The following is a 63169-nucleotide window of genomic DNA, read 5'->3' on the forward strand; positions in this document are numbered from 1 at the left end:
TATTTCATTACCACTCTGCCCCAAACGACGTCCAACCACCACATCTCCCACCAGCCCATCTCTGTTTGCAAACAGCAGATCTAACATAGTCCCTCCCCTGGTGGGTTCACCCACCAGCTGCAACAAAAAGTTGTCCTCCATACATTCTAAGAATTTCCTGGACTGCCTCTTTACTGCTGTATTAAGTTCCCAGCAGATATCTGGTAGGTTGAAGTCACCCACAAGAACAAGGGCTGATGATCTTGAGACATTGCCTAACTGCTTATAGAATAAGTCATCTACTTCTTCTTCCTGGTCGGGTCGACAATAACAGACTCCCAATATGGTGTCAGCCTTGTTGGCCTTCCCCTTAATTCTTATCCATAGACATTCAACTCCATCTTCCTTTGTTTCAATTTCGATGGCATCAAAACTTTGCTTAATATAAAGGGCCACCCCACCTCCTCTTCTTCCTTTCCTGTCTCTCCTGAAGAGCTTGTATCCATCCAGTGCAGTACTCCCGTTATGTGAGTCATCCCACCACGTTTCTGTGAGGGCAACTACATCATAGATCTGCAGTTGCACCATGGCCTCCAGCTCTTCTTGTTTATTGCCCAAACTGTGTGCATTGATATACATGCACCTCATCTGGGCTACTGAGTTCACCCCTAACTCAGCCTTGCAATTCTTGGGCCTGTTTCCAGGTAGCTCAGCTGGTTCCCCTTCCCCCTTCAAACTTAGTTTAAAGCTCTCTCAATGAGGTCTGCCAGTTCATGAGCTAAAAACCTTTTGCCCTTAACAGAGAGGTGTACCCCATCTGGTTCCAGCAGAGAATATGCTGTAAAAGTTTCGCCATGATCAAAGAATCCAAAATTTTGCTGGTGACACCAACCCTTAAGCCACTTGTTGATGATACGGATTCTTCTGTTTCTTTCATCATTTTCCTCCACCACCAAAGGGACTGAGCAGAACACTACCTGTGCTCCTGCCCTATCAATTACCTGACCCAGTACCTTGAAGTCCTTTCTAATTGCCTTGACACTCCTCTTCTCAATCTCATCACTACCAGCCTGGAGTATCAGCAGTGGGTAATAATCAGAGGGCTGAATCAGCCCAGGAAGTCTCTCAGTGATATTTTGTACCCGGGCCCCAGGGAGGCAACAGACTTCCCTGTGGGATGGGTCTGGTCGACATATGGGGCCCTCAGTTCCCTTCAGGAGGGAATCACCTACTACGATTACCCTTCTTTTCTTCTTGGTACTAGAGGCAGTGATCCGTGTTGCAGGTGAATCATAATTGGGGGGTTCACTAGGCAGAAAATTCACTCCTAAATCATCCTAAATCATCTAGTTGTATCTCTAGATCCAGAATCTCATACCTATTCTGAAGTGGTACTTGGCTGGATGATGGGGGGGGAGGTCTTTTCATTTTTACCACCCCACACGGGGACCCGTTTCCACTCCTCTTCATCCACCAGTTGCCCTTCTGTTGCCTGAGAGCGGGAGGCATATAAGTCCTCAGTCTCTTGATCAGTAACCACCCTTAAAGAGGTTTCAATTCTATTGGAGGGTTTGGAAAAGCATGTTTCTGCTAAAAACATATTTGAATCTTTCCACTGAAAACAATGCCACAGTACTTTCCATATCACCTGAGGATCTGACAAAATCTAAAGATACAGCCTATCTATTGCCACAGACTGTAGTTGATCCCTTTCTTCTTTCCAAATGAGCTAGTAATGTGCTATTTGATAGAAATACACCATCAAGAAGTTCATTTCACTACTTTTTCTGAAATGCTGGCTACCAGAAGCAACTTTTTTTGCTTTGCTAACAATGTCTATGAAACATCTTGTGATATGATAAACCCTTACTACTGACAAACCAATGAAAAGCAACAAATATCAATAAACAATTCTCCAGAAGCTTCTGTGCAGCAAGCTTCTAGGCCTGCAACAGCTGTAATGCTGTCAACCTGGATTAACAGTGAGCTTTGAATGAAATCAGTGGCCAGAACAGCCAAAGAGGCAAGGGCAATTTCTGCTGGAAATCTTCAGCAATACTCATTGCTGACCAGACACTGTTCCTGCTAAAGTCTATGGAAGTTTTACTAAAGATATTAATTTTACTAAAGATATTATCAAAAGGGTATTTGGGCTACTATTGAATACTCTGGGAAATGCTGACCAAAAATCACATAATGTTGTGAAGGTCGGCAGTATGGGGAATGTAAGCTGAGAAAGCTGAAGGTCCTGTAACAAAAACAGTGTACCAGAGGCTTGTTCTAATCACATATGTTACAATCTTGACCTAAAAATAATTTAAAATTTATGTTTAGAATACAATACAGCCACAATTAAACCTACTGTTTTCATATAAAGAAGAAAGGTGAAAAGGTTACAGTCTAATTTCATGACCATATATTTACTCTTTATTCCGTCAGCAAAATGTCTAATTGAAAAGAGCAAACTAATACTTAACTTATAATAAAAATATTTTCGTCAATACCTAATTTCTTAATATTGATTACTATTTAGACATTTAAAATGTACTCTACAGCAGCGTTTGCCATACAATTCTTACCTGTGCTTGTAAGCATTTAATATATCAATTAAAAGCAGTATGTTAAAACACATTTTGTTTAGCCATCTAAAAAATAGAATTTGATTAGCAAGCAATTTAAACACTTAATAGTTACATATGTCATTTAAATAGTGCAGATTTCTGTTACAAAATACATTTAAACCTAGACTTGATTAGACATTATGAGTTCTGATTTCTCTTTCAGGGTCTTATTACCGGAGGGGAAAATGGCCAGGGTCGGTTTTGTTGGGTTTTAGAGGTTTTCTTTATTTTGGGGGTTTGGTAGTTTTATTGTTGATTGTTTGTTTGTTTTTCCTTTCAGTGGCAAGGGAAATTTGTCTCTTTAAACCCAAATTTCCAAAAAAATACAAAGATTCATTCAATTAAAAGGGTCATTTACTGTCTCATTTTAAATTACTGGCATCATGCCATATGAAACTCACCTATATTTCATTATGCTCTGTGGTGGGTATTCAGAAATATAAGATCATTAGCTTAGTGAATGAAGGCAAAAATTCGAGCAAGTATGAAACCTTGCATTTTTCTATGAGTTTGTGTCTCCCTTATGTAAATATTGGGCTGTATACTACGCACAAACCCTTGGCAAACCAATCTAATGAAGAAATTAAGATAGATATGAGAATAGATTTTTAATTACTAATTTTCAATAATGACCTCAAAGAGTGGGTATTGAAACAGCAGCTTGAAATACTGTCAGACTGGAAGTCTACATAGCTGTGTATCGGTCCTCTTCCTTTTAACTATTCAGCCTATTTTAACTATTGAGCCCATCTTAACTATTCAAGCTGGGTCTTCTCTGTAGACATAAAACACACTCTTTCTTTTTTTTCTTCTTAAAAAAAAAGAGACCTCTTCTACAAAATTACAGAAGTACAAATAAGCCCAAAGACAAGGTTTTGGGGAGAATAGGGTGTGCATGGGGGAAGAAAGAGAGAAGAGGAGATTTTTGTTCATGAGATATTGAGGGTCACTGCATGACTGATAAAATTACATCATCCCATTGGGACATGCTCTGCCCAGGGGGAGGAGCCAAGCATTCCTACCTGGGTAGAATCTGAGATTTGGAACACCACAGGCAGCCTTTTCCCACTGAGTTCCCAAGGGATCAGCCTTTTCCCTCTGGATTCACAGAGGAGCAGATCTTTTTTCCATTGGATTCTCAGAGGAAGACCAGGCCCATCTACTTCACCACTGGACCTTCAGAGGAAAACTACATCCTTTCTAGAGGTTTATTGTTTCAACAGAACCACATCTATGGCTCCAGGAGGACTGCAGCCACTATTGAATTGGACTGCTACCAACACCCTGACCAACAGGATGTCAGGTCATATTCTGACTCTGTCAGTGTTGTTTTGTATTATTGCATTTGTATTTTTATTGTATTTTTATTTTTCCCAAGAATGAACTGCTATTCCTACTCCCATATCTTTGCCTGAGAGCCCCTTAATTTCAAAATTATAATAATTTGGAGGGAAGGGGTTTACATTTTCCATTTCAAGAGAGGCTCCTGCTTTCCCTAGCAGACACCTGTCTTTTCAAACCAAGTTGGAAGGGACCTTGAAGATCATCCAGTTCCAGCTTCATTGTCATGGACAGGGACACATTTTACTAGACCAGGCGACTCAGACCAGCCTTGTCAGTTCCAGGGATGGAGCATGCACAGCTTCTCTTCACAACCTGTTCCAGTACCTCAGCACTCTCAGAGTAAAGAGTTTCTTCCTAATGTCCAACCTTAACCGGTCCTCTTTCAGTTTTAAGCCATTATCCTTTCTCTATCACTCCATAAAAATTTCCTTTCCAATATTCTCTCTCCACCTCTTTGGCTAGGAGCCCCTTTAGGTATTGGAAGGGGTTCTAAGGCCTCAGGCCTTCATCTTCTTCAAGCTGAACAGCCCCAGATCTCTCCAGCCCTGTGATCATCTTCATGACTCTCTGGAGTTGCACCAACAGGTCAATGTCCTTCCTGTGTTGGAGGCCCTATAGGTCCAAGATCTCCAGGTGCAGTCTCAGCAGAGCAGAGCAGTAGAGCAGAATCACCTCTCTCGCCCTACTGGTCATGCTGGTTTTGATGCAGCCTGAGACACAAAGGGCTTTCTGAGTACACACTGCCAGCTCATGTTGACCTTCTCATTCACCAAAACACCCAAATCCTTCTTCTCAGAGCTGCTCTCAATCCATTCTCTATCCAGTCTGTTCTTATGCTTGGGGATTGCTCTGACACAGGTGCAGGCCCTTGCATTTGGCCTTATTGAACTCCTATGAGTTTTTCACACACCCAAGTCTCAAGCCTGTCTAGGTCCCTCTAGATGGCATCTCTTCCCTCAGCCTGTGACTGCACTACAGCTTGGTTTGGTCAGTAAACTTGCAGAGTGTGCACTCAATCCCACTATCCAGGTCACCAACAAAGATGTTGAAGGGCTGGTCCAAATACCCACTCCTGAGGACAAGCACCACTGGTAGCTACTTGGACATTCAAACCTGACCACAATGCTTTGAGTGTGACCATCCAGCCAATTCCTCACCCACTGAGCAATCTATCTCTCAAATCCATACTTCTCCATTTTAGAGGAAGGGATGTTGTGCAGAACTGTGTCAAATGTTTTGCACAACTCCAGATGTCTCTCTTTCCTCATCCACCTCTGCTGAGGCACCATCACAAAAATTGTCAGCAAATTTGTCAGGCACGTTTTGCCCTTGGTAACGCCATGTCAGCTGTCATCAATCACCTCCTTAATTCTGTGTGCCTTAACATACCTTTCATGAGAGTTTCCTCAAACTGTGTCATTGCTCCCAAGAGTGCAGAGATCAGTCCCTATCCCTACACTTTCCCTACTGAAAGTGTTGAAGACATGATGAGATCTCTGCTCAGTCTTCTGTTCTCCAGCTTGAACAGACCAAGTGACTTCATCCGCTCTTCATATAGTTTCACCTCAAGGTAATTCACTATCTTCATGTCTCTCCTTTGAAAAGTCTCTAAGAGCTTAATTTCTTTGTTATATTGCAGTGCCCAAAACTGGACGCAATGTTCAAGGTGAGGCTGCCCCAGTGCAGAGCAGAATCCCCATCTTGCCCAGATGGTCATGCTGGGCCTGATGCACCCTCAGGAAACACTTGGCACTCCTGGCTGCCAGGGCACTGCTGGCTCATGTTCAACTTGCCACTGACCAGGGCCCTCATATCCCTTTCCATGGCACTGCTTTCCAGCATCTCATTCTCCAGTCTACACACACAACCAGGGCTGTCCTTGTCACAGTACCATTGGCAAACTTAGTATTCCCTTAAGTCCTCTGTCCAAATTGTTAATGAGGAGCTGAAGTGCACAGGGGTGAGGATGGAGCCCTTTTGGAGCCACATTAGTGACCAGTCACCAGTCTGATGACACCTATCCACAATAATCATTTGCGCCCAATCTCTGACCCACTTGCTTACCATCAATTACCATGGTTATTGAGGTGATATTTTGTCCGGAAGGAAACTGTGAGAGCAGTTGTGAACCCTGAGATTAGCATAGTTGGTTAAAGTGTGGTATTAAGAATGCCAGGGTTGTGGGTTTGATCCATATTCACTGTAGGATTCAATGATCTTTGTTAGTCCCTTCCAACTCAGAAGATTCTCTGGCGGCAAATTCTGTGACAGATAATTTTCTGTTCTTTTTTCAGCAAGTCAAATGCCTGTACATAGGGTTACAAGAATGTCATCATGTAAGTACTGGGTCTCCAAAGGCCATAGTCATAAAAACCAAGCCTTTTTATGAAAGACACATCTTTAAAAATACATAGAAAATGTACATACTTCATAGAAAATACATATATATGTTGTGCAAAGAAGTCTAATGCATATTCAGCAAACATGAATTTTGCTTGCTATGTAATAATACCAACCCAAAAAATTCTAAATACTTATTCTTGTGTATCAAAGTGAAAAGTCATATCACCAGACTAATTTTAATCAGCTAAATATATCTTCAAGTTTTGTCATGGTATCTCATTCTCTCAGATACTTTTATAAATAGGTCCATTTAATTGCATTATATGCAGAACACCAGGAAGATTCACAAATATTCAAACATTTTTTTCATATAAAATACCACACAGAGTTGGAAAGGAATTTGTATTCTTTTCAGGATGCCATGCTTAATTTCCAATTACTGCTCATATGAATTTATGTGTATCATTATAGAGAATATCCTCAAATACCATCAGAATGACTCTATAATGAGTCGTTCTCGTGGTATTTGGGGATATTGAACTGCAGTCATTAGTGATTTCTTCAGATGAGACCAACTGTGACCAAAAAATTCAGGCTGTAAGTAATAACTTTATTTTTTATATATATTCAATGTTTTATTTACAAGAAATTATTCTACTTATCTATTAAATCAATCTTTTTGAATCTGATCATTTTCAAAATATTGACCTAATACTGGTTGTCTAAGTTTGAATAAATCATGTCAAGATCTGAGAAACTTGGCAAATACACCAATGATTTTATATCTGGCATCCTACACCAACTACATATTGACAGAATGAAAAAATTTTCAATTTATTTACCTTGTCTCATTAGTCATTATGTGGTGATGGATGCATAACCAAGTACATACAGTCTGCAGCTCCCTTGCCAGCTAGAAATCCAAAATTCTCATAAAATTCATTAATTGTTTGCTGCGGTGATGATTATCTTGTGCAAAATTTAATAAGATTATTATCTCTGTTGGAATGTGTATTTATAAATTACTGTCAGTGAGAATATTAACTTGCACTCTGTCAGCAGAACCTTCTGAAGCAACAGTTAATGTTGGGGTAAACTTAAATTTTTATAAGCACTCTGCCAACCCTAAAATCAGGGCACAGAAGGCAGCAACAGTTATTTTGCCAGTTCTGTGTCCACAGGTGTTTTTCAAGTAGCTGTCAGAAAATGCTGCATACTAAAAAGTCATCTAGTAAATTGAGTTAGATGAATTTGATATTTCCTTCTAAAGTCATAGAACAAATCTTTTTAGTATATTAATGACCTAGGGTATTAAATTACTGCAAAGTTAAAGGTTACTTTTTCAGTTGTAAGTCAAAAGGGTTATCATGGATTATTATTTTCAAACTGTAAATTTGAAAATAATTTTTACACATATTGTGTTAGTCAGATAATTTGTAAGCAGAGAGTTCACTGAGATCAATCAATATCTTGGAATGCCTTCCCACAAGTTGAATCATAGAATGGTAAGTGTTTGGAATGGACCTTAAAGATCATCTAGTTTCAACCCCCGCTGCCATGGGCAGGGACACCTCCACCTAAACCAGGTCTTCCAGAGCTCAAACCAACCTGGCTTTGAACTCCAGCACAGATGGGGCATTCACAACCTCCCTGAGCAACCTGTCCTGTCTCCCCCATAGTAAAAGATGTCTTCCTAAAGTCTAAACTAAATTTTCCCTCTTTCAGTTTTGTACCCATTATTCTTGTCCTATCACTACAGTTCCTAATCAAGAGTCCCACTCCAGCTTTCCAGTAGGCCCTCCTCAGTTGCTGGAAGGTTGCTAGGAGGTCTCTATACAACCTTCTCTTTTCCAGGCTGAACAGCCTCAACTTTCTCAACCTGCTGTCTTAGGAGAGATGCTCCAGTCCTCTTATCAACTTCTTGGCCCTCCTCTGGACTTGCTCCAACAGTTCCACATCCTCCTTCTGTTGGGACACCAGAACTGTACACAGCACTCCAGGTGGGTCCCACGAGAGCCGAGCAGAGGGGCAGAATCATCTCCTTCCTCCTGCTGGCCACACTCCTTTGGATCCGGCCCAGAGCACGTTTGGCTCGCTGGGCTGTGAGCGCACACTGCCAGCTCATGGTGAACTGTTCATCAACCATCACCACCAACTCTTTCTCCTCAGGGCTGCTCTCACTCACTTCTCTGCCCAGCCTGTAGGTGTGTTTGGGATTGCCACCACCCAAGTGTAGGACCTTGCACTTTGCTTTGCTGAACTCCGTGAGGTTTGCATGGACCCAGTCTCAAGCAAGTCAAGGTCCCTCTGGATGGCATCGCTTCCTTCCAGCATGTCAGCTGCAACACACGGCTCGGTGTTGCCTGCAAACTTGCTTGGGGGGCACATGACATTCTGCTAAGATTCATCTGCTAGAGTCACAGTCTAATGTGTTTCAGCTCATAATTCATTAATAACATGCATGAAAGTGCTGTCAACTGGCAGTGGGTGCTTTCCTGGACTCCTGGGAATTTCAGCTCATGCAGAAATTCTGCAATATCAAATTATGAGACTACTTATTTTCCCTGTTGTTTTACTCATATGATTTCTTCTAACTCAACTCTGTCAGTGATTGCTTACCACTGAAGCTAATAAAATACTGCAGAAGTCTCACATTTTAAACTTCAACAAAATAAACTGCAATGAAAAGATTTTCAAATGAAATCCTTTTGTTCCTTTCCTGTCTCTCCTTTCTGGGCTGAACTGGACAATCACCAAAATATTCTATCCACAGCCATTGCTTAAAAGGAAACTGTACAACACAATATTAGGTGTTTGTATATAGTCACTTTAGAAAGCAGGTTCAAAATTCATATATCTCTCATGAATGTAATCAGCATGTCTTAATTCAACCAATGGAAATTTTTAAATTTTTTTTTTAACAAAACGAGTACTGGAAAGAAATCTTAAAAATGTAAGATTGATGAGGAGAAAGAAAATAAGATTTTTAGAATTGTTTTTCTCAAAGACCAACCTTGCACATGGGAGATGCTAAAATACTCAGTGTGGAAATTTCATGTATTTGTGTTTGCTTTGCATTGTTTTCTGTCTGCTGAAAGAAATGGAATTCTGTCAAAGAAGATAATAGGATGTTGCTAAAGACTTAAAAGCATTTTCCCATAGGGAAAAATGGGCCTCCTTCTAAGGGTGAAAGACAGATAAGAAGCTTGGACATTGTAAAACACAGCCTTATGACGGATTGTGCCTGCCCCAGGCTTTTCTGATATGTGAGGCCAGGAACTGCCTGAGTGCTCTTTGCCCATGCTAAGATAGAATAAGCTTAGTAGTGTATGCGTCCTCCTTTTGCCAGCATGGTAATGGAATAAATCTATTCTTCATATTCAGCCGTGGATTTTGGCCATCTTCATTACCTGTACACATTTCTATTCACATAATAGCATATTTGAATCTCTACAGTATGGTGGAATTGCTCCTTTTTCTCCTTTAAATGAAATAACATATGTTTATTAATATATGTATAATGTATTAAAAAGTATAATTAACATTTTTAATCATTAACACTTATTTAATTCCTACCCACCATTAAAAGGGAAAGACAAAAATTTCTTCATGATTCCCATAACAATATAATAAAGTATCCTCTCCCTCAATTTTGAGAGAGAATAATTTTACATGAAAATTTAGGAATAGGTTACTTAATTCCTTTTTACTTCCATCTGATAGTAGTATGGGTGGTTTACAGGGCTTTTCGTAAGGTAACTGATTTTTATTAATGCAATATCAGAACAAAATCTATCTGTGTACTTAGTGACAATTTCAGGTTAAAGAAAGAAATAGTCGGTATGATAAAGGGCAATAACTACTATCAATAATGAGGGAAAAGACAGATTTTTAAACCCTACGTTTAATGTCCTTGTGGCACTTAAGTCAGTCATCAGTATCCAAATCCATTGAGGTCTGTGGGAGCTCAGAGTGCTCAGCAACTTGTATAAGTACAGAATAAATTGCTAGATTAAGCCTTAATCCTACAGACAATGTTATGGGTGAGAGCAAAATCTAATTGCAGCAAGATTTTTTTTCATGTTTATTTACCATATGAGTTCAAAGCAACATCACACCATTGATCTCGAACTATAATACAATCAAATTCAAGAAGGAACTACAAGCTTTGTAGGTCTAATCTTCATAAAAGCCTTTTATGAGTCAAGAAGATACAATGAACATTTACACATCTCTGAGAATTTTAAAAAACATTTTTCAAAATAAACTTGCATATTTGTGATTAGTGAGACCATTGTCACACCCACTAGCTGAATGCAGGAATGGAGTTGGCTAAATTTCCATGATTCACAGGTGTGACCATGTGTCAAGGCTGGCTGTAGTCTTTCACACAGATTGAACCCAGCAGCTTCACACTACTTGAGCAGCAAGTTTTCCATGCAGTTTCACAGACCAGGTCCTACTTAACTGAGTCAGCAGTTGGACAAAACGCATCTGTGCTAGATGTTTTCTTTTGCAACAGTAAAAATAAGAGGACCTTATTGCTGAATAAAACACACATAATGATGCTCCTAGTTGTGTGTGCTGAAATGAAGCCTGCTCTTAAGACTTTTAGCCACTTCACTGAAAGAAAGCTTCAAAGAATGTGAAGCAACTTGTCATGGTGCAATTGGATTTTCAAATAATACAAACATCTGGTAGTTTTCCTAACTGAATGAATGAATTAGACACAAACACAGAGGTTAAAGTGCTACTAGAAGGAGCAGAACTTATATATTTTTTTTTTTTTGTTTGGCATGCAAACAGTAACAAATAAACTGAGAGCCTGATTTGGTTACTTTCATAACCATATGAATACTCCTCTATTATCAAAATCTGAAAAAAACCCCATTGCGATGAATATGAAGATAGTGTTTCTTTTTACTAACTTAGCAGCAGTGTAAAATTGTATTACTGAAACTACTAACAGAAGCTTCACTTTGAAATTTGAAAGAATAACACTTTTTGAGGAAAAAAGCAGTCCAAATGGATAATGGCTTTTAAGAATAGATTTTATTTTTTTTAAGTTCTTGCTAGCAAGTGCAAATCCTTACATGAGGCTGAGAGTCATTTGCTGGTCCTTGTTTTTTTTTTTTAATTTTCTATACATGGCTACATTTTTTTTTCTTCTATAGTATCCCAAATTTTAATGGCATAAACTCAGAATGAACTAGTAATCTATGAACAAAAATCTCCTTGGAATATAAAAGAGTTTTTCTTTTCAGTCTTTGAAGAATTCCATTCAAAGATCCATAGTATGGTTTGGGTTGGAAGGGACCTTATGGACCATTTAGTGAGTTCCATCCTCCCCTGCCATGGGCAAGAACACTTTCCACTAGACCAGTTTTCCCAAAGCCTCATCCAAACTTGCCTTAAGCACTTCCAGAGAGTGAGCAGCCATATCTTCTCTGGGAAGTCTCTGCCAGTTGATTGAGAACACAGATATTTAAAAATATTAATGTAGACCTGAGAAATGAAATTTAAATGCAAATAAAAAACAACTAGCCAAATTCTACCATAATTTAATAAAACTTGGAGAAGAAAAGCTTCCCTTTTAGTTCACAGTTTGGAAAACATCACATCTCTTCTAAACAAGTACTACGGGATTTAACACGGTAATCTAGTTGGATTTTAAGTTTCTTATTTTCAATGAACTTTCATACTGACTAGGGTGAAGTATGTCACATGTGATAATCAAAATGAGACTTTCAAAAAGTATCAGTGCTCAGTGACATCCTTCTGTCATGTGGCTATTAAAAAGCATCTGAAAAAATTGGAAACCCAAGATATTCCCAGGTCACTGAAAGCAGCTTTTATTTTTTGTAAGCAGGTTTTGTCTACACCATTTTTCAGGGTTTCAGGAATCAAATTATGAATTAAACATGACAATAGGTACTCTCAACCAGCAGGGATGGCCACCAGAGATTTTGCAACCTGTTTCTCAATCCATTTCTCCTGCTTCTAAAAAGCATAAGAGTTATTGCAACAAAAGAAGCAGTAATGTTTCAAAACAAATCCCTTTAGAGACTTTAATCTGAGGAGAAGATATTCAAGGTCTGTTGTCAGCGGTAGGAGATAATCTGGTAGGGTTGCAGGAAAAAATTGCCTGAGCTGTAGATAACAGACTAACTCCTGCTGCAGAACATCATACAAATGCTGAAGATGCTGAAAAGATGCCAGAGCTCCCTGGTGATGGAGACTGGAGACATGAGGCACACACCGCTGTCCTGCCAAGCAGCAAAGGAAAACAGTCGCAGGATTCGATCAAGCACAGCTACAGCAAGTGTCAGAGAGGACCTTTCCTCTGCAGAACTGTCAGAAAGCCTGGCCATTTGTAGAGAGCCTTCACTACAGTGAAGCCTCCTTTGTTTGTCAAGAGTGAGGATGACTTAGAAGGGGAAGAAATACAGGGAAGAAAAGTAACAAGTATCTGTTTTTTTATAAATCATCTGACTAAAGAGTGAACTTAGCCCATCAAAAATAATTCTGTAGCCACAGTTCAGAGACTATGTCACCACCAGCTTTGCTCAGAAACATTTACCATAACTGATAGAAAAATGAAGAGGTGTAAAACATCCCACATTTAGAGAGCAATGCTGAATGAAGAGGCCACTTACAATTGTCTAATACAGGTAAAAGACAATTATGTATAGTAAATTTGCAGATAAGGAAACAAATAGGTAATAGGAATTGATCAGAAAATGGAAGAAAGTGACAGAGAAATTGTTTTAGCTACAGTTTGCTAGCTTTTTAGATGTTCTGCCCTTTCAACCTTGTACTAGTCAATGTGCCAGAAAAACAAAAATGGAAGAAAAGCATGGAAAATGTACTAACTCTAGAAATCTCAGCAGATTCATAGCATTAAGGCTTTGTGCTCCAAATGAATCAAAATAACTGTGAGTTTATTTTAAAAAAAAAAAAGATACCTTTTGAAATAAAGTAAGGCTCAGATTTGGGGATGGGATGAGACTGGCAGTAAAGTTATGCTGGTGAATATAGGGAGATGTTAATTATATTTATCTTCACAGAAAACAAATATGTGCTGATATATTTCATATATGGATGAAATAAACTCTTTAAAAAATCCCAAAATCCAACCAAAACCAGAAAATACAATGCCTGCCAACACACAGTCTCATTCAACATCATAATGCTTAGCAAGGCCAAGCACTAAAATCAATATGTATCTTCATCTTCTTTATTACTATGCCAGTAGTAATCAACAGTACCTATGGCTCCAGCAAGTGTTTCAGCTTTGTCAGAAACTGCATAGAGAAGCAAAAGATATGATACTGAAATATGCATGAAAAATGCATGAAATATGCATGAACATGATATGGAAAAGCTTTTATATGAATTTTAAAATCACATACAAGTACAATACTGTAAAATCCATTTAGGCTCAAACACCTCATTGTTTCAAGTCCTAGCAGTGTTCCTGTTGAAACATATTAACTCCACTTGAGCAAAAAAACCATTCTCTGGGCAGTTCATTAAAACCTACCTTTTTTAAGCTCAAAAGGGACTTCTGACTGTTTAGTTCCCATGGGAAAAATTTACAAAACCCACAAAAAAACAAACAAGCAAACAAACCAAAACAAAAAAACCTACAGAGAAAAAACATAGCATGTCACAATACTTAATAATAGCTACAAATGCAGTAATTTTAAATAGTTTGCATTAGCTTGCTGGGATAAATATTCTGAGGTATTCAACACCCTCAGGGAGAAGTGTCACAGTGATAAGTCATAGTATGAAATTGCTATTTGAGTGCTGAATACCAATTATTTTTTATTTATTGTAATTTACTTTTAAACCCAGGAGTTTACCCAAAGCAATCCGTGTATATTTTAAATGATGCATCAAGGACTTGAGACGTGAAATATCCAGGAGCAGCAAGAGAAAGAGAAACACCCTCAGACAATGTTCTAGTTAATTCCATCCACCATATGTAAAAAAAAAAGAAGGGGGAAGTATGAAGAAAGAGGCGCTGAGCATGATACGTACCCAGATAATTCTGCATCCAGGAAATTGCATTTTTGCAAACTAATAAAACTGCATTAATTATTTTTGAGTGCGTTTACACTTGCAAAGAGCTGAAGTGCAGGTGGACTTAGACCCCATTCAGTCATGCTCACTACATGATTGCTGCATATATTCAAGAAGATAATTTTTTTCTTGCTAAATGGAGCTGAAAACAGACAATCTGGTTTTGGGAACAGTCTTATGCTTGGACCTCTTCACGTCATTGCATCATGGCCTTTACCAGCATTCTCATGCATGTGGGCCAACCACTCCCCCTCCTCCAATCAACTTCCTGAGCAAGGAACTGCAGCACAGCTGTCTTGCCCAGTCTTTTGGAGAGCAGACATTATCTTGGAGTGGGACACAGTGCACACAGCTTCAGTCACCCGAACATTAAATTATGCAGCCAAAGCTGGCTGCTATAGGCACTCAACACCATCGGTGATGAGAGAGGGGTATCAGCAAGAAGTGATGCACTGCAGCTCCTGATTATAAGCTAGAAGAAAATATGCCTTTCTCCATAAATTATGAAGGTGCATCAAGAATTTTGGGGGGTAATCACTTGATATATAGTTGTTTCACTGATTTGAAGTTAATCTAAATCACATCAATCTAAAGCGCATTCACGTGCTTCCATGGTGGAGGCAAACCAACTCAAAAAACAAGGTATAACTTATTTAGAATACACATACCTGTTATGTAACAGACTGTATTTGCAAAATTTCTCCATGAAGACATGAATAGTTTAAGGCTAAATCCACACTGCACTCCAAATAGAAATTTCTACCTATGACAAGTCTAAATCTGTTCTGCTCCCATGCTACAAGAAAACAAGTTGGAGTCAATCCCTATGTGTCCTTCCAACTTGGCATAATATGAGATTCTGTAAGTCTTACACCTGGTCCTTCATACGATACAGTAATGCCCTTTGCAGGTGTAGATCAAAAGCTACAATATTCCCACCCTACAAGCTCTTGTTCTGGTTGTGGCCCCAAATTCTTTCTCAATTAAAATTCTCTCATGCACAACTCCGTACGCTTTCTGCAACAACTGAGCTAATCAGTATTTTTTCAGTACTGCTTGTCAGCATTGTAAAAGAAAATACTCGCAGAAGTTACCCAACACAGACTTTGTGTTATGAGAAAAGCATCTTTTACCGGATCCATATTGTCAATAATACAAACAACCAGCAAAACTAACTATAATACCTACAATACTTATACAGAAGATCCTGAAAGTTTCACAAAGCTTGCTTTCATACCTCACTATTACACACTGGTATCTTCTTTTATTTAGTATGCCACTTGAACAGTCCTGTAAAAATAAATGTCCTCTGAGTGATTTTAAATGCCCAGTGCTGAAAACTAGAGTTATTGTGATGGAAGAACTTCACTTTAACAAGTTCAAGGAGCTCATGCTACATTTTTAAAGTAACAGAAATTTTGAACTGCTAGCCATGAAGCAAAATTATTTAAAAAGAACTTGATGAGTGAGTGAACAAGATGAACCAAGCCATCAATGTGTTGCTGCAAAAAAGACCACACATGACAGGGGTTGTCAATCATTGGAGCAGGCTGGCCAGCACAGTGGCAGAGTCACCATCTCTGGAGGGATTTAGGAGGCATGCCGATGTATCACTTGGGAACATGATTTAGTGGTGGGCTTTGCAGTGTTAGCTGGACTCAATGACTTTGCAGGTATTTCCCAACCTGAAAACTCTAATGATTCTATGTATTACTGAGGTAAAGGGAGAGAGAGAGGGTGGGAGAGAGAGAGGGTGGGAGAGAGAGAGGGTGGGATGGATGGATGGATGGATGGATGGATGGATGGATGGATGGATGGATGGATGGATGGATGGATGGATGGATGGAAGATGCATCTGAAACATGGTGTCTTCTTTTGCACTTCCCAAGTACAAGATAGAAACTGACATTTTGGAGAATCCAGGGGGAGGTGACCCACTAAGAGAGGGTGGTGGAGTAGAGTGACCATGAGTAAAGGCTAAAGGATCTGAAACAGTTTACCTAAATGTCCTGGTTACAGGAGTAGGGTGCCAGTTTAGCCAGCATTCCACCCCACTCCACCCCTGTCATTTCTGGTGACCTGCCTAGTGCACACCTGACACCTCAGGCAACAAGCTGGGTATTAGATGAGGTAAAGAAAAAGAGGTAACCCTTTGAGGCAGTGTAGACTTTCTTTTTTGTTCACATCAATGACTCAGCTGTGACAACTCTCCTCTGGGGAAGTATAGGCATATTTATACCCAGCCTGAGGAGTCATCTCTGCTAATGGACCATAATAGAGTCAATGGCAATAGCATGATAGGTAGCTACAATGATTTAGACCATCAAAGATTCCCAAAAATATCCCATGACTCACAGAATTATTACACCATCAACTGTGAAACATCCCACCCAGGGAAAGTAGTGAGCAGTCCCACCTGAACCTGAACATGTATAATCTTTGCCTTGGGCATTTCAGGCATCACTACTTGACAGATCCAGAGGAGGACCAGAACTTCAACAAGACTGTGACCACAACTTTCACAAGTCCGTGAGCACTGCTTTTGCAAGACTGCAACCATCATGTAAACAGGACTGCAATCATCACTCTGACCAACGGGGTGCCAGGCTGTACTCAGTCTTTGTAGGTTAGAACCAGTTTACTCTGTATCATTGTGTTTATTGTAATCTTTCATGTAAATTGTAATTCTACCTGTAATCTCTCTTGAGATAGAGTGGGGTTCATTTCTCGTGACCGTTCACTTTTAAAACAGAACACTGGAGAAGAGAAGGCTTGAGGAGCACCTCTCTGCTATATTCCAAAACCAAAAGTGGAGTGACAGAGAAGATAAATCCCAGCCAGAGGTCCACCAAGAGTGGGCAAGAGTCACTAGTCACAAGTTACAAAAGAAGTAATTCAAGTTGTACACAAGAAAAAACCTCTTCCACTTGTGCTTGGTTAAGCATTACAACAGGTTACCTAAGGTGGCTGGAGATTCTTTGTCCCTGGATAAAATATAATGTGAAAAAACCCTGGTACCTTGGATCTACTGTTGAAATATAAAAGGAGATTGGAATCAACAGCTGAAAGTGATTTGTTTCAAGCTGAACTTTTAAAGTTATTATTTATTTATATTGTCTTTATGTCAAAAAATTAGCACATCTTTGTATCTCCCCTCAGTTCTTACATATATTTTTCAATTTCTAACTAATTTTGTCTAAAACAAAAGGCACATTCCTGTCATCACAAACTTCTCGTGCCCTCTGGTTTCAACATGCCATTAGTATTTCCTCACACTTTGGAATAGACGACACAAAATTCAGGTTGTGAGAAGAATAATCTTCCTGAACACACTATCCTGCTAGTGAAAGAGGAGACAACCTGAGGAATCACCATAAGCGTTTTCTGGAGGAACTTCTTTAGCTGCACATAGTAAAATACCTTTCAAAATGTTATTTTTAAGTTATATAACGTTGAAGAGATACAAACAGGATTTTACAATCATTTTCATGTAGCTTTGACTAATTGTAATAGGAATGGTGGAGTAGGAGTTATTTGGTAGGGCATTTCTAGCTCCTACTGCAACAGTATATGAGATAAGAAGCTAATACTTTTCCCCACCAGACTAATATGAAATGCCAAAATTAATATTAACGTTTTATAAATTTCACAAATTCTTTTTGCTTCTTATAGTGGAAACTTGAGGGGATTTTTGATCTACTTCTTTTGATTTATCTACTTCTTTTGATTTATCTACTTCTTTTGATTCAACTAACAGACCAGAAGTTCTCCCATTCCACTTTTTTTATTTTTATTTTTCTATCCTATGTATGAGCAAATACATTTTCCTCTACAAAATCAGAGAATCACAGAATCTACTCAGTTGGAAGTGACTCACAATGATCATTAAGCCCAACTCCAGACCCTGAACAGCACCATCTCCAAAAATCATATATGCTCATGAGCATTATCCAAACACTTCTTGAACTCTTTCAGGCTTGCTGCTGTGACCATTTCCTGGGAAACCTGCTCCAGTGCCCAACCACCCTCTGGATGAAAAACCTTTTCCTAATGTCTAACCTAAACCTTCTCTGACAAAACTTCAGGCCATTCCCCCAAATCCTGTCTCAGATTACCACAGAGAAGAGATCAGTGTCTGCCCTCCTTTTCCATACACGAGGAAGTTCCAGATTGCAATGAGGTCTCCCCTCAGTCTACTCTTCTCCGATATGAACGGACCAAGTGACCTCAGCTTCCCCTCAAGGGCATTCACTGCCCTCATGGCACTTCTTTGGACAGTCTGTAACAGCTTAATTTCTTTGTTATATTGTGGTGCCCAAAACTGCCTCCAGCACTTGAGGTGAGCTGCCCCAGAGCAGAGCAGAGCAGAGCAGAGCAGAGCAGAGCAGAGCAGAGCAGAGCAGAGCAGAGCAGGACAATCCCCTCCCTTGCCTGGCTGGCAATGCTGGGCCTGATGCCCCCCAGGACACGCTTGGCCCTCCCGGCTGCCAGGGCACTGCTGGCTCATGTTCAACTTGTCACTGACCAGGACCCTCAGGTCCCTTTCCATGGTGCTGCTTTCCAGCATCTCATTCCCCAGCCTGACCATATCTCCAGGGCTGCCCCATCCAAGAAGCAGAATCTGGCACTTTCCCCTGTTGAATGAATTTAATATGGCCAGTGATTGCTCAGTCCTCTAATTTTTCAGGATCCCAATTTTGTATCATCTGTGTACTTGCTTAGTATCCCTTCCAGACCTGTGTCCCATATCCAAGCCATTTATGAAGATGTTGGAGAGCGCAGGGCCAAGAATAGAGCCCTGCGGAACCCCGCTTGTGATAGATCACCAGTCTGATGTCACCCCATTCACCATTTGTGCCAAGTCCCTGAGCCAGCTGCCCGCCCGTGATGTGTTTACTCAGCTGTGTGCTGCGCATTCTATGCATAAGGATACTATGAGATAGAGCACTGAAAGCTTTTCCGAAATCCAAAAGGATTACTTCCACTGGCTTCCTTTGATCAGCTAGGTAGGTTAGCTTCTCCTAAAAAGAAATCAGGTTTGATAAGCAGGACTGTCCTCTCATGAAGCTGTGCTGGCCATGACTGATGACTGCATTGTCTTTGAGGTGTTTTTCAATACCTCCCTAAATTATCTTCTCCATAAGTTTACCAGGCTCTACAGTGAGACTGACAGACCTGTAGTTTCCAGGGTCCTCCTGCTTGCCCTTCTTGGAAATTGGGGTAATATTGACCTGCTTCCAATCAGCTGGACATCTCCAGATTTCCAAGATGTATCAAAAAGCAACTAGAGAAGTTTTGCTATGTTAGATAGCTAGATCTGAGGATACTTTGATAAATCCTATCAGGCCTCATAGATTTGTAGAGATGCAGCTGATCCCACACCATTTCAGAGTCGACTGAGCATTTATCATTCTCACAGCCATGGTTCTCCAGCTGAGGGTACTGAAACACCCTTGCTTCATCATCTGTGCTGAAGACAGAGGTAAAGACTGCATTGAATACCTTTGCCTTGTCCCTGCCCCTGCTTGTGAGGTGACCATCCTCATCCTGTAATGGGCTGATGCTATTTTTACACTGCCTTTTGCCATTATAATATTTGAAAAATCTCTCTTTATTTTCCCCTATGGTTCTGGCCCGCTTTAATTTCAGCTGAGCTTTGGGTATATGAACTTCCTCCCTAAAGTGTCAACAGCATCTCTGTATTCCTCCCATTTCACCTGACCTTGCTTCTGCTGGGCATACACCTTTCTTTTTTGCCGTATTTCCAAGAGAATATTTCTCTTCAGCCAAGCTGGCCTTTGCCTCACCTCTAGCTCCTTCCCCTCGTGACACAGCTCCTCAGCCACAGCACACCTCCTGCAAACGAACAGCTTGTCAGCGGCGGCCTCCTGAAAAGGCATCAGGCACTCCTGGCAGCTATTGAGAGGGCCACTCCTGGCACTCTCTGATCAGCAGGTCTGTCTGTCTGTCTGTCTGTCTGGAGGCCTTTGACTTGACTGGTTCAGTGACCCAGGAAGCTACAGGGCATTGGGTTTTACAGAGTGTCAGCAGCACCGTAACTGATGAAGCTTCTGTAGTACTCTAACAAGACAGCAGCTAACAGGAGCTCTCTTTCTCCTCCTTACCAGCTACTGAGCCTCTCTGTTGCCTCTATTGCATGGCCAGAGATGAGACCTTCCTGCTTGATCCACCTGAAGAAACCCATGACCGCACTGCTGTACCATGCCCCTGTTTGTTGCGCTCCAAGAGGCTCCCTGGAGCTGTTCCATCACCTTCAGCTGCTCTCAGCACTGCCGCCTCCTTGCCTGGTTGGCTGCTCAGGGCTTCTGGTACCTATAATACATAAACTGATCTTCAGCCTGTGAAAATTTCTCTCAATTTTCTCGAAAAAAATTCTAAAATATTTTTAAATGCATTTTTCAAAATTTCAGCACTTTTTCTCATCTTTCCACCTTATTAAAAAGGCCATTTTTATTTTAAAAATGAAATTCAGCTGTAATATCTTCACTGAAATAAGTTATCCAAGAAAGAAAGAAAGAAAGAAAGAAAGAAAGAAAGAAAGGGTACTTATTTAAAGAAAAACTTTGTCTTGTAGGACAGAAATATATTTTTTTAGGATTTGTCCCTGCTCCAACTGGGTATAAAAATTCAATGCTGTATCAATTAATTAGTCTAGCACCTTCACTACTTGTATCTCTAGAACTCAACAGGTCCAGCCAGTACTCAATTCCTCTTACTCTTTTTGTAGACGATCATATTATATTTTATTATTCCTTTAGAGGAAAAACCAGAAACTCCATGAGACATCCTAATTTTCTCCGATTTGTACAGTCTTCTAGAGTTCACAGTTGCAACATCTCTAGGTCTTAACCTGTGACAACAATTTTTAATGGCAAATTACTCATATTTTTTTAAAAATTGCTCAACTAGTCACATTCAAAGATTTACAATTACCACAAATGGAGTTGATGAAGGGTCTTTTAAATGTTGCTGTGCCACATTCATTAAAAGAAAACACATATTTAGCTGTGTTCGACTTTTGCAAATAACTGTATCACCATTTTCCACAGCATAAGTAACATACTTGCTATAAAAACCTTCTTCTAAGATATTTAAAATCACAGTAAACAAAAAGCTTTAGCTTATTATCTGTTTCTTGCTTATTATCTGTTATTACTGTAGCTGTAATGAAAAACTGTTATGTAAGCAGTTATGTCATATAATACCAGTGACATGCATATGAAATCAATATTTTAATTCTCTACTGATGCACTTTAAAATTTCATTAATTTTATTCAAGAACCAATATTCAGTGGTCTATCATGGTTTAGGAATGGTATTCCTCAATTAAATGTTCCCAGTGAAACACTCCAGTTCATGAGCCACTTGCTCCTCTCCATACTTCCTTCCCACCATCTCTCCATCCCTCCTTTCCTCCTTCCCTCCCTCTTCCCCTGTGGCGGGACGGAGAAGAGAATTGGAATTACAAACAGTAAAGGTCATGGGCTGAGATAAGATCAATTTATTGGAAACAGCAATGGAATAGGGCAACAAACAGTAACAGCAACAATACTAATGACAGAATGTACAAAAATGTGTACAGAGTGTACAGCTTGTACTGAAGCTCCAACATGTTCACCACGGCACCGCTCAGGGATGGTGTGGCTTCATCCAGATCATGATAGCTCACTGTCAGTCTCCACTCTCCACTGCACTTACACACTGGCCATAAAGGGCCACTAAAGGGTGAGTGAGCCTTGCTGGCCACTCTCTGGTTCTCCACAGTCCATCTCATGGCTGGGGTTCACAGTCCTGGCTAACATGGTGCTCTCAATGGTGCACTGCTGTGGTGGTGATTGGTACCTGATGTTCTTCAACCCTCAGCAGATTCTTCAGCTCTCCCAGAGTCCCATAGCAGAAGGGTCCTCTGAGAGACCAGGCAAGGCATTCAGCTGTTTAATTTCCTTTTGTCTTCACAGCAGCTCTCCCAAAAGCCCAACAGTGCCCTTTCTGGACACTTGAAATACCTGAGATAATCTTTGCCATGGAAGCACAGGGCCTCTGGGCCAGTCACAGTGGGGGTGTTTTCCATTCGTTCCCAGACAGGGTCACTTCAACTTCCAGTACAGTCAGCTGTCCAGTTCTCCCTATCACCCCAGGAATAGAAATGGATCCTGCCCCTGCGTATCTTGATGGCATCAGGTAAATTGTGCTCTGGGGTCAACTAAAGTTTTACACTCCTGTGGGTCTGGTGTACCAAGCCATTGGATCCACACAGTCCAATAGATTTGATTGTCCCTTTTCTCCACCTGGCTGGAGGCAGGGCCTCTCTAGTTCTGGTCATGGTATTCATTGATATTTCTTGTAAATATGAACTGGAGATCCTTTCAATTGGACCAGAAGAAATACCAGCCCTTCTATTCTGTCTGAGGATTCACCCACTGGAAACTGGAGCTGCATTTATCCTTGAAGAGCTTCCTCTGATGTTTGTTCTTCCTCCCAACTCACGTACCTGTGCTGCCAGCACAGAGGTGGGGCTTCCATCCTACTTCCTTACATCCCCTCTGGGGTCACACAGCAAAAGCCACAGGTCACCTTGTGGTTTGTACCCTCTCTCTTGAGCAGGAGCGTACTTGCTCCCAATAGTTTAGACTCTGGTCCACACTGGAGGGGCATAGGACATTTCCTCTCTAATCTGATGAAGTCTTTTGAGTCTGTCTGCAGTCTTGGACAGTCTTTCCACAGACAAGGTGCAGGTCAGTAGGGAGAAAAAAAGATGACCATCACATGGCTGTAGCTAGGTAATCACCTAAAGCACTTTGTTCCTCCTCCTGTCATGGACATGGATGCCAGAGAGTTGGTGTACAATGATCATGTGCTCCGTACAAACTTCTGCCACGTGGATTGTGCACTCTGGACCTCATCCAGATCTACAGGGGACTGCACCTTATTTGAATCCCTATAGAGACTACCTCCAGAAGACTCATTCTCCCAGGTACTGGATACCTTTCTCCATGGTGCCCCACCTGCCTGGGTGCACTACTAGATCATCCCTGAGAGAGAACCTTTCTCTCACGCTTGACAGGAGTCACCTCCAAAGGCTGAGAGCTTCTGTCCTCTTCCCAATGCCCTCGTCAGTGCCAGATCCTGGGACAGGGATCCCAGCTCCTCAGCCTCATTACCACCTAGTTTCATACCATGGGCCATGATATGGCAGCACTGGAGCAGCCAGGTCAGACTGGCAGCTCAAATCTTCTTGCACACCCTGCAGCTCACCCAGGGACAGGGATCAGTGATTATCTCTGGATCTGCCTTTTCCTCCTGCTCCATCGGCATGGGCTGTTCCTGCAGTTCAGCTGCAGCTTGAGTGGCCACAGTGGCTGTTGGTCTGATTTCCTCTTTCTCCCCCTGAAGGCGCTATCAAGTGTCTGATAAACAGTGGCCAAGGCCCAGCTATAGGCCACAGATCATCTAGATCTACTTCTACTTAGAACTTGTGAAATATTGAAATACATTTTTTTGTACCAGTTGGTTTCATAAAGGAACAATTTCCTTTTTCAGTGTTAACTAAATGATGTGCAAAATACTTAGAGAATTTTGATTCCTTTAGAGTTCTTAGTTTCTCCAATTTTTAGCTACCATCTTCTGGTTCTATTTTCCTTTCTAGTATCATGAACTAACAGTTAATTAGGTTACAATTGAAATTCTTTTTGTGAGGATCAAGAGGACTGTTAGACATTAATACTGATTAGAGGAAAAAGTTGGTGAAAGCCCAGATCTAAATTTCTCTGCAAGGTTAGCTAAATAATTGACAACTGACATTTAAAACTGATTGCTTTAGACTCTCCATGGAATACCACATTGTAAGCAAGTCACTTAGGGATATTATCATACCCTTAGAAATTGTGGCATGAAAAAATATTGCAATTCAAGATATATTTTGTAAGACCCTATGTGTACTTCTGAGTCCTCTCAAAGAAGCTGCACTCTAAGCTGGCATATTAAGAAAAGAAAACTCTACATGCCTTGACACTTTAAAGACTTAGCGGTATACATTAGATTATCAGGAACTGGTTTGGTTTTAAATTACAACTAGAAACACAGCAGTGTAACTCTGAAGTCAATGGACAGCAATTTCTGATTTTAAAAACATAAATATTTCAAAGTAATTTATAGCACAGTACTGTAAGATTTAAAAACATAATTCTTAGGAAAATATACTGCTGTACTGAAATTCCACTTACATGATACCCTAGTCTTTAAATGCCACATATCTAAAATTTTACTTTCAGCTCAATAAAAAAACTAGAATGATGATGCATGTTGTCACGAGTGCCATATTTTTCTAAAGCTTAATAGAAATTAATTGTCTTTGTACCAGATGTCTTCAACAGCAACTGTGTTGGCACGTTCATCAACCATCACCTTCAGCATAAGGGATGGGAGTTAGCTCTGAGGGTCTGGACAGGATCTGTCTTGGACATATGGGAGGCATGACTGTCATACAGCTGGCTAGCCTATTCCTACATCCTGTCTAATGTTTAAGGTGAGAAGAAAGAATTGCCAACTTTGTAAATAATTTAAATCCTTGACTCTTTTTTCCGATCCTGTGGAGGGGGAAAGTACATACATGTGTCTGGTATCAATCTGACATGCCCTGTTCTACATAAAGAAAAACAAAGCTCCAACTCACAATTTGGATGCCCTCTGCTGAACCTTCACACACATGGTTCCTGATTACCAGTGTTCACTGCACACTTTATTTTTGGGGAAGAATGACAAACCTAACTTAGTAATGGACGAAAGGTCTGTGAACAGCTGACTGTGGTTGCTTCTTGCCAAAGGAAAAAAATTGCAGAGCTCTGTTACACAAGCTTGATGCATCATGTTTGGATCAGATTCCGGCACAGATGTGGCTCTGCAAGTATCACAGTCTGTGTATAATATCTACAGTTAGGATTATATTTTGAAAGTTCTGAAATTCTGACACACAGAGTGGTGACTGGGGGAAGAGAAAAAGGTATATAAATGCAATCTGTGACATGGCTTCCCCTGCCTGCTCATGTCAGAAACCATTCATTCCCAATCTAAGCTAAGGATTCCTTTATTCATATACTGCTACCTCAGAAATGAGTATCAGAGCTACTTTCCTACATTATTGTTTATAAAAACTCCTCTGGCCCCAAAAATCTTGAATATCATACTCAGATGAAAAAAAAAAAACCTGAAGAGAAGACAACTCCTTCTTGCATCAAAGGGTAAATAGAGCCTTTTTTTTTTTTTTTTCCAACAGGAGAGATGCAAGTTTTGCCATTCTTGGGTGTGGAGAGTACTGTGGTGAAGGCAAGTGGCACATGCTCTAAAAAGACAATTAAATAGGTGGAAAAACTACTCATTATGAACAATTGTAAAGACTGAACTCTGCCATGTTTCCAAAATTTATCCACAAATTTCAGAACACATATACAAAATGTCTTTTAATATGCTTGCTGTGTCTCAAATCCCATCCCTTTCTACGTCAGTCATTCTTTATGAACTTGCTGCAGGTAACTCAAAATTTTAGAAGTTACAAGTCTTTCACAGAAGCTTGCTCTACACTCCTGGATTTTACAAAGGCTTGGTCTTGCTCTCCTGTAGAGGCATGAAGAAGTTAAACATTGCAGCTCTTGCTGCTGGGGTATCACAATAAGTCTTTTGGATTTAGTCCAGATAAAACATATGTGGAGATGAAGAGTAGCAGTGGATGGCAGAGAGACAAACTATATTGTTGAGACAGGAGGAAATGGAAAAGATGAAGACAAAAGTAATGCTAAGAAAAATACAGAAATACAGTGGCAGCACAGGAAAAAAGCCACAAAGGAAATCCCACTTCAGTAATAAATAAAAGAGAAAAGTGAATGGAAAAAACCAGAAAACTATAAGATAGCAGTAAAAATACATAGACACTGAAATGTTTCCCAAGGGACAGTGTGGGTAGAAAACACTACAACCTAAAACAGGGTAAAAAACCCATGTCACCATTCATGGGAAAACCACACTGACAGGTGGAAGAACTGTTGAACATTGTTAGCTGTAAAATAAAAATAACACATACACCAAGAAGGATCCTTTCTTCCATTTCCACTACTAGACCAGGACTGGCAGTGTGAAGCTATATACATACAAGATGAATCACAGCCTCTTTCTCTGATGAGCTTTCTCTTTAATTAACTTGAAAGAAGCACAACATGACAGAGACAACTGTGGCTAGAAATAAAAAAGTATCTGTTTTCCTGCCTTCTGTAGTGTACTCATACACTTCCATCTCTGCATATTTAAGGCTACTGCTATGGGCTGTACTGAAGTTCCAATCCCTCTGGTACCTCTTCTCCCTGTCTTCTGAACACTTTTAAATTCAGGAGCCAGCTGCAGTTCTTGTGCAAGAGCCTGCTCAGCAAGGTCTTGCTATTGGAGAAGAATTTTAGATCTTTCCAGATAAAAACTACTGCACCACATTTGCAGCTTGCGAGTTTCAATAATTCAAAAGGAACCTTTTTAAATTTTCTGAGATGCAAAATTATCCTGCATATAGAGGTGACATCCACACCTTAAATTAGGCAAAGCAGCAACCTGATGCTGGAATTCCTTTCATGCTTTCTCTTCTATGACACCATCTAACTCAGCACAATCTCTATGGTACCTATTACAGGCCTTCAAAAACCTTTTTGTTGGCTTCTCCTCATGAAATGAAGGATATCAGTTTAGGACAAGGAGTAATGGGTAAAAGACCTTAATGGCAAAAAGACCCTAATCAAAGACCTTTTTGAAATATGTTTCTTACCTTTTATCCAGCTTATAGGTGGCAATTCCTGTTACAAACTCTGCCTTTTATTGAACCTAGACAGCAATAAAAAAATGAATGCTCTCAATATATCTCAATATTTTAGCTGATACCTAGTAAATAAATTGTGGAGACATGAAGAGAACTTCAAAAAAACCCAGTTATCGTTGAAACTCAGGTGTGCCATAAACAGCTGTAGCAAATCAGACTTGTTCAGAAAGCATTTGCTTGGAAAAGCAACCTGTTCCTCTGCCTCACAGGAATCATCAGGGATTTCCTTCAGGTAAGGCTCCATAACAGTGCAGCCTGAGAACACATTTAAACTGAAGTGATAACAGTAGGAAGAGTGTCTGAAACCAAAATAAAATAAAAGCTTACAAATCATGAAATAGAAAAAGTAAATGAGTATACAATAACACATCAGAAGTAGCTAAACAAAGGAGAACAGCATGTATAGGAAAGAATCTGTAAAAGTTCTCAATAAATGATTCATACTCCAAGCTTACTATTACTGATATGCAAATAGCAGCACTACTATTACACATTTTCTGAAGGATTCACCCAGAGGTTTGTGGTACTAGCTACCTAACTGCTGCTGCTGACAAATGCCAAACATGGGGCAAGAAGGCTTTGCATATATTAAAATATATATGCCTACAAATTTGCTTTTTCCTTCACACTTGTACAAGTTAAGCTGTTCCTGAGGAATTAGCATTTGTGAGGCATAGCATTTAAAAATCAGCAACCGATATCATCAGCTTCAGAGTAGAATATTACTAGGGTGTACTAGTTTTAAATAAGTAGGGTATTCTTAATTACAGTAAAAATACAGACATGATTTTTAGTAAAAAGCTATTCCAATATATAATTACATAATAAATTGAAATTTATTTGCGCACATTTCTTCACAAAATAATCCTTATCATGAAGTGAGGGACAACCTTAACCATTTAAGGCAGAATCCAGTTTGCTTCTATGTAATATTTTTCATTTTTTTATAAACTCATTTTGGAAAAATTATCCCAGCTCATCACAATAAAGATGAGTACAAAATCAAAATAATGCAAGAAATGTTTACTGAATCATTTGGCTGAAGATTCAACAGAAGAAGAAGGAACTGGCCAGACAAGTTGATAAGGAATGGCCGAGAAGATACCATTTGCGCAGTGTGAGAAAAATCAGTTCCTGAAATGGTTACATAAAGATCATGCAGAAAACTAAGTCCTCAGGCAGGACAGAAAATGTTTTTGTCCATTGGAGTTACTGGCTCTTTAGAGCACAGAGCAAGTCAATAACTGTTTCAACAGAACCCTGCAAGCATTGCACTAGAAGGGCAACTGAAACTTGCTTTGCACTTTGGGCTTTGAGGCACTGTTTGCTCAAAAACTGGAGCAGTTTTATTTGCTTTTTCCTTTATATTGTGTCTTATTTTCAAAGGACATAATGGACTTTACAAACACTTGTTTCATTTCAAGTATAGGTCCCACCACAGGTTATTTGCTTTTGCATTTTTATTCTGGCTTCCATGCCACACGTGCTTTGCAAACATGTTTCATTACACCCACAGATTCACTGTCAGTCCTTATTTAGGGTTCATAAAAGTTAAAAAAACACCAAGTAAGCTTGATGTTTTGCCCAGGACTTTTACTGTCCCTATCATGACAAAAGTAATGTTGACTAGAAATATCATGACCTATAAGAATTTGCTAACTTTTTTGCCAAGCTAATTTCTTGCTCATTTTACATAACTAGAAGACTTGAAAAACTTTTGAAAAACTGATAAAATTTTGCTTTTTAATATCACAGGGCTCCATTTTAATACAGATGCATTTTTTCTATAGAGTCTGTACTGAGAAATCTACTGTAAGCACTTTGAGGTTGCACAAAGGTAACCACCTATTTTCATTGACAACAGTATTTGGAAATTTAATTTCATTCTCTAAATTGCATATCTATGAAATGCCTCTAAAGAACTGAGTATCAATGTAATAAAGCTACAGGACAGTCCAATGTAGCAAACAGAATAAATCAAAGTAGCACAGTAAGACCAAGAAAGATTTTTGCCCCATATGGCTTTCTGCAAGGAAATTAGACAAAATGTGCTTTGAGAGAAAAATCTGTGTGTGCACGTGTGTAATTTTCATGGACTTTGATGATAACTAAAAATTTACATGGACTTAGTTTATGAGATCATTAGGGAGGATCTGCAATTAAGGAAGGAACCTTAATGATCATCCAGTCCTAGTCTCCCCTGCCAGGACACCTCTCACTAAGCCTCTCACTAGGTTGCTCAAGCCTTATCCAACCTAGCATTGAACACTTCCAGATTTGGGACATTGACAACCTCCGTGAGCAGTGTTTTTCAATGTCTCACCACCACCACAGCAAAAATTTCCAATACATAACCTAAATCTCCCCTATTTCAATATTTACCCATTACTCCTTGTCCTATCCCTACAGCTCCTATTGAAGAGTCCCTCTCTGGCTTCCCAGCAGGCCTCCTTCAGACGCTGGAAGGTACTATGAGGTCTTCATGCTCCTCAGTAAAACTGAAAACTTCTATTGCACCACAGCATTCTGGATATTTGCCTATTTTGGAAAGTCAAGACTTAGAGGCTTCTTTGTTCTCTGTAGAACTTCAGTCTCTCTCAGGAGTGCTGCAGTTTATTGCAGCCCCGAGATATGTGAAAAGTGTCTGTTTCAGGCCGCACGTTTGAAGAATGAGTCGGAGTTCTTCAGTTTTTGGTCTCAGAGTTGTTTATTATATCTCATCTATAAAAATTTTTCTCCTGTCCAGCCGAGGTCTAATCAGCAGGACAGCCAGCGGCACTCTGACTGCCCTCGGGGCGGTGTTGTCTCTTTATACTACAAACCACGTATAAAAAGTTTACAATTACTTTCCAATACCTACCACCTATGTTGAACAGTGAGTTTCTATTCTGAACCAATCCCAAAGTGCCAGCATCACAGCAGAAAATTGAGGTAGAGAAGAAGAAGAAGAAAGGCTGGGCATGCCCAAGTTCCTCCGTCTTGTCCCCAAAAACCCCTATTCTAAAAATCCCAAAACCTACTTTTTCACCCAGTGATAATTTTGTTATTACACTACTTAAACTTCTGTGGCTTTCAGGTCTTCACACAAAGCTGGTAATTTGCTCCACGGGTCATAATCAAACCCACACGTGTTCTGGGCTGTGTGCGAGGGTCCCCAAGCCCCCTGGCAGAAGTCCGGCAACGCTGGACACCCAGAGGGATGAACTGAGTTCTGACAAGTCTCTCTGCATATTTTAATAAATTTTATCTTAAAACAAGGACTCAAATACCATTAGTTTAATTATTAGAGGCCATTTTAATTCTGCTATGGTCTCCTTACTGATACCTTGCAGCAGATAGTTTTGTCACCTACAGTAAAGACATTTTCTCAATAAAACTCTTTCTTTAACAGGATTGGCACTGGAAAATTCTTTCATAACACTGAAGAGTCATCTAAGAAATTTTTTTTCCTTCAATCTCACATTGTAAGTACTATAAATGAAGGGGTTTACATAAACTCACATTCAAACTTTCTTGTTCCACTTAACTTCACACTACCACCCATTTCCAAGAACAGCAATGCTTCATTGTGCCTACAATTCTTTGAGTTTTTGGTACACATCCATGTTATTTAATCCCTGAATGAATGATGGAATCAGGAAGCTTCTTCTGGTCCTCAGAGAGGATCTTTCCATGCTGCTCTTTACAACCTCTTTAGTACCCACAACTTCTGTCATCATTGTTTGGGTAACAATCTCTAGTGTTATCCTAATTATCCTAAATTATTTTAGTTTATCTATCTATCTATCTATCTATCTATCTATCTATCTATCTATCTATCTATCCATCCATCCATCCATCCATCCATCCATCCATCCATCATCTCTCTTATATATCCCAGTGTATATCCTAGTCTTCAGGAATTAAGAACTCCCCAAACCTGAGCATTGTTAATTAATCCATATATCCATGTTTGTTCCCTTGGCTAAAACTCCTAAGATGCTCACTTTCAAATGGCAAGCAAGGTCTTACTATATTTTGTTCAAAATATATCTGCTAGCATTAAAGTTCCTACAGATGTTCTACCAGCTGGCTGATAGTGACTGAGCCAGCTCCTCAGCTGAGGAGCAGCATGACCTCTAGGTATTAAAGGCCACAGCAGCACAAAAGTCTTGCTTTTCACTATGATGGAAGAGGGTACTGGTTTAACCCCCATTGTGCTGGTAAATGGGACTACCATAGATCTACAGTCAAGCTGGGAGATACACAACTACCCACTTGTTAAGGTCCAACACATTAATTAATAATTTAACATTTAATTAATTACTTATACTGCCAATACCCAGTGATGGACTAATTAACTTAATGTGTCACTTTCGGGATCAGTTCAAATATTTATGTAATGTGTCACGATTGTACTTTGGGCTGTCTGCTCTGACAGTTTTTTATCTCATATAATTTATTAGAGAAATTATATTTTTATTCTCTCCCCCACAAGTTATTAGAGTGACTCATTCCTCTTGTGGACAGAACCTGGACATAGAAATGAAAAGCCTGATATAGCAGGTACTCAGTCCTGCTCCTGGTTTTGGTTAGGGAACATTCCAGGCAAGACCTGAAATGCAAGGGCATTTTGCACATTTCTTTGTTTTTAACAGAAAAAGGGACCATCCCTAGTATAAACACGAAAGGACCATAATTACCCATAGCCCTGCTGCTTTCTCCAAAAGTAAAAACAGTAGGAGCCCAGAGGCATTTCATCAAGCAGTAAAAAGAGATCTTTCTAAGGATGAACAACATATACAATAAGCTACACAAATAAATTCTGAGGTGCCAATCAATCTCTGCCATGGTGAGGGAGGCAGAGTGGAATCCAGCTGGAAGAGGCAATCCAGGCAATCCTAGTGATGATCCCACATCTAGCTGCTACCAAGTTCCCCACTCAGCTGAGATTGTGCTGAAGATGCTGCTCTTGGAGGTTACAAGATATTGACCCTTCTGTAAAATACACAGTGAAAGGAGTGAAAGGCTGGGTTTTAAACCAGTCATTTTTTCTACATTTAGAGAAATGCAGACAATGTTTTTAACCCCATCTTTATGACTAGAATGAGATGCATAAAGGGAAATTCATAGTAGAGGAGAAGATTGCAATTTTGCTGGCAGTGCTGTGTGATAGGAAGGGTGTATGCTTTAAAAAAATTAGCAGGAAAAGGCCAGTTAGAAAATATTTCAAATCTTTCATTGTTCTGGTAATAAATTATTAGGAAACACCAAGATACATGGTTTTAAAGGTTTTGATTTAATAACAGCATCAGATATGCATCAGCTTGGAAAAAAAACAGAGACCACTCTTTCTTCTAGCAGGTTCCATCTTTATTACTTTATTAAAGACAAAACAGCCACACCACCAGGCACCAGCAGAGCAGGTCTTTCTGCCCTTATCGATCATTCACTCAAACATGCCACAGCCCAGTGTTCCAGGTAAAGGAAAACATCCACACATGGTGTTTATGGCTGGAGTCTATCCTTCGGTATGCACCTTTCCCAAGAGAACAGAGAGCTTTTATCAAAGTAGAGATAAACACGACAGGCTGCTGTTCCTACATAGAGCTCTCATCAGGGCTGGGATGGCAGCAGCAGGCTGATGCTTCTGTAGCATTCCTTTTATTTCAGTATAGACTGAAGATGGATGACAGTCAAGAAGACAAAACCAAAACTCAAAAGTACTGATGCTCACAGTACCAAACAGTTCAGACAGCAGCAGAAATAAAGATGGAAGTTTGCACAAAGGAAAACCTGGCAGAGAATAGCCACAGCGCCAGAGCTGGGAGATAAAAACCCAACAAAAATGTATCACAAGCCAAAGCAAGAGCACAGCAAGAATGGTAGACATGGCATCAGCCCTATAACTGAAGAGGAAATTACCTTCCATTTATTTCCTACTGTCCAAACAGAGATGCATGTCATGGGGCAGGCATAGGGAATTAAAATAACATATAAATTTGTAAACGTACTTTTAGATTTGTCACTTTGAGAAGGGTCTTCCGCTTTTGTTATCTTCCTAAAGATGTTCCTAAAAGATCTTCCTAAAAGGATGTTTACTTTTTTTGTTGAATCAAGGATCATGTTAAAATTTCATCCAAAAGTTTCTGTAAATAGAAATGGGTACAATTGTTTTCTGAGTTTTCACTGAGACTTCTTTTCCTTCCCCTCTCTAAAATACACTTGCATAAAACCTTATCATTATGATGATTTAAACATTTTCCTGAAGGATTTTCTCTTACAAACACATAGAGTAAATAAGGTGGACTACAAATAAGCTGTCTATTATTACATTTAACAAGCCATGAAAAAATCACAAACATTACATATGAGTTACTTATTTCAGCCTATGAAGAATGAAACTGAAATCTCAAGGTGATACCTTTAGTTACACTGAAACTTACACTTTTGATGGAAGTACCACCATGTATAAAAGTAATAGGCATAGTAAAAGAAACAAATGTATCAATGAGATTTAAAAAATAGCTTCTCTTACTAGCATTCAGGTGCAGGAGACAGGCTAGCAAACAAACATGTTGAATTAGAAACACTAGTTGAGTTTTAGGAATAATGTACCGTATATAATCATAGATTCATTAAGGTTCCACAAGTCCTTTACGACCATCAAGTACAACCGTTAACCAGGTCCAGTATCCTCATATAAAAAAGAACTAATTCAAAGAGCACACCAAGATTTCAATTACCTTCTTTCACTTTATGATTACTGAAAATTACTTTTGGCTCTTATGCTACAATTCTAGAGAATTGTAAATATCTGAAGCTGCACTTTGTATTTTGATGACTATGGACAGGACTTTTAGGCTGCCTTTGTTTATGTGTGTCCTTATCTCATAGCACCTAAATCCTAGAGGAAAAGAGAGGATATTTAATAATAGACCATAGAGGATATTTTTAATAGACCATGTTATCTAGTTAATATCAGAATATTTTTAAATGTACTCAATACTTTTTATACAGCTGCTGATTTTATGCCATCTTTTTGAAATCACATGAATACTAGTACACAAAATGAGAATATATCTGCACTGTCTGAAATACATAAAATAGCCACCAGATGGCAATGAATCCCAACTAATGCATGAAACTGTGGCTTCACTCAATATTCAAAATCTCTTTAATTGTTGCCTTCCATTCTTACAGCCAATGGACATGTTAAAAAAAAAAGAAAAAACTCACTTTACTCAAGGCCTATTCAAAATTTATAAGTATCTGAAATGAAAACTGACAGTTTCAGCAATATTACCACATTGCCTCAATATGAATGAGCTCAGTGAAACAGCAGTTTACTACAGCGCACCATTGGATGAATGTGGCCTGGAAATTATAAGTATTAGCACAGCTGACATGAATTGCTATGAAACTTTTCACAGTTTCCCATTTGCACCATATCCTCATTCATTTTCTTCCTCTGTCATTCTCCTTTAAGTATTTGCTGAAATGTAATTAAATTAATAACACAAATCACTGTGAGGAAAGACCAATTTACATGCTTCTTTTTCCACTATTTTGTAATTTCAGATGCTACCACTATGAGTGTTTTTATTGGGACTTACAAAAAAACTATCTATCATCTGTTTTAACTGCTCTCCCTTAATTACAAGAATGTCATTATTTTAATATATAGTCAAAAAAACATACAAACTTTTTTCTCTTTAAAGACAGTTGCTCTTTGTCCCCATTCCCTGTAATAACATCAAACATGTTTCATTTTAGTTATTTAGTGGTCTTACTCAGGTACATATGCTAAAATTTATTCTTGGTGCATGTATTGTCATTTCTATAAAAAATTTCCTTCAGATTAAAAACAGGGAAAAAATCCATCTATCAAAAAAAAAAAAAAAAAAAAGAGAAAAAAGGCTGGGATAAAAAAAACTTTAGAATTTTCTCAGACTCACTCGATTAAGCCACAATTGCTAACAGAAAGGAACTAAGCTTAAAGCCCCTGCTGAGTGCTCACGGTCCTGTAAAGGGTGTCACTTAACTAACCAATGTCGCTCCAAGTACGAGTCCGAAGGTCACTCGATCCAGGGAAACAGGAACCGGAGCGCAGGATGGCACCGCATGCAGACACAAATGCCTCAGCCACCGCCACAGACCCTCAGTGCAGGGGCTCCTCAAGTCTTCACCCAGCAACCACAGCTAACTGGACCGGACAACTTCTGTCACAGTCACATTGCTTGATTCTTCTGTTCATTTACTCCCTACAGGAATTTTTGGACCACCAAGGCCCCAGAAAAGTGCTTTACTGTTGGGAAGATCTTCAAATACCCTTTCAGGACTTTTTGCTCTCCCCAGGGTCATAGACTCAGATTCTAAAGATGAAATTAAGATTATGGCTTGGACTCCTTTTCCACCTTGTACTGTCCCTCAAAGGACCCCTATCCTCTAATTGATCCCTTTCCCACATATTTTGCCTTCCTCTGTAGATAAATGCAAAAGAAGGCTGGGAGGATTTGGCTCTACAGGAGCCCCACAAATATTATGGGTACAAACAATTTCTGATAAATGCCCTACCCATAAATGTACCCTGTCATTATGGGGATAACTGATAACACTTACCAGCATTTTAGGTACTGGAGCTGATGTGACTGTTCTCTCAAGACAAATGGCCTACCACATGGGCCCTCATAGAGAGACCCTCACTGGGACGGGGGGAAGCAGTCGCAGTTATCAAAGTCACCATCTAATTCAGGTGATGCGACCAGAGGGCCACATAACTTCTCTGCAGCTGTTTATTTTACCTCCACCCATTTATGGGGATGAGATGTACTTTCTCAATGGGGTTTCAAGTTCAGTCAGATTTTTGAGAGGAGCCATTGCAGCGCATGACCCCCTGAAATTGACTTGGAAAACTGATACACCTGTCTGGGTGGATCCATGGACCCTGCCACCACCTGAGGTGCGCATTCACTGAACTTGTCCAAGAACAGCTTCAAAAGGAGCATTTAGTCCCCTCCTCCAGTCCTTGGAATTTGTCCGCGTCTGTTATTAAAAAGCCCACAAACCATCCTGAAGACAGAGGAAAGTCCTTTCTTGCTGATGCATAACTGCTGAGTTGATGCAGCAGGGAAATGAATCTGCTTGCTTTGTATCCAAAGCCTGGAAAGGGGAACATTTTAGATAGGCTAGAAAAAAAAAAAAAGGCATTTTCTGGCATATCACATTTCAGGAAAAGTGGAGTTGCACACACGTTTTATCACACATGTGGAATTGTACAAATATTGCTGCACAAATGACATTTGTTGCAATTTTACTTGTCTGCCTAGACCCTCTCCTGTTGTTATATGATCCTTCTATGACAAGAATCCCACACATATGCAAAAAATACCCCAAAAACCAAAACAAAAAAAACAACCCTATGAAACTCTCCAAAGTACTATAAAGACTGGTCTCTTGCTTTTTAAATACAGAACACTTGAGAGGAACTGGCTGCCTCCTGTGTGGAAAGCACTGATGAAGTGCTGTCGTCTGCCAGACATTTGCTATGAATGCAGCAGAGGAGTAGCCCTGCCCTTCAAACTGTCCCCAGCAGATCTGACACGTGCCCATGGACACTCAAATCATGCAAACAGAATGCCATCGAGGCACGACTGTGATATGTTTTCAACTTCAGTCCCATGAGTTGGTTGGTAGCCAACAAATGATGGTTGGTAGCTGGAATAAGGAAAAAGGATGTTTTGACAAAGGCATATATTGATAGGCTTCAAACTGACATAGGGTAGGTTTAGATTGGATATTAAGAAGAAATTCTTCCATGTGAATGGATAAGGATTTGACACTAAACATTCTTAAAACAGTCAGCAGACCATCTTGAACTGTCCTGTTGTGTTTGAGCACCTTCACACCTACTGTCACTCCTCCTGAAATTTTGGTTTTGGTCTGGGCATGAAGGCTGACTTGAATTAGTGACTACCCTGCATATCACTGCATGCCATGTAAACCACCCCCCAGACAGTTGCTGAGTGAAGAAAGTGCCCATGTCCTCATCTTTTAACAGCACACACTACCAAAAAGGAGAGAGGCATTGCTTCCACTTGTTTAAGGGAACAGGAATAAAGTGAGAAGCATGGCTATGCCATTTGTATTTCAATCTCTCTTGTTGAAATGCTTACCTCACTAATAAGGCAGGTTGGATGTGCTTATTAGTTCCGCTCAGAAAAAGAAGTAAAAGAGATGGCCTGAAACAGAACCCATCTTGCTTCACAGTCACTTTATTTCTAAAATATTGCTCTAATATAGGTGGGAAACCAAGCTAAGGAAGAGTCGGTGTACTGAATGCTGGCCTGTTCTTTTTCCAGACTACAAATTCGTCTAACAACAGATCTCAGCTCTCCTTGCTTAGTAAAAAGAATAACAGCTTACTTCTGGATATAAAAATCACAGTATATATCTTACCATTTTGAAATATAGCACTAAAGCATAAGCCTTTGATAAACTAGAAGAAAGTATAATGAAAAAAATCTTAAGTTTTTTTTAGAAAACTCCATTTCAAATACTTTAAACCTCTTTCTAGTGTTTTTGCTGGGTCACAGAATGTCAGAATAGTATGAGTTGGAGGGAACGCAGACGGATAATTGACTCACACTTGTGGATGTGACAGCCTGGTCAGAGAGCAAGAAAACTTCCTAAGTTTTCCCAGAATCAGCCCGGGAGGTTTTAGGGAGTCGGAGATAAACAATTATATCCAATTATTAAAAACAACCCACAGGGGTTGTCTGATTAATATCTGTTTTCTTGTTATTCTCATAAGATTGTTTATAAATAGGCATCTTGTTAATTTGCTAATCAGGTGAAACGCATCGATTAAATGACCAATCAGGTCCACCTGTATCGGCTCAGAATATAAAAGAAGCGGTTCTGAGTAAAGATGTGTGCTTATGCCACTGAGCCTTCTGACTGACTCTTTGTCATTTCTTACTAACCAGTGACACCAACTCTTAAGTTAATGGCCAATACGAGGATTGAACCCACTATCTTGGCATTATTAGCACCTTACTTTGACTAACGGAGCTAATGTCATGGCATGCTGGAAAGTTCCTGTAACAAAAACACACACAAAAAATGGACTTTATATAGCCATAAATATCACAGGACTTCTTAGCAAACTGCTAGTAAGAAGGAGAGATAAATATGAAAAGAGGGGATACAGAAGCATAATGAGGGCATATTCCTCAGTACCACTGTGAACCAAGCACAATGCCAAGTCCTTCTTCTTCTGGCAGGATATGGTCAAACCTCATCAGAAAAATTGTGTAACATGTTTGCTGCTAGGCTCCCAGTACAGTTTGTGGCCTACTTTATTTTTCAGCTTAATGACTCCTAGGTCATTTGGGCTTCCTAATCCTGCATTTTCTCATAACCTTTACAACGGCAGTGACCATCCCCCATTTTTAAACATGACCATGTGCCTGAGCCAGGTATGGAGGCTCTGCAGCTATGCAATGGACCTAAATGCCACCTGGCTTCAAGACAGGCCTGCCACTGGCCAAGGCCAAGCCTATCAGTGATAATAGTGCTGCCTCTGAGATACTGTATTCAAGAAGGGGCAAAACCTGCAATAGCAACTGCAGACAGGGAGAGGAACAAAAATCCGAGCAAGAAACCGCTCTGCAGACACCAAGGTCAGTGAAGAAGTAAAGGTTCTGCCTGCACCTCACACTGGTGCAGAGATTTCCCTCTATCCTTTGATGAAGAGCATTATGAGGCAGACTGCCTCCCCACAGTCCATGGAGGTACACAGCAGAGCAGGGGGATGGCCAAAGGAGGCTGTGATCCTGTGGAACACCTGCACTGGAGAAGGCTCCTAGTAGGGCCAGTGGCCCTGTAGAGAAAGGAGCCAAAGCTGGAGCTGCTTTGCTGGAAGGACTTGTGTTTTGGTTTAATAGACAGGTATCTGCTAAGGAAGGCAGGAGCCTCTCTAGAAATGGGAAATGTAAACCCCCCTCCTCCAAATTATTATAATTGAAATTAAGGGGCTCTCAGATATGGGAGTAGGAATAACAATTCTTTATTAGGAAAAATAAAAATAAAAATGCAGTAATACAAAACAACAATGACAGAATACAACCTGACACCCTGTAGGTCAAGGTGACAGCTGTAGTTCTGTTGAAGCAGTGATCCTGTAGAAGGGTGTAGCTTTCCTCTGAAGGTCCAGTGGTGGTGTAGATGGGCCTGATCTTCCTCTGGGAATCCACTGGAGAAGAAAGGTGCTCTTCTGGGAATCCAATGGGGAAAAAAAGCTGTTCATGGTGTTCCAAATCTCAGATTCTATCCAGGTAGGAATGCTTGGCTCCTCCCCCTGGGTGGAGCGCCTCCCAAGGGGATGTTGTAATTTTATCAGTCATGGAGTGAGACTCAATGGCCCATGGACAGAAGATATCTCCCCTGAGGGAGGATGGGCTGTGGAGGAGTTAAAGAAAACTGCCCCACCTGGTTTTAACAAGTGGCCCAATTAACAGAAGATAACTGCCCCACCTCTAACATATGGCAATAGAATACACAGCCCCAGCCACATCTTGCATTTCCAGCCTAAGACAACTTGTGACCCCACAGGGGACTTGCACTGGAGCAGCCTGTTCCTAAAAGGCTGACCCAGTGGAAAAGACACACACTGGAGAAGTTCATGAAGAACTGTAGATCATGAGAAGGACTTACATTGCAGAAGCTTATGGAGGACTGTCTCCCATGAGAAAGACCCTTACAGTGAAGGGAAGAGCATAAGGAGTCCTCACTAAGGAAGAAGGAGCAGCAGAGGTGTTTCCTCAAGTCAAGCCTGTTTTTCCTGTGACAGTAATTAGTGTGTGATCCCTTCTTGTTCTTAAGTTCACATGTGAGCCTTTTGTTATATTTTGTCTCCCCTGTTCAGCTGAGGAGTGATAGAGTGTCTTTGCTGGACATCTGCAATCTGCCCAGGGTTCAACACTGCTGAATACTGAATGGCTTTGAATCAACTCAGCACTGGCTTAGGCACACTCCTCAGCTTAATCACAGTGCCAGCCCTTTTAGCACAAGGTGAAGGACTTGGGAGGAGCCTACAGATAAAGTAGCTGCAAGGCAAGAAGGGGGAAAAGCCTCAAGGGGAGCAGAGAGTAACAAAAGGGACAACCAAACCCAGCATAGATCACAGCCACATACCTTCTAAATGTTTTACCTCTGTTCTTTGTTTGACTCTCCATCATCATTTCTGAAGCACATGCTTAGGTATTACTGATGGCAGCCATAAACATGTCCTTTGGTCATGCTGTCCAGAAGAGATCTCTTCAAGCATGTGTTTAACTGTTTTCTCAGTTTAACAGCACTAGCAGTTATTTTTCGAACTAAATGTGCAGTGTAACATAATTAATAGTTATATGATGTTCTGATTTTAATAGCAAATACATCCCAGAACTCAACTTCGTCTACAGTATTTTAAAGAAAAAAACCCCAAACTAATAAACATTTCACACAACATTTGAGTTTTGAGACTAAATACTTTTTTTTACAGTATGCATCTTCTGAAAGCAGAAACATCAGAATTACAGCACATTCTTTCTCAATCATAAACACATACAGATATTACCAGAAAAAAAAACTGCTCCCAAATCCTGGATTTTTCAAATCCAGGAAACAGTTTCACAAACTCCAAGTTTCTTTCCATCACTGAGAATTTCTCCATTAAAAAAACAAGCCCAAAGGAAGCCTATTTAGCAAAATTTTCTCTTCTTTCTATAGCTCTGACAGTTGAACAAGTGTTCCAATGGAGAAAGTCCAAAAGAAAGGTCTGTAGATATCCTTCTGAATCCAGCATTTTGGAAACAATTCCTCAGTACATAGATCTACTATATACTCAACATTTTAATCTCACCGCCGTACATTTTAATGTGACAATATTTCACAAATGTAGCCTCACAACCAGTATGATGAGGGCAAATCCTACTTCTCTTATTTTTTATGAATGGATTTGGGATCAGACACAACAAGGATGAACAGAAATGAGTCCATTAGGAGAACATTTCACATTTATCATTCATTCACTGCACAAAATACAGAAACCATCCTGGAGCATGTGTTTACTTTTCAGGATTGTCCCTTTGATAAGGACACGTTAACCTTCAGAAAACACACAGCTTCTCTTCTGACACTCACTCTAGCCCATTCACTCCTGTACAAGGAAACAGCTTCAGAGGGAGGGCAAACGCTGTCTCCACACCAAACCAGGCCTAGTCTCAAACCAGGATGGTCTGTAAGATGGGATCAAAGCCTGGATCTTCCTACTAACAGTAGTTTGTTAATGAGTCAGGAGAACATTGCAAGCTTTTCTGGCTTTGCTTTTAGAAAAATGTGATGACTATTGTCAAGATCATCATGCATTACACCCACCATTGTAGATTTATCAAGTGCACAGGGAGAGGGCTAATTAGCTACAAAGATGCTAAATGAACTTAACCTCTGAATTTTGAACGGTCTTCAGCATGAATGTACCATTAGGTCACATGGAGGTTGGGAGAGTTCTAGGCAAGTACAAAGGTGCAAAACTAGGCACACAACAGACTTTAAAAAAAATTATTAGAAAAAAAAAAAAGAAAATAATTTTAAAAGGAGAAATAATTTTAAAAGTTCCAAGAAAAAAAATGAAAGAACAGACAAACAAGGGAGAGCTTGCCAGTTTCAAGAAAGGGTTTGTAAAGTAAGGTATAATCTTTCTGCCTTTATGAAGGCTGTAATATTGCCACCTTCCTTGGAGCTACTGACTCCAATAGCAGACAGCATCATCTTCATGGGTTTTGCCAGTTAAAAAAACCCCAACAAACTAATTAATTAATTTTATTAATAATTTTCAAAACTTTATGTGAATTTTTGTGGTCTGCATCATGCATAAGGCCTGTAAAAGGTTAGTGAAGGCTCCTGATACTTCAAATGTGTATGAAGTCTTCACTGTCTATTGTTGATCTAAGGTGGTAAGAACTAATCATCTTTGCAACCAATTTTTAAAATCCCATGTCAGAATCTATAAAATTTTTAACATTTAACTAGACAATAGCTCGTTTGACAAATGCAAAAACTTAAATCCTGAAAAATACCTAATATTTAGTTAACTAAACATCTGAAAAAACCCTACTAAATATTTTTGGCTAAACCTCATAGTATGTTCTCCATTTAAATAAAACCAAAATTAAAGTTTTAAAATTTTTTTCATTTTAAAATTTTTTGATTCTGACAAAAAGGCTTCACAGAAAAATGTCAGTTTTGCAGAAATGCAGAGGCCAGAGACTGGTGGAAGGCAGTGTTGGCACTCCCGCCCTTTGCCACAGGGTGGCATGAAGTGTATACTTTAGGAACACAAAAGTAAAATGAATACACTATGGGAAGTATTAAAAAGACCAACAGAGGCTGAATGAGTGTGTGTTTTAGTAGGATGTGGGAAATGCATACATATACGGACACAGATTCTTCTGCAGAACTGCGCATCTGAAGTTTAGTGTGCATAACACAGGATTAACTAAATCACGTCAGCCCGTTCAGTGGTCCAGATTTAAATCACATATAACCATGCACAAAGCGTGGTGATCTAGGAGATGGCTGGTGAAAGGGAAGGTAGGACAGGGCTATGAGGTCTGCAGGGTACATACAGAGGATGATTTGCAGCAACTTAGCAAAGTATTTTATTCTTCCTCAACCAGTCTGGAATAGGCAAATGCAAGTAGGATGATTCTCTTCCTTACCCATCTTGATCTTTAAAAAATTTAAAATCCAGATGAATATCCACTGGAATAACAGATTTATATCTTCAGCTTCCTCGAAAATGCAATTGCTCTTTCTCATGTCTGCAGATTTGTCCCTGGGCAGGTGAACATTAAGAACCAGCTGCATCCCACCTGGCTGCCAGCCTTTCTCAAGTCTCCTAATTAGAGACCATGGAATTGTGGCTTCTATAACTAATGGAAAAAAAATTATCTTTTAAATCACAGAATAGAAGAAAAATGTGCAAATAAACACATGCAAGAGACCACCTGAGTCTGAAAGCATGAGAGGAAAAAAAAAAGCATTGTCAGAAGAGGAATTAAATCACCTCTGCTTCTCTTGGAGGTATTCTTTTTATGGTTGGATTTCAGGATTTTGAAGGTCTTTTCCAGCCTCAATGATTCATTCTGTGATGTCGTGAGCTAAGGAAGTATGAATGCTTACCACGAGATGGTGTAAAAGCACAGAAAGTCCTAATTTACCCACAACAGACTTGAACCCCTTTGGCCACAAAAAATGCATGAGAATATCCACCAGGCCAAGGAAAATGTGACTTTTTTTACTTGAGAAAAAAGCAGCAGGAATAGGCAAACACTTTCAAAACTGAAGTGTTGACATGAAATGTTAGCAGTGTATCTCAGTTTAGGCTCCCCAAAGCATGGTGTCTTGGGGGATGCCATCCACCACCATCATACTTCTCACTGAAAATTTTGTGTCAGCAGGGAAGTGTGCAAGAATTAGCTAATGTAGCATTAAATAACGAAACCCAGAGTGTTTACCAGAGAAACGCTCTGGTAAACTACCAGAACTACCAAAGTAATAATAATAATAAAAAAAAAAATAAATCAACTGTTGGAAATACCTAAAGGGAGGATCTGCAGCAATGTGATTTGTATTACTGGGACAATCATTGATACTAGAATATTTAAATTCAGATGAATCAGTACTGATTTTCAAAAGTTTACAGAGAAGATTCTCACGTAGTACAATACATACTACCCCAAAAGCCAGGACTGCTTTTTATTTTTTACCATGTTTTTCTATCATTTTTCTATGATTCCCTATCAAGCTTTGCTTAATTCTTTCCCATCTTTAGGTACACACAGACAGATGAAAAAAAAAAAACAAAAAAAAGCCAACCCCCCCCCCCAAACTTAACCAAACAAACGCAAAAAACCCCAAAGCAGCAAAATCCTACCAACCGAACAAAACCAAAGCCAACGAAACAAACCCAAACCCCAATAACCAAGAGAAGGGAGAACAATTTGCCCGTTTCAGAACAAGGTCTGTTAAGCGAAGCGTAGCTTCCATCTCCTCGCAGAGGCTGGGTGCACTGCCACCCTCCCTGGGCCGGCCGACCGCACCGACCGCGCCGACCGAGCGCCCACCTGCGGCGCGCGCCCGAGGAGCGGCGGCGCGCGCACGGAACGCTGCGCGCGCCCGAGGAACGGCGCTTCCCGGAGTCGGCGGCGGCGCCGCAGGGTCGGAGCTGCCCCGGCGGGGCGGGGCGGCGCATGCGCGCCCGCGCTTGTTTGTCACCCGGCTTATAAGGCGGGGCCGGCGGCGGCACGGCAGCGCCTTTGTGGCGAGACGCCGCGTCGGCACCAGCGCCGCCCGCGCCGGGGCCGGGGCTCCCCGCCGCCCCCATGAGCCGCCTGTAGGGTCCGCGCCGCCGCACCCCTGCGCCCCAGGGGCTCGGGGTTGGTTGTTTTTGGCTTCCCCCTTCCCTTTATTTTTTTTTTCTTACAGTCTATTTTTGTACACTTTGCTATAAAACCATGGTGCTGGGGAAGGTGAAGAGTCTGACGATAAGCTTTGACTGTCTGAATGACAGCAATGTCCCTGTGTACTCTAGCGGGGATACAGTCTCAGGAAAGGTCAGTCTAGAAGTAACTGGGGAAATTAGAGTGAAATCCCTTAAAATCCATGCAAGGGGGCACGCTAAAGTACGTTGGACTGAATCGAGGAATGCTGGATCCAACACTGCCTATACACAGAACTACACCGAAGAAGTGGAATATTTCAACCATAAGGACATACTCATCGGCCACGAGAGAGGTAAGGGCTGCGATGATTTATTTTTTAATGGAAAAAAAGCATGTATCTTTGTGTCACCCCGGTTTAGCCCTGTCTTTTAACGGGTGCTTTGGAGAGCAGGACATGCCCAGGGTCGTATCTTGGCGATAGAGTTACATATAGGAGATGCATTTGCAAAGTACCTGCAACCAGGAGAACTCTCTTGCCCTTCAATACGGCCATATATTAATAAATGGGGTTTCTTGAGTGTTTTAGTTTTTTTTTCCCTGATGATAATTAGTAGGATTTGCCATACCATGGGGAAAAACAGCTGTAGAATCACAGCCTGATGGGCAGCGGACTTTATTGGCAGAATCCTAGTTGAAACACAGTGAAAGCATAAAAACCATCCTTTTTGACACGTGCGGGGTTCTGCTGATGCTGTTGGGGTGATAATGCAATGATTTTTTCAGGATGCCTGATTATTGGCAGATAAAAGAGTCTCCCTGGCTTATTTTGACATATCACCACCCCACGTGTAATTTTTTCCTCATTTCAGTATTGCCCTCGCCCTGGTAAAAAGCTTTCATTTCCTTGGGATGCCCCTACACGCCGCTCGGTAGTGGGGGTTACGGCGATGTAAGGATGTGTCCGAAAAGCCCTTGATGAGGAGCAAAAGGAGGGGGAGGAGAGAGAGAGGGGGGAGTGGTGTTGCGTAATGGAAGCATCTCTCCCAAAACTGGGGAGATGAGGACCTCCTGCTCCCCACTTCCCACTCGAGCCACCCTGGTGTCCCCACCAAGTGCGGACCCCTTCGCCGGCGGCGTGGAAGCGCTGGGCCTCAGGGTTGTCTGGGTTTTTTTATTTCTTTTTCTTCCGAACTTCGCAGCCTTTGTTCGAAGCGGTTCAATCCTGTTTGGGACCGGCTTTGGAGGAGGGGGGTGGGCCGCCCGCTCCGCGCAGATTGGCCGCACGCGTCAGGTGGTGGCGATGACTTAATTCCCCAGCGCAAGAAAATAATGTTAAAAACCGGTTATGTAATTTTTTGTGCTGCTTGTCGCCTTTTTTTTTTTTTCCCTGAATATGCATTGTATACTCTGCAGCAATGCGATGTTTCTCGTTCTTTCCGGAGAAAAATGAATGTAATTTTTGAACAACTCCGGGCGGCACCGAGCCCTTCATATAGTATACCCGAGCTCAAAGCTGTAGCAGAACTCGGGACTTTTTTTATTTGCTTCAGGTATCGCGCACACCGCGCTAACGAGGTGACTTGCGGCTCCCACCCATCTCCTGCCACCGCCTCAGGAATCGCCCGAGCATAACTTCCCGCACCTCTGGACGGCGGGTTCCCAGAGCTCGTGGATGGGAGTCTGCAGCAGGAGCCTCCCGTGTTGGGGGGAGCGGGTGGGACAGGGGCCCCGCGGAGCCGCTGCCGGCGGCCACCTTTCAATGACTGCCCCGAGCGCAGACCCGCGGCCCGGCCGCGCCCCCCGCCGCCCCCTGATTGGCCGGCCGTGGTTTGTTGCCCTGTTGCTAAGGCGATGCCCGCCGCTGATTGGCGGGGCGCTGGCGGCGGGGGTGAGGGAGCAGGTTTCGCTGCCTGCCCCCGGCGGGCAGGGGCCTCTCCCCGAGGCGCTGGCTCAGAGAGAGAGGGCAGGGGGATGCGCTGCCTTCATTCTCGTCCTTGCCGCCTCCCGTCGCCGGTCCCATCACCTGAGGGGTCTCGGCCCGGCGCGGGTGGCGGAAGGGTCCGCCCTCGGTGCGGAGCCGGCGGGCGCAGCGCACGCAGCGTGTGAGGGAGAGCGGCGGGGCTGGCGGCGCTCCGCGCGCGCCGGTTCAGGCCGGTCGGCTCCTGCTCCAGCCCGCGCTGATTGACAGCTCAGCACTTGTTTACCGCGGCGCGGCGGGACTGCTGAGCTGGCAGGAAGGGGGGGCCGGGCCCAGAGCGGCGCAGCCACCGCCGACAGCGGCGCTCCCCTCCTCGGAGCAGAATTAAACAAAAATAAATAAATAGAAGAAATAGCTATTGAAAAAAAACCCTAACGCATAGAAGCCCACCCTCACTCCGACGCATTGTCTCGCTTTTTCATCACATTTTCCTGACCCACGGAAAATGTTGCGTCCTGAAGGTGTATTTATTTCCGCATCTTGCTGCTAGGAGGGTGTTTTTTGGTTTTTTTTTTTGCTTGTTTTGTTAATTTGTTTTTAAAATTTCGGTATTTAAACTGTAGGAAGTAGAGCATCGGCTCTTCTATAGGACAATAGAAACTTAAAACCCTTCTGCATGCCTCCATTAATGCTTTAGCGAGTCACGCATAAGCTGTTCCCTTTCACTTTGTCTCGCTATAACCCCTTTTATAATTCCAGCCGTTTTTGACTGCGAGGTGAACAGCAATTTTTCACTCGACTTTTATTTTAAGCAAGTCAGCATTTTTCTGGTTTGATGTCAGAATGAACTACAATTTTCTTGTGGCATTTGAAGCTGTACAAATAATCGTGACCATAAACAAGGATTAGCATTCCTGGCATAAAACCAGAAAGTATCTATGCTCTGTCTGAGCAAGATCAGGTTAATCTATTAAAGAAATGAAAGGTTTAGCTCTAGATAGCATTAGTTGGGCAACTTGCCATTTCCTGTGCCCCTGAATCTGTCGGGTACTTTCTGGGTGTTGCTCGTATGCTCTTACTCCTTTCTCGCACGTTTTTTTTTTGTTTTTTTTTTTTTTTTTGTGTGTGTGTGATTAATGTGTGGACACTGTTGCCAGGCAGGAGATACAAAGAACCTGAATTTCTAAATTTAATCTTAAGTAGCAGACTTGGTACTGTTAATACTGGTAAAAGCCAGCTCTGGTTCATTCTGACTAGCAACTGCAGTGGAAAAGCAGCATGATTTCCTTTACGGACCTTGAATGGAGGCCTTGAAATGGCAGCAGTTGAAACTGTGTCACTGTTCAGAGGCAAGATTATATTAAAACATTAACCTCTGCTTCTCTCTAAGGCCTGCAGTCTTGCCTACCTTTCTGTCAGTCAGAGTTGGCCCTGAATTCCAGCAGTTAATTAGTAATGGACTGGGAGACCCTTGTTCCTGGGACACCACATTCTTTAGGTCTTGTAATGTGTGAGGAAACTGCTTTTTTCTGGAAGAAAAGCCTACACCAGGTATAACGTGTGCAGCAGGATTAGCATGTTGGTTTTTTCTCTTTTAGATGATGACAATTCAGAGGAAGGCCTTCACACCATCCATTCAGGAAGGCATGAATATGCATTCAGCTTCCATCTTCCACAGACGTAAGTACCCCCTCAGAGTCCTTCTCCACACAGGGCTCTGCTGCCCACCCACCTGACCAAAACTCCTGCTGTGGGTGGAGGGGAAACCTTTTCAATGGTAGTAAGAATTGTGCTCGTAACATGCAGTAGAGAACATAATCTCATTAAACTGAAGAGGTTGCTTTTACACTGATATACCCATCCTTTTTTCAAAAAATTTTCCATAAAAAAGGAGCTCACTGCTGCCCAGTTGCTCACTTTCTTTTTACCAAGTGTTACTGACTGACTAGATATTCCAGTCTATCTCCCCTTCCCAAGAGGAGGGAGAGGAATTTGAACTGTCACTGAAGTCCTGCAGAGTGGCTGAAATACCTTCTAACTCAACCATTTACTGGAGTTATGCGGACCAGCAGAACTAGAGAAAAGATCACAGTGGAATTGAGCCTTGTTTGGTCTCAAGTCTGGAACAGATGTGGCTAGTTTACTTAGATTTCAACAAAAGAGGAGGTTGTTCTTACTCAGATGTATGTACCCAGGGTGGCTATTTATGCAGTAAGCCTGGGTAGAAACAAACTTAAGAATGAGTGGTTAGAGTAAGAAGAATTTTCCTACCAAATCCCATTTGGTTTAGAAAACAAAGGCAAAGCAAGAGTAAGAGCAGAAGTTTGTCCTGGTAAGATAAAAATTGTTGCCCCACTCCTGTCTGAAATATGTAATGTAGGCACTGTGGATGTAAGATGGGACATAATAAAAGTTGGAAATATGGAAATGAGCTAAAAATACAAGTTCCAGTAAAATCAGATACGCAGGAAAAGAGGGAGTATGAGTATGGATAAAAAATGAGCCTCTTGCTGTAAAAGTCAAGTTTAATTAAATTAAATTAAAAACTTTAAAGTTGCTGAAAAATTGGCAGTTTTATGTGAATAAGCTCACTGCCTAATATTAAGGTTGTTTATTAGAGGTGCTTGTTTTAGCAAAATGTGCAGGTGGCAAACACTTCTGCAGTTTCAAATTGAATGCCACAGGACTTCTACGTAGTTTCAGTAAGATTTTCTGGAAAGACCTGTAAACATGGAGATTTTTAAAGACAATTTAGCATTTTGTAAAAATCTCAACAGTAAGGCCAGTACTGATTTTCTCTTGAATTTAAAGGGGCATTAAAAAAAAAAAAAAACAAAAACAAAAAAAAAAAACAACAACAAAAAAATCCCATACCCAAAGCATTAAAAACATGAACACGCAGAGCTTAGCTTGAAGTGAAACAGCCAGATAGCAGGCATTGGTCAAATCATTGGTTCTTTCTAAGTGCCATGAGAGAATAGCTGTTAAGCCAGTTTTTAATAATACTGGAAAAACAAAGACTGATATTAAAAGCCTTAACTTTGACACTGCCTACTTACTTGCTATTTTGTCCATAAAATATTTCTAAAACTGACTTCAACTTCAGAGCAACAGTGGAAAGATGTGCATCTTCCTTACTGATTTTTCCTTTACAGAATATGGGACAGAATGAAAAACTGAAGTTCTAATTGCATTATTAGGGGAAAAAACTAAACATTTCAAATGTGCAAATAGTGAAGTCAAACCTGTAACTGAAAGAATAATTCTAGTTAAGCACTAGCATGGCTAGTATTACTCTCTGTGGAAAATATGAAAATGTTACAAATACTTTATTTTAATGTATATATAAGTATGTATTCAGAACATAGTGAAATACAAAAAAAAATTCCAAATTATTTATTAAAAAAAAAACAAAAATAAAAGGAATAAGCTACAAAAACTACTGTTAATTTGAAATAATTGTACTTTAAAGATACTTTATGATACTACAGTAAAAAAGGCAGTGTTCACAGGTCTGGAAATAGTACTTGCATCATCCTTCTTCCAGCTTCTAAATAGGCTTCCTTCTTTTGACAAATTTCAGAGTAGTCTTCATGATTTTATATGTGTGTGTGTATATAAATGTGTGCATTCTTAAGTATTATAAATGTTTTAAGCTGTCTCATCAGGGTAGAGAAAGATTAGAAGGTGCTCAAAATAGCCTCTCTTCAGAACTCCATGTTGTAATATTTACTCTGCTTAAGGTGAACCTAACTATGGAAGTGCTGAGTTACAGCTAAAATTAACCTGATGTTGAGCTACTGACCAAGTAAATATACACAATGGCGACATCCAAAACTATAAGTGGTTGGTGCTAATGGTAATACTAAATTGGTAGTCAAAAGGGCATACTTTACCTCAGATGTGGAAGTGGCCTCTTAAGCTTAAAGAAAATCTGTGCTCTCCTAGCATTTTTCTAGTACAATTCTCTAATTGATTCCTAAAATCTATGAAAAACTATAGTAGGATAAATTGGAGATGATTTTTTCTCCCATCTTTAATTACTGAATTTTTCTGAGATACTCTGCATTAAGTACTACAGTGCATTAAAAATGCAGTTCTATATACTACTAATTACTGACTTGATCAATTGTATCATTATTAGACAGAAAGACTTTACTCAGTTTTGACCTTTGTGTCCTGCACAGACCACTTGCTACCTCATTCGAAGGCAGACATGGCAGTGTGCGCTATTGGGTGAAAGCCGAATTGCATAGGCCTTGGTTTCTACCAGTAAAATTAAAGAAGGAATTTACAGTCTTTGAACATATAGATATCAACACTCCTTCATTACTGGTAAGAATTGACAGAATTATTCATTTTTTATTTCTGGCATAAAAAATGATGAAGTTTAATGACTGAAACAATATTCATATCTAATTTTACCTAATATATTACCTAATACTTACTTGATACTTAATTACAGCCAATCTTTTAAGTATTACATTAGTTCTGCAACTCTGCAAGTTCTTCCATTTTGAAAGCTATGTTTTCCTGTACTTGGAGTTGCTTTACTTTTAAGATATGTAAAATGTTTTTGTCAGATTAAATTAATACTAAATTTTTAAGTGTGAGTAAAAAGAAAAATTTTGAGAACTGTTCTTCTTTGATTCTGAAGTAAAAACAGTGACGCTTAAAAGAATTAGTGTGACAGACTGCAAACTTAAAAATGCAAAGTAAATAATGTACTGGTGTGCATAATTGATCCATTTCATATGGATCGTTTTCTACCAATGGGGAGAAATTATCACAATGCTCTATAATCTTTTTCTGAAGTATCATTTCATTAAAATAATTTCAATGTCACAATTCCTTTCAATGAGGATTTGAGTTCAATCAGACCTAAAATTCCATTCCCCACCGCCCTTCTTCAAATTCACCCCCCATGGAGAGGGGAAAAAATTCTCAAAATCCATTGAAATAGGTTTCTTGTGTGTATGGGTGAAAAATCAGATTTGCACGGGGATGTTGGTCTTGCACAAATTCCATTAAAATCAAAAGACTCTCATTTGACTTTAATGGGCTTTGGATCAAGTCCTAAATCCTGGTGTCATGTAAAATAACAAAGTCTGTTTAATACAGATGAAATGGGATCATTTTGAAACAGGAAATAGCAGGAGTCAAGGTTACTGTACTTTACCTTAGTTACTGTTTCTGAAATACTATACTGCATAGAGATAGACATTTTAGTTTACTGGTAAATTAAAAGCTCTTCAGCAATATGGTGGGATATGTAGACTTAAAAGCCTTTCGTAAGCTGTGCTAAATTTATTTATGTATAAAAACTTGTTTTAAGTGTAACTGCAGTATGAAGTGTAGCAAAAAAGCAGTGTTAATGAGTATGGAATTAGACTAAAGCTTATAGTTTGCATGGTGCAGTTTGCTTGAGGTTTTCCCCTCTAAATAAAACTAGATATGCCTATCAAAATGTATAGAATATATATAATAAATATTTTCTGTGTTGATTAGAACAGATTAAAAGATTCGTGGAGCACTCTATTAAATGGTAAATGTTCTTTTCTTGCAGTCACCCCAAGCAGGCACAAAAGAAAAAACTCTCTGTTGTTGGTTTTGTACCTCAGGCCCAATATCCTTAAGTGCCAAAATTGAAAGGAAGGGCTACACCCCAGGTACGTAACAGAAGTAATTATAGGAAATGTTTTTCCTTCCCTTTTAAAATGACAGTGTGTGCTTAGCTGCTGTTATATATAAAAGAAATACTTAAACTATTCTTGCCATTTTGGTTTTCTTTCATCTGTCTTGCTATTTTAAATGACTGATTTTGTTTGCTTGCTCTGTCTCCATATTGTTAAAGGACATTGCTTTTATTGGCCTGTGCATTTTTCTGTTAGATTTACCTCATGGTGACCTTACTCCTGCTAGCATCAGTGGATATTGTTCAAAGTGTGGAGCATTGCTAGCGGCATCCACTCCCTTATAACAGTCCACAGTATGTGCCAGCTTGTTTCAGTTGCCTTTCAAATACATAGAAAAAATGAAATGTTGCTTTTTTTCAGGTGAATCAATTCAGATCTTTGCTGAGATTGAGAACTGCTCTTCCCGTGTGGTGGTGCCAAAGGCAGCCATTTACCAAACACAGGCATTTTATGCCAAAGGGAAAATGAAGGAAGTCAAGCAGCTTGTTGCTAGCCTGCGTGGGGAATCCTTGTCATCTGGCAAAACAGAAACTTGGAATGGCAAACAGTTGAAAATTCCACCTGTTTCTCCTTCAATTCTTGACTGTAGTATAATCCGTGTGGAGTATTCACTGATGGTATGTTGGATTGTTTAATTGGAGCATGAGTAGTTTCCATGATTCCTTGCAAATTGTTAACAAAGGATTGTGAACTGCTAACTAGTTACAAAACAAGTACATAGCCTAGCATTAGGTGTCCTAACAGGAATTCTGTAAGTAAATTCAGTTTAAATCTTGCATATTCTAAGGAAATGTGTTACAAGTGTGTGACATTTCCATGTGAGAACTTGTGTTAAGAGTATAGAACTGCCTTTGTCTTGGAGGGTTGTTTGTCTCCATAGGGACATTGACTCTAAAATGAAAAAAAATGAAATTTCAGCCACTTGTGAAAAATTACATGGCTGGAGATTTTAGTCTAATAATTTGGAAGTGCTTATACAAACCTATTTTTAATCTTTCATTTTTATGTTGTTCTTTAGGTATATGTGGATATTCCTGGCGCCATGGATTTATTCCTTAACTTACCACTGGTCATTGGCACCATTCCTCTACACCCCTTTGGTAGCAGAACATCAAGTGTAAGCAGCCAGTGTAGCATGAACATGAATTGGCTTGGTCTGACACTGCCTGAAAGACCAGAAGGTAACCTGACAAAGCAAGTCTGTTTCGATTTCTGTGTGCTTTATTCATTGCTGTCATGCAAACAGACAAACACTACATTCTTCATAATAAGGTCCATAGAAGGTCCTTTGTGGATGCTTCCTTGCTACCTTCTTGCTCTGTGTAGAAGAATGGAGTTCCCCTCTTTGCCTTCTTCTCTCAGATGTGCAAGCAGTGGAATTCAGCTGCTTGGAAGCTGGTACAAGTGAAGGCACAGAGTGCCATTGTACCTGGGCAGAATTAATTCTGCCTCCAGTATCCCGGCTGTATCCTTGGTTGTAAGTCAGTGTAACCTGTCAGAATAGCAGTTAAGGTGATCTTTATTAGTAGCCAAGACATTGTGAAAGGATAATGTAATCCATTTCAGTGGGAATCTCTTTTGTCGAAGGAGAAGCTCTGTAGCTTCTGTCTTTTTGCATATAAACATATGGAGTTTTAATGTACAGATCCCAGACTGATGATGGAGTCCAGAGAAATGCAATGTTCTGTCATTCCTGCCTGGAACAGTGTGGTGGTTTGACCAGGAAGAAGTGGGAATTCTGGGATGCTGTGGTCAAACCAATGGGTGCTTGGATTTTGATATTGGCACCTGGTGTAGCCAGTGGGTTTTTGGACACACCTCCGAGAACACCCAGGGGTTAAAAGCAGAGCTTCGGCCCTGGGACGCTCTCTTGGGACTTCGAGGGACGCAGGTCGGATCTCTCCCCTGTCCAGCGCTGCTGCTGGGTGGGTGAGGGGCAGCCATGTGGTAGGCCTGGGCCTGGACAGAGATGGGAGTGAGGAGGCCTTGGAGGATGGAAGGGTGGAGAGCAACAAGAGACATCGGGCAGCCATTACCCCCCCCGCCCCCCTTGGAGACAGACAGACAGACAGAGAGAGAGTGCAGCCTGTGTCATTACCTTGAAACTCAGTAAATATGTGCTGGCAGCAGGCAGCCCGGCTGAGGAGATTGGGGGGTGCAGCCAGGAGTCCAGCCGCCTGGAGGAGTTTTTTAACCCTTTTTGGACAATGAAAACCTTACAGAACATTAACCCTTCCTAGACAAGTGATAAGAGTGGAGGAGGACGAAGGAAATGAACGAGTGATGGAGGTCTGGACCACAGAGAGTGAGAGATGATGAAAGAATGGAGAAGATGGAGTGGCATTTTATGCTGGACTCTTTCGTGTAGCCATGGACAGAGCCATGTTTCCGTGTGATACAGAGACTGAGTCCAGGGGGAGAAATGTCCCAGAGCCAAAGAAGATTCAGTGTGGGGACCCCTCGGCCCCAGGGGGTATATAAAATATGGGGGGGACAGATGTCCCAAAGGTGAGATACTGTGCTTTTCTGGAACTGGACAAAGCATCCTTAAAAAGACAACCCTGGAAGCAGCCCTGATCCCTGTTCGGTGGTGAGAGCACCGGAACAAGGACGGAAAAGGCCACCACGACACATGGAAGGACTCCCTCTCCTCTTGAGGAACTGAAAGTTTGAGCAATCTAAAGGGTGGTGTTGGACCCAGAATTGGTGATTTTGGAGGATGTATTGTATTGGGAATTTAGGGGGGAGGAGGGGGAGAGTGTTCTTTGTGAGGTTTTAATTTTCCTCGTGTTTTCTTTTTTTTGTCTTTTGTGTGTAGTTTAGTAATTGTTTGTGTGTAGTTTAGTTAATAAACTTTTCTTTATGTTTAAGCTGTAGCCTGCTTTGCCTATTCCTGGTCACATCTCACAGCAGACACCGGGGAGAAGGTGTACTCATGGGGGCTCTGGCTTTGCCAGGCCAAAACCATAACAAACAGAAATTCAGTGTTCTGAGTATGCTTTAAATCTGAAGGTGATAATTAAACCACAATGAACAATGGTCAGTCTGCTGTTGGATTTGAGCACAGCTGTAAAATAAACTACAGCAGTCTACCCTCTTTTTCATGTTCAATAACTGTGTAAAAATCACGGAAGTAATTTATCTAAATGCTGGTGCATTTTACAGTATAAAAGTTTAATATTTATCATGTTATGTGTTTTGACGTGCATAAGAACTTGTCGTTCAAACTGCGTGTGCCTTTTCCCTGCAGCCCCTCCCAGCTATGCAGAAGTGGTGACGGAGGAGCAGCGGCAGTCCAGCCTTGCACCCTTGGGTGTTTGCGATGACTTTGAGAGAGCGCTTCCAGGACCACTGTTTGCATACATCCAGGAGTTCCGTTTTCTGCCTCCACCCCTCTATTCAGAAGTAGGTACCTCAAAATATAATTATGAATGTGCTGTTGCTTTGAATTCTGTCATGTGGAATAAATATAAGAAACTGTTTCCACTTTAAGAAAACTAGGACAAATAAGCAAAAATATGAAATGTAACTTAGTTTTAGCAAAGTGCAGGTAAATTGCATAAAAATTTTTCCAGGTTTCTTCACTATTTTAATGTTTCATAGAGATTCTGAAATTGTTTTGCGCTCTCTCAGCAACTTATTAAAGTTATATTGCATTATATATGTACTACATGACATTAGTGAATACCAATGTTCTGAGTCTACAGATGCACAACAAACTGTTTTTCACCTCTACTCTCTAAAAGTACTCTGTATTTTTAGCTCTTTGTATGTATTACTTTCAGAATTTCCATGCAGAGAGGATACAGAGGTGCTCTTTCTGGCTTAGGTTTCTCTAAATGCACAGTTCAAACATTTCTGTCTGCAAGTTTAAGTTCTGTGAAGGTCCCTCAATAACTGGGACACAAGTTCAGGCTTCAAAAGCCATGTTCATATTTTTCAAAGCAGTGGTATAGGACAAAATAAAATAGTGCCCTTTGGCTAAATCTTGCCTGGATCCACCCACTTGTGATTGTTTCTTTTCCTCTTGAGGCACTTAATCTGCTAGTGAGTGAGTGGCCTGTTTTTTTTGTCTTTTCTATAACATAAGCCTAGAATACAACTCTGGGGCTTTTCATTTTAGGTGCCCTAAATATTTAGAAGTAAGTTTTTCCCTTGTTCTCAATAATGTATTTTTAAAATAACTGACCAAACTATGTAATGTCCACTTAAACTATATTTCCTATTGAGTTTTGGAGACCTAAGTTAGAGACCATGTTCTTCACCTCCTTCCTTTTGTTGAAAAGAAGAGGAGGTAATGTGTGGTACACATGAACTTCTGAAACATTTTATGGGTTTTTTCAGGATTCATTACTTAAAAATTAAATAGAAGAACTTTTTACTAATAATTCTGTGCCTTTTTAAGTCAAATGTCTTCCAAAATGAATTTAGTATTTAAAGTTACATGTTAAAATGTTGAGTCCAGTTGTCTTCTTACTATGCAATAAATAATTTAGAATATTTGTGCTACTAGCAGATTTTTTACAATTTCTTATTCCATGTTTGTGCTTATTCTTAAGCTACCGTCAACATGCAGTTTAAAGTGTTTCACTGTGCTTAGTAATATTCAATTCAAAGTTTAATCTAATTTTTAGAGATGCTTCAGTTACCTGAATAACTTTTGGATTGGGAAATACCATTTATCTCTGACTGTCTTGGACTTAAAAATGTTGGTGTTTGGATTTATTTATTTTCTAGCAATCAGTTCTAAAAATACCTTAGGTTGATGTGGTTTTTTCTCTTTTGTTTAGATTGATCCAAACCCAGATCAACCCACAGACGACAGACCATCTTGCCCTTCTCGTTGAAAGAATCCGTAAGAAGCTGACTTGACTTGGGTTTGGAATCGTACCTGCCATGTTGAAGGTCAAGGCATCGTAGTGGAGACACACTTTCAGAGAAAGTGGGTTTGCTCTTGCCTGTGTGGTGAATAAATGAAAACAACCTGTGATCATGCTTTGAAGCCTACAGTAACGTTGTAGGACTGCTCCACATGCTTGAAGAACTGAGCTTTCCCCCCCTCCCTCTTAAATACTGGCACATACTAGGAGCAGCCTTACTAACCTACAGTCATGTGTGTCCAAACACTCAAACCACATTAAGAGAGGTTTGGCTTCCTCTTACAATTTGGAAATTTGCACATGCTTATTGCTTACCTTGTGCGGTTCAGTGTCACTACAGCTTTTTCTCATTTACGCCGGACAGTTGTTACCCCTTTCTTATGTCTTGTGGCCCGCACAATAAGGAGCAAAAGAAAGCTTTGACAAAAAAGAAAGAAACAAACAAAAAACCCAACAGTAAGAGACTTTGACAAATGCACTGACTTTTCTTTTTTTTTAATTTAATGTAGCCTGGACTTTACCTACATATGCACATGCTCAGAATTGTCCTAGTAGGCTGATCATGTATCACCTCTTCAGCTTGGATCCTATTGTGGATTTATTTTACAAACATCAAATGCCTTCAAGCCAATCCTCCTTGCTGTATGTTTTGCAGCCTACTGTAGTAGATAAGCAACAGATATGGGGATAGGGAGGGAGGGTGAAGAGTTAATAGAAAGAAACTAATAAACTTTGTCAAGATTGTATACTTTCTTGATTTCTTTTAAGAATTTGTTGCCTTTCTACTATTATCGCAAAGCAGCATTTTGTTACAGACTGCCTAAAAATCACTTAATCTCAGGTGAACTCATCACTTGCCAAACTGTTGGAATGCTATTTGTTTTTTTACGTTGCACTGTTGAGTTAGTTCTTTTTTTTTTTTTTGTGTTTGTGTTTCGTTTTTTGTTCTTAACTTGAGAGGGAGATCTGGAATAAGGACATACACAAAAGTTACAAAATCCTCCTCATTCCCATTTCTCTTTCTACATTAAAAAAAATGTTCAAGTTGTGAAGCTCTAAAAAAAAAGGCATAAATGAAAGCAGCACCAGCAGACACCAGCTGTTCCTCAAAAGAGTATTAGAAGGAAGTGGTCATACACTGTTTGGATTCACAGACAGATCAATATCTCAAGTAGTAGGGATAGGAAGGGAAAGTGAATTTATTTTTATATATAGCTACTTAATCACCAAAAATTCTATATGTGATGAGTCTAGAAGAAAGTATATTTCAAACTGCAGGAAAAGCTTTTATGCTAAGAGCTCAGTTTGTGCACTTTGTATTACCTTCAGGGTTTATGATACTGTACAAGATTAGAAGTGTAATTAAAGTGAGAAAGATCAGTGTTACCAGCCATACTTAAATATGAGTTAGCTGGAAGTGCTTTGATAACTGCATCTTCTGTGGCACTCTCAAGAGCTTTAAAACAAACAGAACACTGAATTATACCATGTATTCATGCAGAATGCAAGAAACCGTATGGAAAGAGCTCTTGTCCTTGAGTGTGCCACAGGAAAAAGAGGGCAATGTTAGCCATTACCTGTGCTAACAAATGCCAGCACTTACATGCTAGAGATGTACAATGAAAGTCAACTTTGCTCTTCAGAAGCCATGGAACACAGATCACTGACAAAGGGACACTTTTCTGGTCTTGACTATTTGAACAAGTAAGATCTCATCCATCAAATACCTGTCTCCCTGTGCAATAAAAAAGCTCCGAAGAGAGTCAGAGAGGGGAGGCTGGTGTTTCTGCATGGCGCTCATTTTTAAAAACCTTTGCCTTGTTTTTAAGGCTTCATAAATGCGACAAATAGGCTTTTCCATAAGTGGCCTTTATGAGAACATGAAAGATCATTCATGTTTCAAAAATGACAACAGGGTGATAAAATACAAATGAGTCGCGTTTTAAGTGATTCAGTTAAAAGGCTTGGGCTTTGAGCGGGAATATTGGCAAGAAGGAAATTGGATGATGTTACTAGGCCAATTTTGTGGATGTCCCTTCCCTCTACCCTCTCCAACCAGACAATTTTTAAAGCTAATGGGATTGTTGGTATAAAAGGGCATTTGGTGGTTTTACTTTTTTTTTCCTTTTTTGTTCTTTTTACAGACTAGGGAACAATTGCTGATATACAGAGCATTAAAGTACTTACTGCAATACAATGGAAAATTGCATATGAGGCAGGATTGACCAATATCATAGTAATTGACTTGGCATTTCAGCCTTTGTGATCAGAATGAAAAATTGTATAATGTTATCAAATAAAGACTTCCGGTTTAAATTACTCAGAGGCATTACTCTCCCACAAATATTGGTCAGTTCTCAGCATTATAAAACTTCAGGTTCACAGTTGAAACCCAGTATTTGATAGAGAATTCTGATCTGAATCAGGAAAAAGTAAGTAAAATCCAAACATTAGAGAAACAAAGTGCAATATTAAATGTTTGCTTTATAGATTATATTCTATGGCTGTTTGTACTTTCTTTTTGTTTGTTTTTAGTTTTGGTGCTGAATATGTCCTTGTAGACTCTTGTTTTAAGAAAACAATATGTGGAGAACAGTTTAATTTTTCCTATTGCTCTTCCTTGTGGAAAATAAACTTTTTTAAAAAAAAAGGTTTTAAATGTTGTATCTATGTGTAAACTTAAAAAAAAACCCCCACAAGTATCACATAATACAGGAACTTACTGAAGGAAAACATGTATTGCTTTCTCAAAAAACAGAAAAACTGTTTTTAGAGCTATACTGCTGAGTACCATTGCAGTCTAGTTTAGGGATCCTGTCTCTTTTATTTACATCCCTGAGCTCCTGGGGCCAGATCCCAGATGGGAAATGCCTTTTTAGGACTGTATCACATTACAGCTGCAGTGACCCTGTTTTGAGGTGTCTGGTCCTTTGCCTGAGGATGTGACACAAATTTGGGGGGAATAGGAGGAAAGAGGGGAGTCACTTCAAAGGTCTAGTTTGCAGATAGAACTTTGACATGAAGTTTGTTGACTTGGGATGTAGAAGATGTCCTTTACTGTTCCATTGCAAGTAAGCAGATGTGGAAATGTGTGCCCTGTGCAGCGTTGTTGAGTCTCTGCTGTGTGCCAGCAGGGTTTCAGTGCTGCAGCATGTCCTGTGTGCTGCACAAAATGGATTTGTCACTGTCCTTCAGGATCAGCGTGTCATTTGACCTGTGAGAAGATCAGGGGCTTGAGTGGCAGGCCTGCCCTGTGCACCTCTGTTGGTGGTTGGGGCACTGGGCCACAGTGTTCCCACAGTACTCTTACCTTCAGGGAGGCAGCTGCTGACACGCGTGACACCAGCATTGATCCAACACCCTACCTAATACAAACCGTAGGACCTCCTCTCTAAGCAGAGCATTTCAGCTTAGTCTTGAATTTGTTTTTGGTGAAGAATTCAGACAGACTTAAGAGTTAAGTCCCTTCTTATTAATAACCCCGTTAATAATACTTGCCTAAGTTCAGGTTAAAACCAATAAGAAATGTGAGGGTTGTCATTTTGCTGATCTGCTTGGAGATGTGTTACTGTGTATAACCTCTGCTAGCAAAGAAGGACCGCACAGCTTCTCCCTAACTGTCCCATCAGTGGGCTGGGGAGGAGAGAAGAGTCAAGTGACAAGATTCATAAGTGGAGATAAAAACAGTTTAATAAAGCAAAAGCCACAGACACAAAGCAAACCAAGGAATTCATTCCCCATTTGCAGTGGACAGGCTTGGGTTCAGCCATCTCCAGGAAAGCAGAACTCCATCATACCTTAATGGTGGCTTGGGAAGACAAACTATCACTCTGAATGTTCTCTCACTTCTCCCCCACTTTTATATGCTGAGCATGATACCATGTATCCCAGAATATCCCTGTGATCAACTGGGACAGCTGATCCCCTCCCAACTCCTTATCTACCCCCAGCATACTTGCTGATGAGCTGATTCAAGAACCGGTAAAAGACCTATATACATTGTGAGCTCTGCCCAGCAGTAACTAGAGCATCTCTGTGTTGTCAGTGCTGCTTTCTGTGCAAATCTGAAACACATCCCTGTAATTGCTGCTGTGACAGAAATTAACTATCCCAGTCAAAACCAGAACAAATTCCTTCATAGCTAAATGACTATGTATGCATATATATATATATATATATATATATAAATATATATATAGTTCTTTTTTTCATACCTACACAAACCTTCTAGTGCTACATGACAGAGTAAGAATTTAAATTAGCACCATTAAAGGGACACTGCTAGCAGTTCTGTGCAACATGTGCAACATCTTGAAATACTACATTTTCACACCAGTACCTCTCGTAACAAACTTAGCTGTATTGTCAGTGTTATAATTTTGGAAATTATCAAAGTTTTGTTATTTGAGACCTTGAGAATTTTAAAATGCAGATGGCTATTTCTTTATATAAATACTCTAAATGTAAATATATAAATATGTACAAAATCCTGTTACACCAGGATGTAAAACTAACCTCTCTTCCACCTCAGCCATCCATTAAAGTGGACAGAACAGCAGCAAGTTACAACTGCTTAAGCACTTGAGCTTTGAGAGGCAATGCTGCAATATGGATCAAGATTTTCTGGGAATTAGTTTGTTAAAACATGTACCTAGTACTTTTTAACCCCTTGCTAGATTTAAGCCCTCCCTTGTTTTACAGAAATGGACCACTACCTTGCTGTGATCTTCATCCACCTTACCTATCCACAGCAGAGCTACAAAGCATGAAGTCCAGCTACTGCAGTGATGAAGGGTCTCCAGAAGTAGCTTGTGAAGCTGGGCAGCAGCACAGCAATGCTTTTCCACAGGAAAACATATTTGCCTGAGCTGATGCTGCTGATCTGAACCAATTCCTGCAACTAGGTACATGGCTATGGGCAACTATTGCAGAGAGACAAATGCCCAGCAGAAATTTTTCATAGGCTAGTACTGCAGGAAGACATCTGTTCCTGGGGCCACAGAGGCCAGATGTCCCACATGTTGTGGATTTTGAGTGGAGTCCCCCTTCAGGGATCCACAGACACATTAAGAGTTACCACCATTTGCACTGTATGACCATTTCTGTGGATTTTAGCTCCTGGATTTTTATGTTATTAGTGAATGTCACTTGCAAAGGCACATTGTCAAGCACATTCCACCTTGACCTCCAGATCATATCCTGGAAATAGCAGAAAAGTAACCTATATGTTCTCCCAGCAGTCATTCACTCATGGAACTCCACCTGGATACAGCATGCTATTTCTAGAGCTGGATCTCCCTACCTAGTGGATGTTATGACAGAGCAGTAGCTTCTGAGTAGAGTCCAAGTGCTGCCCTGAAGTCCAAGTTGAACAGTGCACCTTTCACCTAGTACAGCTCCTAATGGGGGTTTCAGAGTTCACAAGGACGCTGCCTGTTGAGTTTTCTTCAGGCACTTTGCCTGAAATGTTTGTCATACATGGATGAACATAAAAATTGAATTATTTAGATGTATTTTAAGGGGGAGAGAAACGTACAATTAAAATATTAAAAAGAACATCCAGAAAGTTAGCCTGGCTCTGTGTGATAATTCTCCTGTGTTTTACACAGGAATAACTCATCTCTGTCTCTAAGGCAGTGCATTCCATCTACCATGCAGCTTCCTGCATGATCTCCTGCTGGGGCTCTGAGGGGAATAACCAAGCACCCATGCATTCCTCTCAATCCCATATGTCACTACCAAGAGTCTGTTGCCTTCCATCACGAGTCTTTTCAGGCTGAGCCATGCCTTTGACTCACCAACTCGCCACCAAATGCTTTGTAATGGTGAGGCCAAGACCTGTTACCTGTTTATTGGTTCAGTTAATGTTATTCCTGAAATGAACTGATGAATGTGATGCAGTCAATCTTTCTCAAAGGAAAGATTGTTTTCAGCTAAATAGTAGGTTGGAGCATAGGAGGA

At 40.3% G+C, this 63169-nt stretch overlaps 1 protein-coding gene across 1 annotated transcript; it reads left to right on the top strand.

The window, feature by feature from the left end:
- The first annotated feature begins 44620 nt into the window (after positions 1 to 44620).
- ARRDC3 (arrestin domain containing 3) lies at positions 44621 to 59852 on the top strand. Its single transcript, XM_058044217.1, has 8 exons — positions 44621 to 45066; positions 48231 to 48312; positions 50820 to 50967; positions 52199 to 52301; positions 52689 to 52945; positions 53347 to 53509; positions 55579 to 55733; positions 57119 to 59852. The coding sequence occupies exons 1-8, from the start codon at positions 44787 to 44789 to the stop codon at positions 57173 to 57175; spliced, it is 1245 nt and encodes a 414-aa protein (XP_057900200.1). The 5' UTR covers positions 44621 to 44786; the 3' UTR covers positions 57176 to 59852.
- The last annotated feature ends 3317 nt before the right edge of the window (positions 59853 to 63169 follow it).

Source organism: Melospiza georgiana, chromosome Z (genome assembly GCF_028018845.1).
Source record: "Melospiza georgiana isolate bMelGeo1 chromosome Z, bMelGeo1.pri, whole genome shotgun sequence".
NCBI classification, from domain to species: Eukaryota; Metazoa; Chordata; class Aves; order Passeriformes; family Passerellidae; genus Melospiza; species Melospiza georgiana.

Excerpts from the sequence above, each read along its gene's own strand:
- ARRDC3 (XM_058044217.1), top strand. The coding sequence starts at position 44,787 with ATGGTGCTGGGGAAGGTGAAGAGTCTGACGATAAGCTTTGACTGTCTG. Across the intron at positions 50,968-52,198 it reads TCAACACTCCTTCATTACTG|TCACCCCAAGCAGGCACAAA; the intron begins GTAAGAATTGAC and ends CTTTTCTTGCAG. Across the intron at positions 53,510-55,578 it reads ACTGCCTGAAAGACCAGAAG|CCCCTCCCAGCTATGCAGAA; the intron begins GTAACCTGACAA and ends TTTTCCCTGCAG.